This window comes from Mercenaria mercenaria, chromosome 2 (assembly GCF_021730395.1).
Source record: "Mercenaria mercenaria strain notata chromosome 2, MADL_Memer_1, whole genome shotgun sequence".
In the NCBI taxonomy this organism is placed as follows: Eukaryota; Metazoa; Mollusca; class Bivalvia; order Venerida; family Veneridae; genus Mercenaria; species Mercenaria mercenaria.
This window is the reverse complement of record NC_069362.1, coordinates 60,170,222-60,222,383: the sequence shown is the minus strand read 5'-3', so window position 1 is coordinate 60,222,383 and position 52,162 is coordinate 60,170,222. Positions and strand designations below refer to the sequence as shown.

Genomic DNA, 52,162 nt, shown 5'->3' with positions numbered 1-52,162 from the left:
AGCAGTGTACACAAAATTGAAAGGTGTCTCTTGCAAACATTGTAAATCATTTTATTTGAGAATTAACTGAAGGTGTACATATTCCTAGTTTTTTTGGAAACACATGTGCTTTAAGCGCGTTCGTGCTGGAATCTTAGTTGGAAGTAAAGTCTACCTCTCATTCGTGTTCGATAATATACATGACATGCGTCAATCTAAATATCTAAAGAACCTATTTAATAGTCAGAAATGAAAATAAACATCCACCTTAAAATATGCAATATTTATGGAATAAATTGATTAGCGTTTTATAATAATAATTTATAACTGAGCCGCACAATGAGAAAATCAACATAGTGCATTTGCGACCAGCGTGGTTCCAGACCAGCCTGCGCATCCGCAGTCTGGTCAGGATCCATGCTGTTCGCTTTCAAAGCATATTGCAATTGAAGAAACCGTTAGCGAACAGCATGGATCCTGACCAGGCTGGTCTGGATCCATGCTGGTCGCAAATGCACTATGTTGGTTTTCTCACGGTGCGGCTCAATTGATAACAGCAGAAAGGAGGTAATGACACGCATCTCAAATGTGACACAACTGCCTTCTTAATTATATCGTTGAAAGATAACTTAAAACTGTCACTTAATCAAGATTTAGGAGGATACTATTAGATAGCAAAGATAATCAATAACTGATGGTATGTTGCTTGGAATGAAGCATAAGAACTGTAATAAGGTAAATGAATAATGAGACGTCGGTACGTAAGTGTTTGCTTGCAAAGATTCTTGGATTGAATAATGTCGTATAACTAGAACAAAATAACCTTTGGAGAGTTGAAAACTAATCAATATGTCATGTGTATAAATCTCTCATGAACAATTATAGCGGCAATGTAATTTTCAAGCCAATGACTAGTATGATGTTTTCCAGTGGAAGTATAGGCATCACATCTGATTTTCGGTGACGAAGAGGTTGAACTCAAAACGATGTTCTATCATCATGGTTTTTTCTTTTGTATTTTGTCTCTGTGTGCAGTTTTTGAGTTTCTGCCAAAACCTATTGGGAAAGTTTCATCGAAAAATTATCTCAAACACATTACGGCAATTTCTTACGTTTAATTTCACACCTGAAAATGAATCGGATGATTTAGCGAAAAAATAGCGGTGTTTGATCTGCGATGAATTCTATGTGATTTGAGAGGTAAAAATGATTAAAGTTCTTCCCTTTTAAAACACTGTAATGACGTCATTCCTTTGTACTCGCAGTACTGTAATTTTGATATTGAACTGCTTTCAATGGGACTCAGTACTTGTCCACTTGAAGTACAATATTTGTTTTATATTGGACAGTTTATTTGATACTGGACTGCACGAGGAAAACGAGTATACACAATCAATTTACTCGTGTAGTCCAATATTTAGCAATAATTTGATTCCATACAAATACATTACTGTAACACACTAAGAGGACTCAAATGTTAATATCAAAACAAATTTGTATGTATAGATGCCTTTTCTGAATATGTATGGAAGTAATCGCAAAATGTTTAAACTAACATTACCGGTATTCCATTTATTGCTGCGTCGATGTAGTCTTACTCCCTAAACGACACCTTCTTATGAAAAATATTATTAAGGTTTTCAGTTTTAAGAATTGTACAAGAATTTGATCCCTCTCTGCATAAAGATCAGTTTTAAAAGACAAATGATGATAGCTCTGAGAGGCTGTATTGTAGTAAATTCCTGGATTTCGCAAACAAGTCCTCTATATTAAACGAAGCGGTTATCTACTGACATAGTACTAGAGATCAACCAATTCCTTCCCTGCATTAACCTGTACACCTGTGTGACACAAGTTAATAGGAAGAATGAAGTAACTGTATGGTTAAAAAGTTAGTGATAAGTCATTTCATTGTAATTTCAAATTTCATGGTAAATGTTGAAGAGTTTTTTTTCTTGTTTTTATATATGATGTGTGATATGGTAGAAATAACATAATATCTAAATTTCATCTTAAATAGCGCATCTGAATTTATTTTATTAGACTTAAAACATTTTCCGATGTCATACAATAATCATGTATTTTACTCTTTTTTTTTGCATTGAGTTAAGTTCTTCCCGCAATAATCCAGGTATAACTAAATATTGATCAATGACTTGATAGGTAGGACTATCTGCAAGATGGGATACATGGAAATTAAATAAAACGTTTAAGAAAATCTAAAATAACTTGCTTTAAAATGATCAACTTTTGACTTACGTATTCTATTCCGCAATGGATGACAGTGCCTGAGACACCATAAGGGAAAATAAATTTAAAGTAGTCCCAACTGGAGTACAGTACTGTAAAATATATTTGATAGCATTCACTTTGAATTTATTAAATATATTTTTTACTTATATCTCAGTACTTCATTCGAAAGCATACAATAATATAATAATTTAAATAAGAGTAGTTTCGGTTGCATTTTCAAAATAAAAAAACAAAAAGCGGTGATTTGAAACACCATTAAACAGTTCGTAGTACATCAGCCAAAAGGATTGGTATTTTGTATACAATTTATATATGAAAAAGATACAAAGTATTTTTGAGGTAAAACGTTTTAGAATTCCTGTAATTCTAACCTTCTTCTGGAACGGATTACAAACTTTATTAAGCACTACTTTTTGATAAACGTCTAAACTGCACGGTTAATATGCACGAATAAAAGTTGCATTGACTTGAATCTGTATAATAGGCAGAAAGGGTATTCTGTTGAGCTGTTCCTCGTATCGGATGAAAATCAGTACCTTAATAACTTTTGTGTTATTTTTACCTTACTTTTCTCTAAGAATGTCACCTGACGAATACTCACACGTGATTATGCGTTTTTTCTTTATATATTTTTACGCAAGTTTGCGTGATTTATAGTGCCAGGTCCTCAAACTCAGTTCAACTAAAACCAGTACTTCAACTTGGAGATATTTACAGCTGGGTAAGGTGTGCGTCTTTAATACGCTTAAGAGTAGAACTGAACTAATACTGAACTTGTTACGAGTCTCGGTTTGTTTCCAGTCTACCACGGAACCAATTTTCTCAAGCACTGAACACCTTATTTAAATAGCCATTTGTCGTAAGAAAGCCGGAAACTTGGCTACCAAAAATTTATTGGTATCTGCAACATATGAAATCTACCGTTGGCTTTGTACGCGAAAAATAGTTAAGGAATATAACCAGTCACAAAAACCAATGGTCGTAAGTTTTCGGAAACTACCCCCAAATGGCCATAACATGGACTTAAAATCAATGTGTGACTCTCTTTACAGAGCAGAAATGACCAAAGGATTATAATCATAAATCGTTTCGGCTGTTGATATACCAGTGAGCAAATTAAGCCACAATGACTTATGACCTTATAAAGACTGCATGTACGTAGTGGCAGATGCGTCTTTTAATCTGAAGGCGTACGTACTGCGGCTAAGCAAACTTAAGCTGCCCGTTTGTTATGCTAATGTTCCAAATAACTGAGACTGAAAAGAGATGTTGTATACATATTCATGTACTGGTACAACACCATCTAGTTACGCAAAATGGAAACTACTTTAATCAAGAGAGTGTGTCTATGGGTTTATATTTTGCAATAGCTGTTTCATATCTTGCCAAGATATTTGCACCGCTTGCAGAGAAAGCAAGGTAAAGAAACCTCCATGGGATTCGAAAGCTTCGGTCTTTTTCGTTGTTTTTAATAAAAGCCCTATCGTAATACCATCCCGTCTAAACGTCCCGGAATAAACGATCGAGGTTCAGTACTATCAATATTCAAAGGCATTAGATGTGAGATTGCAATCTGGCTACTAGCAATTGATTTCTTCTAAACGTTTTGCATTTACAGCTTGCTGTTGGTTTTGTTGTCGTTAAATACACTTAAAAGTTCTAAATATCCAGTTATTTCACTTAAAAAACCAGTCATTTTGAATCGGTAAAATTTATTTTCAAGTTTAAAGAGACAAACTTTACACAATTAGTTAAGAGTGCATATATGATATAAAATAACATACATGATAGTATTAATAATGATAACAATTTTCTGTAGTGACATTTACACTGTAGGTTGTTAAAGGTGCAGAACTCCAGAGTTATGTCATTTTCTTTCCAGAGCTTCCTAAACTAGTTTTTGGACATGAAAAAAAAAACAATACGCTTCGGTGATTTTTGAAACACTTTTTTTAGTGTGTAAAGTATAAAGAAAATGTCTCCTCACTCTGGAAGTGTATGCTTGTGAGATTGTTTTTCGTTGAAGGTTAAGGTAGTGGTCACGTAATGGCAATCGGCAATTTCCGTGCGATTAACTACTCCCGATTGCTATTTCGGCATCCTTCGGCTGTTTAGGTAACTCAATGACCAAATGGCCTTCCGTTAAAGCCGGGGAAAGCCGAAATCGCGTATAGAGAATCCGTAATGCAGCGAATATTGCTGATTGTCATCTCGGACTCACTACCTTCAATGTCATTTATGTGCATGACACATACGGTATCACGAGGTCATAACAAGGGTAACATGTTAAACACCAACCTGCACACTTAGTGTGAAATAAAATCAAAATATTCCTTGTACATTTATAAAGAAAGTAATTCAAAAATACACTAATACAAATGTATGCATAAACATGATACAAAGATGACAAAAAATGACATTCTCTGCTTCTGGCTTTCTATATGTCTCACAAAACCGATGTAGTTGTTTTAACACAGGTTAATTTCAATCTTGAATAATACTCAAACGTTATCAATACTGCACTGCTGAAGTCGGTTTGTCTTAATTTGAATGATGAATACATTTCACAGAAAATAGTAACAGATTGAGCAAGTCGCCAAAGACAATATGAGTAAATATGTATTATGCATAATGACAAGGTAAGGGTAATGCAATACCTAAACATTAAAAGACACACGACCAAACAAAACGTTGCGACGTAGAAAAGAAATCAAAATCGGCAGAAAAAACTACTACCATGAAGCAAACTGATAACAAGTCAAAGTTTGATTTTATTAAGATGATACCTTGACTGTGACTGTCAGCCTAATCGGATAATGATCTTGTAGTTATTTGTATGAAATAAAATTTGTATCTCTCAATGGATAAATATGATATAAAATATAAACATATATAATAAATAATTTAAAGTTAGGAAATAGCTTCGTATGTACATGTATAATCAGATGCATAATGTGAAAAAAGGAACAATTCACACTTTAGAAATCCAGCGGGGATTGTAAGTGAAAAATAAGATATAAAACGTACATAAAAAAACATAAAATGTGCTTCCCAGGAAAAGGGGTCATATTAACATCAGTACAGTTACTTTGCAACGTTGGACCAGTTTAAGACCATTCTTCGATATCATTTTTTAAAAAAAAATTTAATCTACTTACTTAGCCCTATTTCCTAGCAAACGTTTAATAAACATCACATAAATCTGAAATTGGATTTACAAAGTATACAAATTATGACGAATCTGTGAAAATTTACGACAACACATTGCCATTTCCTAGTCAAGAATAAGGGTGTTTTATTTTTTGTGACAGGGCGTTTTGTTTACTTTGAGACTGAGAGCTCACATTTATGATGAACAGAATCAAACATGTTTCGCACATTAATTCTTTTTCATATCTGTACAAATATTCTGATGCCTACATTATCACGTAATTCAAAGTTCGTGCTGTATAAGCCGTGAAGCAGTTTCCCTACGACAGTGTGTGTCTTTGCTAACAATGTCGATGATCGTTTCGAGATTTTTTCGTGTAAATCTTATTCCCATTCCTTTCAAAAATGAAAATAGTAACCATCTTTCTGTCTTTTCAGTACGGCTGTATATTCTACGTCCATTCTTCTCAAATTCATACTTTATGACCGTCAACCATGACACAGAAATAAATCTAGCTCCACTTTCTGTATATATCTGTGCTCCATGTCCGTATCGGTCATATCCGACTACTTTTCTCTTGAAAATATACAGGAAGTAGTGGTAGCTGTATAAATGTTTAGATATTTTATGATATCAGATGATGTGAGCAATAATATAGAATAATGACTTGTGACTTATTCCCTGTCTGCCAACAGTACCCATTCTTACATATCCAAGTAGTGACCGAAATTATCTTAACAGATTACTTGTCCCCGGGAAGGTATTTTTGAACATCTCTAGCATATTTAAGTATGCCCCACGGTCCACACGGAATGAGCATAGTAGAACATTACTTCTATCAAGGAAGAGAGCATGGTAAATATTTCCGAGTCATTCACTTAACGCCAAAGTCAGGGATTGGGCAAACAACTGATTTGCACATATACCTTTGTTTCTTAAATAATATAAGCCAATAGTTACGGTAAATATAACAAAAGGTAACATATCCAATCATCGAACACTCTATCGTTTTAGCACGACTTTTATGGATGATGTTGAAAACATTGGTGAACAAACTCATTCTTGGTAAAGTCTAATCACTTGCTTCATTTTTGTTATTGCCGTATTCTCCCTTTCACTTTTCCGTCAACAATAAAAAACGTATGATTTTATCGCCTGATTTGCATTGGTTCATCTTCCTCTGCAAGTGCATCATCGGTATCCCCAAGTTTTGCTTTTCTCTTATGTGACACAAACAAAAATGTAATTCCTGCAGCAATATAGAAGACGAATACTATCCAAGACAACACAAAGGAGTAGCCATACTCGTACTCTGCTCCTTTAGGAAATCGGGCTGGAAGATTCTCAGCGCCATACTCCGTTGTTCGGATGAAAACCTCGTTCATTACGACAATACAGGCAGCTGAAAAAGTATTGTCCATTTGATTTTATTCCAAAAATATAAAACAGGAGATACCTACACGTCGCCCAACATGACAACAATGACAAGAGGGCCAAGATGGCCCTAGGTCGCTCACCTGAGAAACACACCATAACACACCATAACAGTGTAAACATGTTTGACCTAATGATTTCATGGAAAAAATATTCTGACCAATTATTATTAAAATTGGAGCAAAAAATCTTGAGTATAAACAAGTATTTTCTTTGATCTGATCTAGTGACCTAGTTTTTGACCCCAGATGACCCATATTCAAACTTAACCTAGAGTTTATCAAGGCTATCATTCTAACCAAATTTCAAGAAGATCAATTGAAAAATACAGCCTCTATCGCATACAGAAAGTTTTTCTTTGATTCGACTTAGTGACCTAGTTTTTGACCCCAGACTACCCATATTCAAACTTGACCTAGATTTCACCAAGGCAACCATTCTGAACAAATATTATGAAATCCAGTGTAAAATGCAGCCCCTATTGCATACACAAGGTTTTTCCATTATTTAACCTAGTGACCTAGTTTTTAAACCCAGCTTATCCATATTCAAACTTGACCCAAATTTTATCAAGGCTATCATTCTGACAAAATTTCATGAAGATCAGTTGAAAAATCGGCCTCTATCACATACACAAGGTGTTTCTTTGATTTGACCTAGTGACCTACTTTCTGACCCCAGCTGACCCATAATCGAACTCAACGTAGATTATATCAAGGCAATCATTTTGACCAAATTTCATGGAGATCAGTATAAAAATACAGCCTCTATAGCGTACACAGGCTTTTTCTTTGATTTGACCTAGTGACCTACTTTTTGATCCAAGATAACCCATATTCAAACTTGACCTAGATTTTATCAAGGCTATTATTCAGACATAATTTCATGAAGATTTATTGAAAAATACAGCTTCTATTGCATACACAAAGTTTTTCTTTGATTTGACCTAGTGACCTAATTTTTGACCCCAGATGACCCATATTCAAACTTGACTAAAATTTTATCAATGCAATCATTCTGACCAAATTTCATGAAGATCAATTGAAAAATACAGCATCTATCGCATACACAAGGTTTTTCTTTGATTTGACCTAGTGACCTACTTTTTGTTCCAAAATGACCCATTTTCAATCTCGACCTAGATTTCATTAAGATTATTATTTTGACTTAATTTCGGGAAGATCAATCGAAAAATACAGCCTCTATCGCATATACAAGCATTTTCTTTGATTTGACCTAGTGACCTAGTTTTTGATCCCAGATAACCCATTTTCGAACTCGACCTAGATTTTATCAACGTTATCATTCTGACCATAATTCACGAAGATTAATTGAAAAATACAGCCTCTATCGCATACACAAGGTTTTTCTTTGATTTGACCTAGTGACCTACTTTTTGATCCAAAATGACCCATTTTCAATCTCGACCTAGATTTCATTAAGATTATTATTTTGACTTAATTTCGGGAAGATCAATCGAAAAATACAGTCTCTATCGCATATACAAACATTTTCTTTGATTTGACCTAGTGACCTAGTTTTTGATCCCAGATAACCCATTTTCAAACTCGATCTAGATTTTATCAAGGTTATCATTCTGACCAAAATTCACGAAGATTAATTGAAAAATACAGCCTCTATCGCATACACAAGGTTTTTCTTTCATTTGACCTAGTGACCTAGTTTTTGAGCCCAGATGGCCCATTTTCAAACTCGGCCTAGATTTCATCAAGGTTATCATTCTGACCAAAATCTATGAAGATTAATTGAAAAATACAGCCTCTATTGCATACACAAGGTTTTTCTTTGATTTGACCTAGTGACCTAGTTTTTGATCCCAGATAACCCATTTTCAAACTCGACCTAGATTTCATCAAGGTAATCATTCTGGCCAAATATCATGAAGATCAGTTGAAAAATACAGCCTCTATCGCATACACAAGCCAAATGTAGACAAACGACGTACGACAGACAGACAGACAGACGACAGACGCCGGACATCGAGCGATCAGAAAAACTCACCTGAGCATTGCTCAGGTGAGCTAAAAATGTTGCAACCTCATCTTGATTGAGCTAGTGGAAATGCAAGCTACAGTGTACGTCCTCTGGTTATAAACATAATATCCATTTCCTTAACTCATATTTTTAAAATGTTGCATGAAATACTGAAATGAAATATGCTTAAACTAAACTAAGTACTAGTATTCGGAGTTGTATTAAATTTCTAGATTTTCTCCACTGAGACATGATTTTTTTTTATATAAAAAAATGCAAACGTCCAAGAAATATAGCAAATATTATCAGAAATAATTTACCTGTCATAATGTACAGTAGGGCTGTCAATCTTTTGATAGTGTATCTCGGTCTGCGAATTGTGTATACCGCGAACAGGTGGACCAAAAACATCAGGATTATCGTTATAATGCTGAAGGCGCATCCCGTTCGCATGTAATCTGAAAAGTTACATAATTATATATATATTACATAAATGTATTAGTCGAATATCTTTGGTTTGATTATTTTTATTAACAGATGCATAATTTGCTTTAGAAACTAATAATGTTCAAACTTTATTTTAATTCTTTCTTTTTTTGTCGACAACGAATCTTTATGATACTTTATTTCAGGAAACGGTAATTGTGCATAGCCCCTAATTCTAGTATAATGATCTAAAAAACTTACCCAAAGCTTGTCTGTCTATTGCCTCGTCAAATATAATTTCCTTTTTTGATGGAAAAAAGTTGTGGTATTCGCATCTCTCAGCTGTAAAGGGAAAAACGATGCATTTTTAATATTTACATAATAACATTGAGTCATATTGCCTTAATAATCATTCAAAAAATATAGAAAGGTTTAAAGAATTAATGACTTCAGGTAATGAAATTGCTATATATATCCTTTCGGTAATGAATACAGATTTGATGAGATTAACCACGTTCGGATTCGCAAAGCCTGTGAATAAGTATAATATCCCTTTAAAATGTATCAGTAAAATTCCTTCATCACAAATCCACACTTAACGATTTAACAATATTTTTTTTTTTCTTAATTCACATCGTAGTATATTCTATTATATTTCTTATTTTCTGGCAAACATGCATTCACTCTGCCCAGTTTGAGTTTACCTTAAAATTGCGTATTTTTCCATGCATATGATAAAATCAAATTACTTAAAATACTTTTAGATATATTATGCATGTAAGCATAAACGCTTATGTGCTTATAAAATATTTAAATTCACTTCAAAAAGAGAGGCCAAGATGCATTATCCTTCTATCGAAACACAGTTGGTAACAATTCATTATTACTTTCGTTCGACTTTTTCTTGAGGAACAAAGAATGCAATTAAATTCCTTAAGTCAACTTATAACAGCCGTGTTCCAGAAAACAAGGAACTATTCTTGTGGCTATTTAAAACCATTATCTTTCTAAATTGCCACATTGTATCATTGACAGAAATTTATAAACTGATCTTGTTAGGATTTATATTTGAAAGAAAAACAACATAAAAATTCAGGTTTCGTGCAATTCAAATGAAATGCTGATACTGTTTTATGACAAAACCTTAAGATCTAAGCGAAGAAAGGTTTTAAGTCAAAGAGATAAATTGAACAGTCGGTTTTATTTCTATTTTCTTGATTACGATTACATATATATAAATGTTTAATTGTTACAATGCTAGAAGCAGGACACCACACGGGGGATAATCATAGCAACAGTGATTGCGCAACACAATGAGAAACCATAAGCCTGGATTTTGTAATACTAATCATTTCTCCTGGTTGGTATATGCAAACTCAGCAGTCCTAATGTGTTTTTCTCACGATTTCACGATTAGCATTTCTTAGAATACCGGATTCTTTGGAGAGCAAAAACACCTAATTGTTTTGTTCTGGGTACATCAAGAATCACGAGTATTTTTTTTTTTTATTTATTTGGTATTCACCCAATCAAACATGATAGCTGGAATAAAACATTCTCAGAACAGACTCATTAAACACCTTGATTAATCATCATAACAGCAAACTTTCGGTGTTGAATGACGGTCCCTCTTACTGGGATTCAGTGTTGATTTATTTTATCATGGGAGTCCTTTACACGTAACTTCAGCTTCGGGGAGAGGTTAGGGGCTGAGGGATGTTCGTTACATCCCATGTATAGAAACGGTCAAACCCAGTCTGCTTTTATTTTGCTGTTTCCTTAGCTGCGTGTTTTGTTTTAATTATAAATTATAGTAACAGCTGCTTTATAATAATGTCATGAAATTCAATACAAACTGTTGTAATCAGAAAGGTCGTATATTGCTTTAAAAACGCTACAACAACGTATGTATGAAAGAGTAAATGATATGCATTAAATATTAGATAAAGGGTAATAGAAAAGGTAAAACAACCAGACAACAAAGAACAACTCAAAAAAGTAAAGGAACACAATGAGGCATCGTCTTTGTAACGTTCAGTAGCAGAAACAACGTTTTGGAGCTCAAGCCAGTTTACGGTGTGCACCAATCTCTCATCATGTTTAAAAATCTCAAAGCAGTGTAAATGAAAGTTATTCCCACCAGGTGACTCCCTCTTTAAACATTCTTTAAGGTAACAAAATGCACAATTAACTAAATGCCGTTAAAGGATCTCTAGACAAATATGCAGCACTACATTATTTGCAGGAACAGCCATGAAAAAAAAACCAGAAGAGAAAGCAAGAAGATGGCAGTCTCTAGGCTTAGAACGCATAATAAGTCGAGCATCTACAATTAACAATTGGCATAACTCTTTAAAAACGTTCATAGCACCAAATGATTTGAAAAATGCCGTAGCTAAGAATCATAAAGTTTGTAATCAATGTGCAGGCAGACTTGATAACTACGATAAGATATCTTAGGTCACATTTAATGAAAACTGTCTACGTACATAAATATATAAACATGATCAGTGTCCACTGGAGCCAATGGTTAATTTACAATTACTGTAGTATTCAACGCACACCATTAAATCTAAGAATGAGAGAAATTTACCAATCTTACACGCAAACTATCTGAATAGAATTCTACTTTCATAAAAATCATTCTAAACAAGTAAAGAAAATAATATTCAAAAAATTCAGATAGGGATGTAAGTTCGGAAAAATAGTATCCCAATTGTAATGCAGCTCACTGGGATAAATAATACCAACCATTTGAATAAAATACGGATAACGCATATACATAATATCTTCGATACAGTGTGATATATTATGTAATGCAGTTATGACATCTGCCTGTATATCTGAAGAAAGACTTTACATAATGTTACAAAAACAAATCTGAAACATGTGGTGCACATGTAATTCCAGTGGGACATCGATAAAATGTAATAATATACTGATTATTTATACATAATTTTAGTGGTTTTATAGAATATACTTGTTATCGTTCATTTACATCAGCTTCTTAGCACAGATTTACTCTGGCGTATCTCTTTAGAATTACTTAAAATGTTATACGCGGCTATAAACCAGTATGCATATAAACAACGGAGCTTCTAATAAATATGGAAAAATAGATTTAGGACAGTCGGAAGCCATTGTTTTTGTACTAGTATTCTACATTTTTTGGCTAGAGGCAAATCTGTCTGAAGATTCTGATACGATCAATAATGTGGTGCTATGCCAATGCTAGGAAGAAGATGAAAAATTGGAATAACACTATGTTACAGATGGAATATAATGAATATAATCAAAAGCACGCGGTTGTCGATAACTGTTTTCATTTAAACAATAAAATGTTGGTATTACAAGTCTGTAAAACAATTAATTTATAATGTTAGATCACATTAAGTTAAACAATCAAGACTTTGTTCTCAGCTATCTGCTTCATTGTATTTTCTAAAGAACTGATAAAGCTGCAAATTACTTAACATTATAACAGAAAGTACGTGTGCATATTTACAGATCAGCAGTTTTTGGAAACATTTATTTTAACTTAGTAAATATATAACTGTTTATCTAGATCAGAGATGTTTTGTCTAATATATGAACAACATGATGAAATAAATAGATGCAATAAAAATCGACGCGACAACGCTGATTTCGTCTCCATCAATAATTTCCTTTAGAGAGTTAATAGCCATTTTCCTTTGCTTAATACTTTTGACAATAGACCACTTTGTATACTAGTCACAAAGTAAGTAAACTTGTCTCTTTCATTTAAGGCGGTCTGTTTGAGTTATGGCAACCAAGAAGAATATATTGACAAGTACGCATGTATAAATCGATAAGACCATGGAAAAAGCAAAGATCAGAAGACAAGGTTTGAAAAGGAGTACTAAAAGGTTCGACACACCCACACACCCCTTATATCGGCTCGAGAAGAACTGTTGCACAAGAACATTAAAATGGCTCATTGAACCCATCTATCAGAAATAATAACAACACTGGGTGTACCTGACAATATTGCAGCCACATCACTTTAATTAAAATATAAATATGACTGGATTTGATAGGCAACGTTATGATGCAACGGCCAAATGAGTTTGAAAGGCAATGGTATAATGTAAAGGTCTGTTTAATAAAGGGTTTGATTGTTTGAATAAAATGGAAGATAATTTGCAGTTAGTTTTCTGCGTCGTAATATACGCATTTATAATAATCAATTAGACCGTTAGTCACATTACTTCTCGTTACATACATTATCATATACTTCATGAATACAAGCTGCGAAATGTCCGGTGTATTTAAACTTACACACTATCATATATACCATCTGGTTATTGCTAACTAAGGCGAATGAGCTAACATGCATCTGTCTTCTATAGATAAGCGGTATAACGACTGCTTTCCAACAATAATACTTCTGAATAATAAATCTATGTGATGATGAAATGGTGCACAAAAAGCAACATTACAGAAAAACAGACCTTACACAAACAAGCAAAAATATGTTACAGACGAAATGCTTTAAATACCCATCTACTTGATACATTTTAACAATATGAAACTGATATGAAAATGGGGCAGATGTCTGGAGATAAAGCAGAGAAGGTTAAATAGGAAGCATGGGAAGGAAAATAATATCGCAATATGAGGTTCTTTCAACAATAAAAGAAACCATTGCTGTATTTAGATAAATCCACGATTAATTGCATGTCTATTAGTTGTCCTCAATTCCAGTTGCATAAGCACTTCTAAATACCGTAAACGTGTTGCCTAGCAACGAAAGAATGTCTGCGAATCCTGTCTGGCCACATGGCAGTAAAAGTGCCACCATTGGAATCCAGTCATATTTTGATAGGTAATTTTCGTTTTAATTGAGATGGAAAATCATTTTACACGATAATATATGAGTGCTGACAAAAATGAATATTTAAGAAATGCCGGGAATATTTATATCCCGATATCATTGAAAGAAAAACTCTCGTTTTTTTTTTCCAATGAAAAATATCGATTTAAGAAAACAATACATTATTTCATTTGACAACTTATCCTTTGCCCTTTATCAAAGCTTGAAATATTTATTAAACATGCATAGAGTTGGTATCGAACAGAATGACTGATGATATGTTTCAAGACGTGTAACAAGAAATGATTCACAAACGTCTAACTCCAACTTAAAATTTCTTAAATGTTCCACAAGTAAGGTTTGAGCCACTTGGATTTGACGTTGATAATATTTAATGTCATTGCTCTCCAGGCAATCGGCCAAAGCTTACAATTTACCTACGCAATAAAAAAAACTACATTTTTATTTATTCATATCATCATAAAAACGATCCTGGCTTTTGTAGAATAGAATAATGATTATTTTGTTGAAGAAGTTATCATATTTTTGAAGTAGAGTTTTTGCTTACATAAAAACACTTGCTTTTAACTGTCATTAAAGTCAGAAGTTCTTATCTGAAATTATGTCTCTGTTTCTATTTCAACTTTTTATAATATACCAGAAAAAAGGTATCATAACAAACAGGACCGTTATTGATAACTTAGATTTTAACAAAATGTTTCTTTACTTGTTAGATAATCAAGAAAGTAAATTAGATTTCCAAACGTAATAAAATATAGCAGCCATGTTGTTTTTGTTCAAATACTCCAGGGGCGTAACAATATACAACTGTTTTTATGTTAGATAACACACCGTCCAACAGACAATACATTTATGTATGGTATAGGTTTTACATTTGTCATCTAATTCAGAATACATTATTCCATGTCATATCCTTATAAATTATCAACGATACATATTAAACACAAGAGCCGCTGGTCTTCCTATTAGTGCAATAAAATATATGTTAATTCAAAATTGACTTATTTTCACGCCGAACAACAAAAGCACAAAATGTAACAAAGAACCACAGGACTAATATAAGTTTTTCTCATATATATCTATTCGATGTTGAACGATATAATTTGCAGTTGGAAAGGTTATACAAGACGGAACCGTATATCCTAAATATTAAAGATCTTTACTATATCTTAGCTGAGAGTAGAATTAGCGTTATGAAAACTAAGCATTTCCGGCTGAAATTGTTACTAAAAATGACTCAGCGAATAAAATTCAGTCATACAAGCAATATCTTCCAACGCTTATTACAGAGTAAACATACGCCTTCAAACTGTTTGAGAAATGTTACCACATACTCATTGTAATAATTGCTTTATTTACAAAAAACTGAACTTCTTTAAGCCATTTTGTCAGTGTTCATTCATTTGAAATACCGAGAAAAAAGCCCGTCGCCAGGCAATGAACATAATTATGATATTAACGAATATTGAACAATGGAAAATTAAATATACTGCAAATAACAAAGAGCGCTTAAAGGAAATTATCTCTCAGATGTTATATCGCCGCCTACGTTACTTCTGCCTTGAAAGGGAATTATTTACCACTTATTCAGATTTATTAGATTGCGGAGACAATCAAAAAAATGCTAACATGAAGCTATTGTCAGAGCAGGAACATGATAATTATAAACACAGACTGTTTCCTTGAATTACTGAGGAAAAGATGTGTCTCACTCTGAATCAAAAGTAAGCCCGGTCAACTCAAAGTTGTGACAATTGCTTCTAGTGAATTGTGGTGTTGTAATAACCATCAATTTTAGGTCTAATTGAAACCCAAACAAATTATAAACACATTGCTTTTGATCAGGAAAGAAGATTTATATAATGCACAATTCGCCAAATAACCAAACATAAACGCTAAATGAGGACTTGAACTGTATAATCGGCGCAGCAGCAACTGAATGCGTGAAAATCAAACCTTACCAAATATTGTGAATCGCAGCAAGGACAAAAGACGCTTCTTCTACTGATTTCTACTTATCTGTAAACAGTCTTTAAAAGTACTTTATTTGCCCTTGTTGCAATGTCTAGAAGTTCAAAACGTTGCATCTGTTCATAGAAATTCCCTTACCTTCACATAATGTATAGTGTTTAGTCGGATGTTTAGTTGGAATTAGAACAGAGATAGACATTTCCTTTATACCAATATCATAGATTGTGTTACATGTTCAATTTTTAAATTCTTCAAATAGGCGTTCGCAGATAATATTTGCATGTAAATTAACGTATGCTTACTCAAATCATAGATATTCGATTGATAAATTAAGTTTTCAATAGTCATTTATTTGATAAATTAAGTTTTCAATAGGTGGCAACTTAACGAAACCGAGACAATAAAGTAGAGAATGATAGAATATTCGATTATGCATTTGTTTAGATTTATAAGTATGATTTAAGTCTGGCGTTATTATTTCTGAAATATTTGTTTCAAATTATATGCAATTAATGTTATGCAGAAAATAAATGTGACATGCATTGTAAATGTCACTGTCAGAGAAAACTGGGGTGTTAGCAATTGCTAAATTAAAAAGATGATTGGGTTTCAGAATTTGGCAAATTAAGAAGACGGTATTAGAATTTGACAAATTAAGAAGATAATGTGGTACTAGAATTCGACAATTCAAGAAGATAACAATCACTGGCTCACTGCTAGTGTTAATTCACGTTACTTTCTGGAAAAGATCAAAACACCTAACTGTGAAACGACGGAGCTTTGTAGAACCATTATATCCAGACACAGTCATCAGAAATATATCAGAATTACATTCAGGTAACGTTTTTTTGTTTGTTTTTTTGTTTGTTTTTTTTTTTAATTTTCTTGGCGAAGGACAAGCTGTAAATGATTTGCTGGCATTTATCTTTAAATTTCAGACTGAAATGAATGTACATATGAATGATATTTTTGTAAACGATGTAATTATGTAATATTTAGGTAAAAACAGATGCTAAACGGAGCTGCAATATAGAACGTAAAAGTTTGACTAGGCTTATCAGAACAAATTACTGTTCAGACAAAGTTGAATTCAGTTTTCTAGGCAGCTAATAGACAATCAGTGATATGTCAGCATTTATCTTGTATTATCAGAGCTTAAATATACAAATCAATCTGCTAACATGCATATTGCATTATGCATTTCTCACTGTGCTGCACTAAGCTTGTAAATGAACGATTGAGCACTAAGCTAATACAAACAAAATGTATTTTCATTGGCAACAAAACTATGCTGCAAGACAAGTGTCATGTATCTCAAAGGAATGTAATTGTAGTACTGTACCTGAATGCATTTTAGAAAGCCTCTATTAAGATAGACCTGATATACAATTCTCAACATTTATATATTTCATAAAATTGCTTTTTAAAGTAAAGTACAAAACAAAGAACAAATGAATTTTGTTAATAGTTTAGAATGCAGACTGTTCTGAAACAAAATAGAGATGAGATTGTTTAAACCTGGTGTTAAAAAACTTAAGTTATTGCAAATTTAAAAAAAACAGACCAACATGATTGAAATTTCAATTTTCCTTTTGCGTTATATTTCTAGAAAGTGTCGCATTACTTGTAGACGAAAGCTTGCATTATATTCGTTTATGGAAATCAAAGCCTTGAGCTGTCTGGTGGTTGCGGGTTTTGCTAGAGTTATTTTCATTTTAAATGCCAATCTATAAATATACAAGTATAAGAAACAAATACTAATGTGCCTCATATCTAACATAAACTCTGCCTGACCTTACATGAACAGCTGGAAGTCAGTGATGTAACCATGGGCTGGAATACCTAATCATTGACAGATCTTATATAATCTAAATGGCCAGCGTGAATGGAAAGAGGATGAATAAGAACTGTTTGATCATTGATAATTCATCCCATTGTTCATGAATGGGACTACTTTGTGTAGCACATGAACAAATTCCTTTGGGTGTGATTTGGAATCAAATAAAGATACTACATGATTGTCAGAAATACATTTAACTTTGGTAGCGGGATAAACCCGCAACCAAAAATATGTTTTTTCCTCATTTTATGAAGAATCAATTCTATTGGACCGGTCCTAGATACTATTCCTCTGAGAAAACGTTAAATGTTATTTCATTTTTATCAAGAAATTCTTTATCGGCTAAAACTTAATAATTATGATGTTTCTACATACTTATGTTTACACATATAACGATGAGTCATGTTTTGGATTCATCAGCCATTTTGCATTTCCCACTGTTCAATCTGCCACTTAGTATTTATCAGTCTAACATATTTGACCTTTTCCCCATTTTATAACTAACATGCAATCGATCATTTGTCATTTATTTTGTTGAGAAATACACATACTTCTGATAATTTTGTTTTCACTTTTGTTTTTCCCCAAACAGCGAATATTAAGAAGATACTTCAAATTTCCCTACATTCATATTAATTCTCAATGAGATTATTCAGCCTCATTTATATTTATTTATTGTTTTCATTTATGTCAGTTCCCATAATATATTGTTCAATTTATAAAATTTGTTCTAATCAGTTTCAAGTATACTAGTCAAAAGTTCCAACGCCCATATATACATAGGTATCGATATTTTATTTAATATTAAACCAAATACAATGAAATTTGACATGAGTAACACATAACTATCCTTTAACAGAATGAAAAACAAAAACTTTAACACAGTAGATAGCAATAAAATGCATTAATTGATTGAATGGTGCATTTTTAAAGTTCGCAGGATCAGTCAATAGCGGGTGTGGCCACCAACAGCATTCACCACAGCTAAACATCTTCTTCGCATTGATGCGATCAAACGACGCACAAAGTTAATTGGAATGTTACGCCACTCCTGGATAATCGCATTGGTTAGTTCTTGTGGGTTTCCAGGCTGTCTATGACGCTGGCGGATCGCCTTGTCGAGCGCGTCCCACAGGTGCTCAATTGGCGACATGTCGGAAGATAACGCAGGCCAATCAAGAATGTTGACGCCGTTCTGCTGCAGATATGCCATATTTATACAAGCCACGTGCGGACGTGCGTTGTCCTGTTGGAATATGAGATTGTCCGCCGGATGTGCGTTGATGTAAGGTACCATCACAGCACGCAAGATGTCATTTTGTAGTGAATACTGCTAGTGGTCACATCCGCGCTTCTGACTTATCCTGCAAACTTTAAAAATGCACCCTTCAATCAATTAATGCATTTTATCGCAGTCTACTGTGGTATATTGATAAATTTTTGTTTTTTATTCTGTTACAGGACAGTTATGTGATACTCATGTCAAATTTTAGTGTATTTGGTAAAATATTAAATGACATATTGATACTTATGTACATATGGGCGTTGGAACTTTTGACTAGTATATATGATGAATTCATTAATACACGTGTGTATCCCGGATGTCCACAAGCACTAAAACATTTTCATTTTAGGGATGGTGATTGAAATACTAAGGATTAGCTAACGAATTCCTTCATTTCTAATTGTTTTATAAACTCATTTGATATTCATTTGTTAATCTGAAATAGCTTTTTATACTTTGCGATAGGAACACACTACTAATTATGGCTTACCTAAATCTCAAACAGAATATGGAAATTAGGTTAGATAAATATCTAGAACATCTTGGCCAAAATAATGCTTAAGTGCCATCCACGTGGAGCTTGAGATGAAGCCCGTTTTAAAAACAGCTTTTCAATTTTGGAAGCCCCTTTCAGGCAGTCAAGTAGAACCATTGAAACTAACTTGAGGAAGGTCAGTACCAGGATGCTACAAACCAAGTTTAAAGTCGTTCTGGACAATGCACGTACGTAGTTTCAAAGAAAATGTTCAAGTAAACTGTTGATGCTGACGATGAACAACAGACACATGTTGATTACAAAATCTTATTTCAAATGGTACTTTGGATCGCAAAAAAATAAGTAACCAAGAATTGAGCATTATTCAGATTGTATATCCATGACCTTAGATATTCAAATGTTTGAGCTTTAGATTGATTACAGTGTGATAAAACAAGGGGGATAACCTTATACAACTTATGCGGTTACAAATTATGGCAACTTTTCTTGTTATTTACATGCAGGTTTTGTTACATATGTATTTTTAATGCAAAATCTTGTGAGCAATAAATACTCGTATGCAGGGCTTGTGACCACAAATTCTAGACTTCTTTTAAAACATAGTTATTACTGTTATGTTTATAATTTTTGTATAGTATGCTTTTAAGACTTCTACAATTTAAGACGTGTTTATATAAGAAATATTTAAGTTATTCTGAAATGTGTATTTTTGTATAAATATTTGGTTATAAATAGACTGTATGATTGTGTAAATGTTTGAATGTATGTGAAATTTATTTGAAGGCCATACTGGAAATAAGTTGTATGATATTTCTATTTGTACGCTTAGTATGTAACCTTCAGAAAATAAAGTTAATGTCTTATCTAATCTTATTATCAAACGCTTACCATTAATGAGCCTAGTTTTTTACACGGAACGATCGGCAGATCTCTGTGGTTTTTGTTTATGTAAATTCAGAGACAAGTTAATGTAAATTGTGCCACTCGCAGGTAATCTAATTTTTACAATATAGAATTAGCTGAGATGTTTGACCTTTTGAACTAAACAAACAAACTGATTGGATGTTTGGGGCATAATCATCTTGTGCACATCTACCACAGCTTTTACAAATAGGTTTACGCTACTGACTGATGCCAAAGCCAGGTGAAAATAAATCGTTACTAGACAAGCATTTATTGACGGTTTGCGACGGATGTTTGTTCTCGAAGACATTATGCTTGATATACAATTGCCACAGAAGTAATGGCCAAGATGGGACGCTGATCTTTGAAGGAAAAGAAATATACATTAAAGTCATCGAGCGTTGAAGCCTCATAAAATAAACCAACGTGTTTGTAAATATGGACGGTTACAAAGACTCAAAAAAAATGACAAATTCTAACACGATCCGCAGCAATTGCTATATAAACATATAGTGAAATCGCCTATACACGAATCTACGATAAAATATGATTGGCTGTTACATTTCACCCCAAACAATTGTGACATAAGAAATTCTACTTCCATTCCATTACATACGAATTATTTCAAGGCCAAACGTTTGAAAACAACATTTCAAAAACATAATTATGATACAAAGTCATACTGACTTATGTGTAGGAATGTAAAACACGTTTTGGTCCCTACGAGCGAATCCAATTAGCTCAATTATGATTCAGCGGTGACGTCATAAATGTATGACATAAAGTATGACGTCATAATGATGTGACGTCATATAAAAGTTATGTTTGTAACTCGTAACACAATTTCAACTTACCTAATTTGATTATTCTGTTGATAAATAATTTGCGAGGTGTTAGATAACTAGTTTATGAATACTTCTCAAAATTCTAATCAAAAAAGGAACAAATTTCTATACGTTCTATTGGCTATGCAACACTTTCTAACCATGGGGGTAAATTGTAACTGCATAAGATCCGAATGACGTATTACGCTGAAAACGTAGTACTGTAAAATACGAATTATTTGCGTTGTTAGAATCGAAATAATAAATATGTTCCAATAATTTTATCAGTTAATAAAATATGAGCTGTCGTTCAGATGCGAATAATTAAACCACTCGTGCTACGCACTCGTGATTCAATTATTACGCATCCAAACTTCTGCCCATATTTTATTAACTGATAAAATATAGTAACAGATTTATTATTTCTTAAATACAATACATATCGCATATCCGTAGCCCTGACCACCTATAAACCGGGCCAGTCTATTTTATAAGTACCACAACACTGTTGACCCATTTGAACGAGGATTAGCTTTTTGTAATAAACAATTATATAGTAAACAGAAAACAAACTAAATTGCAGGGATCAGTTCAAGACAATGATGCTTAAGAAAATTAAGAGAATCCCATATCTTGTGACAATATATACAATATGCTGTCTGTTCATGATATTTCTAGAAAATATCGCATTACCTGTAGACGAAAGCTTGATTATTTATACCTATCGAATCCGTATCAATAACATGTTCCGCGAATGTTTGAAACTTTGACATTTCATTACAGACAAAGGATGACAAGCAAAATTATTCTGCAAACTTTGTTTTATAGCTTCCTCTGACTAAAGTGAAGATATACATCTTAAAGATGCACTAAATATAGACATGTCTCAGACAATCGTAATAATAATGATATATATGACTGTATTTTTATAATAAAGATAACTATTAGTTTCGGACAACGTTTATTTTGTAATATACATTGGAAAACATTTTAGAGTAAGAGACAAAAATTTTATTTATTCGTAATGCCTGCATCAACGCCCCCTCCCCTTCCTAATAAAAACAAAACTCGTTAAAATAAACGCAAGGGAAAGTTGCTATGGTGTCTGCATGAACGGGATGGCATATATCGCAATAACAGAAACAGTTTAAACGACAACAAAGTAAATAAAAAGAGAACGGCTACTGATCAGACGCAAAGAGGAGAAATGTAGATAATTGAAATGCATGTAATGGAAATATATATTTCACTAAGTGAAACCGACAAGAATATCTACAAAAAGACAATAACAATATGTACAATAGTGATGTAGAAATCAAACATAATGTAGCTTATAACGAAAAACACTTTGAGCAAACAAAAACTTTGTAACTACTCATGGAACTCTCAATATCTGATAACTCCTAGGCAACAGACACAAAAAAGTATTACGGCAATGATGTGACAGGAAAATGTAATGCATAAAACACACACAGAAAATGATGTAAAATTGATTAACATAGATAATAAAATGTTTGTGTCATTGTATGACAAGGTTTTTCTTCTCGTTGGGTCTCTATTGTCTGATTAAATATCTAAGAGCAAATTGCCCTGAGAGTTAAGTCAGCAGCTATCAGTTTCCAGCCTTAGAAGCAAACTGGCGGGGTCAATATCTTAAAAGTAAGTCTCAAAACTGGAGGCCCTGTTTTCCTTCAAAATGATATTCAATGCGGAATTTATGCTTTTGTGCTCAGGTATGGACATTTTAAAACTTCTGACAAGTATTCAGCTACCCTTAACGGAATAAGTATCCAGAAGTCGTCACATGCAAAACTGCAAATGACGATTGGTAGCTCTGCGGTCAGATGTCAAAACAACAGAGGCATAATTTAGCAAGGAGTAATTGGTTGACAAGTAGTTTTATTATGCAGAATAGGCAGGGGAGAGGTTTGTGTGCAAGGCACTGTGCTTTGTCTGATCTAAGAAAGACGGTCTCCGACCGGCTTGCGAAATGTGCAAAACTGGCATCTACTACATGGTCCCATTGTATTGCAGACTAGGAGGCGGAGTGAAACATTCAAATTAGTGTATTTTAGCAAATTAGAAATAAAAATCAACACAATATTTAAAAATATTTGTTGAAAAATGATATTCATCATTCTGTGCAATATCCCGAGAGATGGCTATTTATCTGTATTCAAAGTTATACAATTTAAGATTTGGTTTTTCAAACGGATGAACAGTCAAAATTTCTGACATCACAAAGATGTGCACCAATCTAAAATGACCTAGCAACGAATGATGTCTCTGATTAAAGAATTGTAAGTCCTATGCTTTATATCTATTGTTAGAATATGATACAACTGGATCAATTTCAAATGTATTGCAGTTTTATCTTAAGGACTTTTTTATATGTTATTGTATACGTATGGCAGCTCACTCGTTTAGAGATTGATAGTTAACATGTTTGCCGAGGGTGTCAATGTATGTCCTTATTGTAGGCAGATAATGCACCCATACGACACAGCCATTACCAAGGAAGAATGTATGAATGTTAATACTTGGATCTTGTTTTGAGAGCAACTCGAACAGTGATATGTTACATAAATCATTTAAGGTGAACTTGACCTTTCCAGGTTTGAACCTGAAAATTACAACTTTCGTGCAAAAGCTGGTATTGCAAAAGGGTCACGCATTCTGGAATAGTTTAATATCTTTAATAACGTCTCATTGAACAAACGTGCGTGATAAGTCTGAGATGCAAAATAGTGTCAGTAATTTCAATTTTGTCTCTAAAATTAATAGACTGATGTTTTATAAAGCCAAAGCTTGAATACCTAATAATAGCATAAATAGTCCTAAAACAAGTTCTTTGTATATATATTTTTTATTTTTTCTATTTTTGTAAGATCTAAACTTCTTTTAGTGTTTTAAAAATATTATATCATCTGCAAGAAAACTTAGGGAATAATGACGTAACAATGTGAAAAATACTCAATCGTCGGATTTACATAGCAACAGAATTTGCCTTAAAATAATACACCAAAGGTTCCAAGTAATACATGCGATAATTTTCCGAAACAAAACTCTATTATTCCATTCAGAAATAAAACCTGACGGGATTTAAACTTAGCTATCTATACGTCAACATTTATTGTGCTTTGATATTTTATGTTGCTTCGTTTAATGCGTCTTCCAGGTACCGTTATTTTATAACTTTTGTATTTTCCATTACTTGAAAAAGATCAAAGACTGAATACTTAACCATAGTTATTGAACCTAAGGACATTAAAATGTTAATTTATTTCTTATGTAAAATATATAATGCATTTTAAAGGTATGCTAGAACCAAATTTCATTTTAAGAATGTAAAAATGTAAATAATTTCTACTTTTAATTTCTATAAAAACAAATTTAACATGTTTATGTGTATTAACAATACTATGCTTAAGGTCTGAAATAGTTCATATTTAATACTTTGACATATTAAGCTAAACACATTATAAATGTTATGTTTTTAACAATCGACTGTAATTGCATGACGTTTAATTATGACTAGATACACAATTTATTTTTTATACATTAATAAGAGGTTAATATACGACTTGGTTGTGCCTTCTTGCTATAATGGCACACCTAGTGTCATAATTACCCGAGGGCCATTATGAAACTCGGTGTGCCATTATGGCTAGAAGGCACAACCACCCGTTTGTTGACCTTTTTATTATATACCTTCGCTTCATATTCATTTTGGTATTTTCATTTTACATATATTTTTTCTGTAAACATATAGGACCTAAGCATCATTTGTATTGATTTTTTTCATCAACAGTGCCATCAATATTTGACAATCGATCTGAAAATGATTAAGCACCCTTTCACTCGCCATAATGACGTTGCTACATGACGTCGACGTCAGAATGCGCTGACGTTCCGGTTACCCGGGGCCATTATTATTATGGCGCGTGAGGCGCACTGCGCCATTATGGATTCGTCAATAGAGGCCGTTATGACGTTTTATAACGTTTTTTTTGTTACTATTTATAGTAACGTATATAATAAGAAAAGTTAAATAAATTTGATGACGATTCTGTAGATATGAGGTATATATCTAAAGATAAACAATTTTAGTGAAAGACATGCACTGGACAATTTTAATTATTTCTGTATATTAAAGTCGCGTCAACGTACGGAAATGTCGAGCCGAGAAATATTTTTACCTACGACATCGAATTCGAAAGTACTTTTTTTTTAACAGACTGAATGAATAGAGACGAGTGCAAGTTTAAAGTGATTACCAGTTTTCCAAACATGTCAACTTTTAAAGTTCCATAGTGCTTTCAATTGTATGATAAAACAGATACAGCAGTTGTCCAGGTACTGTTCAAACAAGTCTTAGAAGCCATCAGATGCATATTTTCCATGTTGGAACAGCTGCTAACGTGAGACCTTTAGAATATGTTCTTTTCAAGTAATAATGGTATACATAGAAACTAAGTTGGTTCATAAGCGGATTGAAATACCACCAATCAACGAACCTCTAGTTTTTGTACTTTAGCTGATTTGGAAGCATTACAACCTGTTCATTACGAATGTAAAACCTGAAAATACATTTGTAACATAATCGTCCCTTCCTTGTTGCATAGCCAAAGTAAATAGCATGGCCGGTCGAAAATTATTACCTGATCATATTAATCATTCAATAATCTTTTTCGCTGAACATATGCTTATAATCGTTCAATACGTATCTTGGAAACCAGAAGTCTATTTCAAATAAAACAATTTGTCTCACTAAGATTTTGCAAATTAAACATAAAATCTAATATTTAAAAGATTTTATCGCTAAAACTAGCACTTATTACTTTAGTATTAAAGTACGGAACCTCAGTCTTACCATGCATTTCTGATGTTGTTGTTGCCAGGTACTTGTTTTCTTGTTTCAGTTATAATCATATATATATCAAGCTGTGTTTTTTAATATAGTATGCAGATAATGCTTTTTTCCCGCTGCCACGGTTACATCAACGGATGCAGAATAATAAGAGGATAATGTACCCAGTAGGTATTTATATACAAATCATATCATAAATCACATAGAATTTCCCTATTCAGGCTATGCAATAAATCTGTATTGCGTTTATTATTCCATAACCATCAGTAATAAAGTAATATGGAAGTAAAGAACCTCAATTTGTACATTCAACCACATTGTGCGAGGATATTATTAGGTGATAATGTATTACGACAAATTCAGAGCTCAGTACATAACCAGCTACATTTATTATCACTACTAAAGAGTATTTTCTTGGGTAAGAAAATGTTATTGACGTTTAACATTGGCTATTAAACACTTTAGTACTGACAGAGATTTTTCATTCGATCAGTAGTCAGTAGAAAAAGTCCGATAACTCTATTAACCTGATCATTATTATTTTCTGTACATTAAAATTTACTTCAAAGGAAAATACAATTTATACATCTTGATAAGCAAGATCACGGATTACCTAACGGAACAGTCTGCTATTGAGTTGATAGTAAAGATAGTAAATTGACTGAAACTCTAAGATAGAATAAGCATGAGGTCATTGTCTATAAAGCTAAAACAAAATAAGCACGAGGTCATTGTCTAAAAATCTAAGACAGAATACGCATGTAGTCATTGTCTAAAAAGCTTGGACACAATAAGCACGATGTCACTGTCTAAAAAGCTAAGACATAATACGCATAGGGCCATTGTCTATAAAGCTAAGACTGAATAAGCATGAGGTCAGTGACCAAAAAGCTAAGACATAATACGCATAGGGCCATTGTCTATAAAGCTAAGACTGAATAAACATGAGGTCAGTGACCAAAAAGCTAAGACAGAATACACAAAGGGCAATTGTCTATAAAGCTACGACTGAATAAGCATGAGGTCACTGTCAAAAAAGCTAAGACAGAGTAAGTATGAGGTTATTGTCAACAAAGCTAAGACTAAATAAGCACGAGGGCGTTGTCTAAAAGGCCAATACAGAATAAGTACAAGGTTATTGTCTAAATGGCCAATACAGAATAAGCACAAGGTCATTGTCAAAAAGGCCACTACAGAATAAGCACGAGGTCATTAACTAAAAGGTTAATACAGAATAAGCACGAGGTCATTGTCAAAAAGGCCACTACAGAATAAGCACGAGGTCATTACCTAAAAGGCCAATACAGAATAAGCACGAGGGCATTGTTTAAAAGGCCACTACAGAATAAGCACCAGGCCATTGTCCAAAAGGCCTATAAAGAATAAGCACAAGGTCATTGTCTAAAAGCTAAAACTGAAAATTGTCTAAAACGTTAAGACAGTAAGCATGAGGTCATTATTCAAAAAGCTAAAACAAAGCTGCTGATGCTGAAATAGGTGACTCCCCTCTCATCTCTACAAAAATGTAGCAATTCTTGAGACATCTAAATGAAGTCATAAATGTGTCATGATAATAAAACATTTTCGCTTTGCAATATTGCACATATATTTATTATTACATGGAGACTTTTAATCTCGACTGGGTGTATATAATTTTCTGAAGTTTCATTGTTAGACATTATTTTGATTTTAATGACATATCAAACGATGCTTTAATGTTTGATTCAGGTTCGTTACCATTTGTCTGTTGTATCTTGCAACATATCACCAAAAGAAAATGCCTCTGCAGTTTTGAGATGTTTAACCTCTTTACAACTGGATGTTACACTTCCTATTTGATTGCGATCGACAGGTGGTAAAACTTCTTAAAGCTCCCTAGGACTTTGATATTTGTCTTTCGACCTGTGTCCGTTTGACCCTTGATGGTGTTTCTCTCTGCCAAAGTTGTTAAGTTAATGTTGTTTATGGTTCTTTCATGGTTCTTTATAATTTCTTGTTATAAATATTTACAAGAGTATTTCTGCGGTTTACATATAGAGCCTGTAGATTTGGAAATCGTCTGGATCCTGTAACTTAGGAACATGATGGGGGTAAAGAGTTTTATATTGTGTACAGTTAAACGGCTTAAACTCCCTTGTATTGTTTTTGCCGCTGACTTTCAAAGGCGGTGCCCTACTGTGTTACTTTTTCGGCGACGCCGTCTAAATTCGTTTTCGTTACCTATGCCACGTGACTTCAGTTTGCAAATCAAACTACTTGATAACGCATTATAGATAATTTATCAAAATGGAAGATTTATGTAACACTCTGCCTGATTGGACGAGAGTGTCAATTTCTTTCACTCTGTTGATTGTGCTACGCTGAGTGAAATGTAGACAAAGCGTTTATCCTAAACGACGCTGTTCACAGTTTTAAAGCTAACTTTGGCTCATTATATTTAGCAAGAATATTGATATATCTCAAAATGATAAGTAAGTTTAATAAATATGATAAAAACCTGTTCAAATACCAATATATATCAAATTAAAGAAAGAGCTGAATACGGTCTGCGTATCACATGAATAAGGGTGTGATAAGAGTCTTTTATGTAGAGAAGTGCTTTTTAAAAGATTTTCCTTGTTACAATTGTCGTCTGTATATGAAAAGGTTTCTTGCTTTTGTGACTTATTCAGATTGCATATTCAAATGAGTACTTGTTTGCTTTGATATATTTGTTATAAATTATTTAACTGATTTATTATATATGAATATTTTTCTTTAGTATGGTATGCAAATATTGAACTCAGTTGAAATCTGTTTTATAATATATATGCTATATAATGACTGAATCTCATTACACTGAAATGAAGGTACGCTGCATACAGTTTATCTATGTGATATGACTACGGTCAAACTTTGCTTATAAAACAGAAATATTGAAATAATTACAATTGTATGTTTTGCTTGACCTTCACGTTTTATAGGTGTGACGTCATTGTCCAAAGATTCATGAATAGCGAATATGCATTTGTTAAAGCGGGATCAGTTGGCCTATTTTAGAAATAAATAAAAACAATAAATAAAAAATCCTTTAATTGATTTTTTTCTCATGTATTCTAATCAAACTTGATTTGTAGCATCGTTATTAGGCCCGCAGCCAACTTTGTTCAGCTGGGACATTTAACCCCTTTTAGGGGCTGCTAGAGCTAAAACTAGAAATGCCTTTATACAGCGTCTCATGAACAGCTTGGTGGATCTTTGTCATACTTGGTCTGGAGTATCATTATAAGGTCCTCTTCAAAATTTATTTATATAGGAACTTGGGCCCTATTAGGGACCACTATAGCTAAAAGTAGATATGCCTTTCTTCGCATTAACCACTAAAATGTAATGGATTTTTATCAAACTGGATGTGTAACAATATCGTATGGTGTCCTGCTATTTTGTTACAAATGGGGATAGGGACCAATTTAGCTAAAAATATAAACACGTTTAATGACCTCTTCTCATGAACCGCTTCATGAATCTTCATCAAACTACTGCTGTAATTATTCGTCTCGTCTAAGGATAAACGAAACAAAATTGCAACCCTACGAAACCTTTGCGAAAACTTAAAAGAGAACCATTTAAATTGTTAAAGTGCGGTGTTTAGTTTTGCAATTTGAAAAATGTTAGATGAAAGATGAATGTTAGATGAAAAATTCATAAACTTCTTTCCTTATTACAATTCTCCGACCATCATTTTTAAAGATATTTCTTGTTTACTTGTAAGTTCATATTTTATGTATTTTTATTTTTCCCATCCAAACATAAATTGCAATTGGGGGTCTATGTTTTTTAATACCGGTATTGTCAATGTGGTGACAGACAAATATCAGTGTTTTGCATACTAGTGTGTACAACAAGAAAAGAAATTGCATTTTGACCTGTAAGTAATGTTACCTTCATCATCACGGTGATATTTTTATCTGTGATTATCTTATATCATATGAGATAGTTCAGTAAGACATTTTCAATTTTGCATAGTTAGTCTGGTTTAGAAGGCGGGTATAAATTGCACAACATAGAACAAATCTCTTAAATACTATTAATCCTATATAAGTTTGATGAATATTTTAAGAGATGAGTTTAATTTATCAAATATGTATATCAGGTCTAAACCTTTACAACTCAGGAAAACAATTCCTGCTCATATACTTTTTGGAACAAAAGTACAAAGTTACATTAAGCCTGTAACAACAAGAAATTGAGCGGCTTACGGAAGGTTGGTGGTCGCCTATAAAACAATGTCCTTAGATACCCATGGAGTTTTTTTCCGGACTCAAAAGCTGAAAAAAGGCCACTTAAGACCTTAATTGTGTCGGTGTGACGTTAAACCCAGTATAAGAAAACAAATTAGTAACACTAACAAGAGAAAACATGTCAGGAAATCTGCTGAAATGTAATTGCAGTTAGCTTATTGGCATCATTTGCTGTTAGCATATGGTTTGCAAATGTAAGTTGTCAACTGCTACCCACTCCACAGTATAGCATATCATTATTCTCAAGTTTTATAACTAAGAACTACAGAAAGGCTATGTATGATTAAAGAGTTATGGCCTTAATTGCCGATGTAGTTAAAACACATGTACACAGGTGAAATCTTTTCTGTTTGGTATATACTAGTATTAAATAAATTGCATTTCATTTATGTATGCTTAGGCGGTTACGTAAAATATCTTATTTCTATTTTCGAGATAATGAGTATAGAATCATATTTGCTGTATAATATTGGTAATTGTATGTATTTAGATATCAAAAACTAAAAGGATCAAAGGATAATGAAATGTTCTAAATAAATGATAAAGTACCAATCTAAAATGTCTGTGTGTATCTGAGAACAACTTGTTAAATAATATTTCAGGTTTTGACAGAGTAGTAGTTATCTGGCTACGACCTGACATTAATGACTGATGTAGGCGATTGTTCCTTGGCTCTGTCACCAAATTAAATAAGACTTTTTGGAGCCGACGTGAAGGCAAGCGATCACAAGAAAACAAAACACTCTAATAGTGGTTAACCAGACTCTGGTCAAGTGATGGATTTGTAATTGTTCGAAACTCTGACAACTGATCATTAATAATTATTTGGTGGAATACATGTGACATTTACACGGAGAATATTTGTTACAGCTGATTTTCCTATTCTTGTTGCACAATCAATTTATAGCTATTTTAATATAATTATGAGTTTAATAAGCATTCCTTGTTAAAGGAATGATATGAGCCGTGCCATGGGAAAATCAACATAGTGGCTTTGCGCAGTCTGGTCAGGATCCATGCTGTTCGCTTTCAAAGCGAATTAGAGAAACTGTTAGCGAACAGCATGGATCCTGACCAGACTGCGCGGGTGCGCAGGCTGGTCTGGATCCATGCTGGTCGCAAAGCCATTATGTTGGTTTTCTCATGGCGCGGCTCAATAAATATAAGAACTATAATATCATGCTTGTCAAAGATTTGTACTGACCATTATATTGATGCCGAAATTCATCAGAAATACACATTTGTCAAAATATTATTGAAGCTCTTTGCCTATAGTTCACAACTAAGAACGATTAAAACTAACGGAATTTTGCAGCTACTCCTCACTTTAAAATTTGCCTTAATTCTCTGCTCAATACCTCAATATGTATCAGTTGCAAATGTAAGACTAGAAAATGGTTTGAAGCTAAAAGAAACTCTCCTTTTAAATATTTTCACCTTAAAGCAGCGTAATTATAAAATTTCATTAATATAATAAAACATAAATAAATTTCTAACATGGATCTAACTATGTGTAATTTTGATTGACCATCTTTTCAAAAAATAGTAAGTTACAATGGCCCAACTACAGAGAACAAGGAGGAAAATGTGTTACGTGACAATATCAGTACTACAGACGGACAAGGAGGAACTGTGTTATATGATAATATCAATATTACGGACGAACATTGGGGTAAACGTGTTTTGTGACACTTTCAATATTAGGGACCGACTTTAAGAAAAAGGGGTTAATTGACAGTATTAATACTGTAGACGGACAAGGAGCAAAAAGGGTTTTGTGAAAATTAAAGACGGACATGAAAAAGACGGTGTTATGTTACAATATCAATATCACTGACGGACAAAGGGAAACAGGTTAGAAAATGATTTTGACCCCAACATTGTTTTCCACGAGTTTACCTTGCTGTTTTCTTTACATGCTGTCATGTAATTATGGTATGACATTTAAACAAGAGTTCAATTATTACAGGGAAAATTTGTAACGGTGTTACCAGTTCTTTAAATTATCGCATTTTAACCGAAATGGCTGATGGTTCTTTCTTAACATAAACCAACTGTACACTATGAAACTGAAAAGATATCTGTTTTGAAATCTGTCAAAATGTTTTGACAGTCTGTCAAAACAATATCTGTTTAAAGCAAAATGAGATATAGAAAAGTCTGCTAAATCAGTAAAAATGTCGGTTTAAATATGCAGACACAAAAGATATACGAATGCATGAATTTAGAGTAATGAACTGCTTGTAACAAAAGCATTTAAAGCTACTCGCCCACAGTTTGTGTATTTTTTTTTAACATGTTATATTCGACCAAGTTTGGAATAGAATATATGTGTGCAACTGAAAAATGATAAAGTGGGCGAAAATAAAAGTTAGATATTTGTAAACATGCAAGAAGAATGTAAATTTTCTGCATTATTTAACTTCTACACAATATTAATTTTTTTTTTGTTATCTACAAGAATATCTTGCAAAAGTCATATGTCAATAAGCTTGTACCACTGGTCATTTTTAGTGCGCTAACTTTTTCTGGATTTTGAGAGAAATTGCTTTTCGCCTAAAATGTGTGGGTTAGTCCCTTTAAAATCTTATTTCAAGTAACTCTTACTTCCGAGGCTGCTATTAAAAATCATACCGTACTCATGAAACGTGCTTGATTAGTTAAATGAGAAACGAAGTCAAAGCGAAGCACGTGCAGTTCAGTCTTTAGCAAATTCGTGTCTATAAAAAGTAAGATATTTACCAAGCTTTGTTCTTGAAAATATTGTCAAAAATACTATTTTGATATTAGTGGTTTTTCGTACAAGATAATTATTTTCGACATTTTCACATGCTTTACGCGTTTATTTAGGACGATGACTGGTAAGTATCAGCAAGAGCTAATGACTGAATTCAAGGATAATCTTACATTTGAGGAAACTATTTATTTAGTTGCAAGAACATCGATGGCTCCTATTGTGCTTTGAAAAGTTAGCCATTCAGTGATTTGGCACAAACTAAAACTAAACCAAAACTTCTACGTTTCAAATCTGCCGTTATTTATATGAGCCGTGCCATGGGAAAACCAACATAGTGGGTATGCGACCAGCATGGATCCAGACCAGCCTGCGCATCCGCGCAGTCTGGCCAGGATCCATGCTGTTCGCTAACAGTTTCTCCAATTCCAATAGGCTTTAAAAGCGAACAGCATGGAGCCTGACCAGACTGCGCGGATGCGCAGGCTGGTCTGGATCCATGCTGGTCGCAAAGCCACTATGTTGGTTTTCTCATGGCACGGCTCATATAGATTTGATTTGCGGTATATATTGATTTTATTAATTGAGACGCATTGCTGTTTCGTTACTTATTTAATATTAACGCTTTATAGAACTTGCCGAGGTAGTTGTAGCAAGAACTGTGGTGGTTATATTCCAGACTCAATGAATAAATTATATCAAGCTGTGTTCGTATAATGTGAATTGCACGCGCATGTGGATAAATGTACTTCTCTTACCACTATTATATGTTAATAAGAAATGTACCTAGTGGGTTATAATATATAATGTGTGCCTGCAATCCAGTATAGCATGTTCTAGGCTATTGCAAAATATAGTCTGGTTTATAGGGCGAACAAATGGATACTGTGTCGTTATAGGAACTTTAGTGTCGCTGTAACTTGAAAAAAAAAAACTATAAATGTCATTTTGTATATAGGTAATGGCAATGTGTAACAAATATTCTAGGTTTCTTTGTACGAATTAGTACACTGAGAAAAATAAAAAAAAATCATCAAGTACAACAAACAAACCAAAAAAAATGGACCACCATGGGTTATCGTATTAGAATGGTCAGTGGAATGTTTGAGCCTGTTACTGGTGATCTTCATACCTCACTCTGAATTAAGGTATAGAACAGTATAAAAAAAAATAACCCCTATCATACACACGTAACAAAAACAAAAGACACGATATACGAGGATTGTTCAAATATGAATGCATCTAAGCACATAAAAATGTATCCTTGATATATTTCAATGAAAAATTTATTTGGTCCCCTCGAAGTATTCACCTCCAACAGATATGCAAAGTTTCCGTTTTCTAATCCAATCCTTGAAGGCATTTTCATAGTCTTTTCTATGTATACTATGAAGACACTGGAATATTGCAGAACCGTGGTGTTTGCGCTGCACAAATGTTCGGCCAGAAAAGTATTTTTTGAGCCTTGGGAACAAAAAGAAGTCACACGGGGCAAGGTCAGGCGAATAAGGAGGGTGAGGGAGCACAACAACCTTTTCCTGCTTCAGAAAGTCTTGTCTTGTCGCCAGTGACGACATTTGCGAAAGACCGTGCATTGAAATTTGGAAACTGTTTAAGCAACAATTTTGCGCATTGCACGCGTGCCCTTTTCTGCTCATCTGTCAACAGGTGGGAATCCATCTAGCACAGATCTTTCTCATTTTCAAATTACGTTTCAGAATTGTATGAGCTGCTTCTAATGAGATGCCAATCATACTAGCTATTTGCCTAGCGCAGTATCTTGCATCAGTAGCAACTATTTCTTTCACTCTAACAACCATCTTGGCCGACGGCCATGTGGTGCATCTTTTGTTGAAACTAACCAACATTTGAATTTCTTAAACCAACGAATAACTGTCGAAAAAGACAGATGATGATGATCTGATAGTTTTTTCTCCAGTGTTAAAAAAAGAAATCATAGATCAACATCAACAAATATAGACAAAAGAAGTCACAGCTGTAGATTAAAACAGGTGGTTTGTTTGCTCTTTGTACTCTACAAACAGGTGGAGGTAATTTCAATATCTAGTTGTAAAATAGACCATAATTATTTCATTTTATCTCATCCGCCTCTTTACAATGAAATTCATCGGAACCTTTACATGAAGACATAAAAATTCTATGATGATAAAAAGTTAACAAATCCGGTTAATACAAAACAGAAATCTTTGATTATGGAAGAGCGTAAATCTACACTCATTTGTTATTGCAATTTGTTGAAGCTTCTAATAGAAAATCGGTATAATTAAAGGTCCATCAAATGGTTCTATTATGTCAAGATCAAAGATCTGCTTAACCTTTTGCAGTGCTTCGCAGTTAGTATAAAATCAGCTTATAGCCAACCGCCGCTGAGTCAATGTCAGCCAATAATTTGCTTCTTACATATATGTTGAAACAATTGATTAGTACAGGCTAGCTGGCTTGATTCAAAGAAATGATGTTTTATGCCTTGCATTTCAGTTGTATATTTATTATATATTGACAGTTTTATTGTTTCAAACAGTGACAGTATCATATAGTCTCAATGGTACTGAACTTTATACACCATAACGAATGTAAAAGATTTCTACATTACACTAAAACACATATCCTGTTTGTATTATGAAAATAGCAGATGAGTCAATTCGAGAAACAACTTTCATGCGTTTATCAAGATTTCCTGATCATTTCTATCTATGTTGAGATGCATTTAACCACCCGAAGCTTCGCTGATCGTAAATTGTTGAAATCTCTCATTAAATTCAATGAACCCTGTATAACCATCTTGGATATTTTATGAGAAGAGCGCTCATATCAAAAGTACAACATTAAATGTCTAAAACTTTGCGGGCGAAATTTTAGTGCTCATTTAATATTTTTATCAATAGTATAAACTATTAAAAATACGCTAATAAGACTTTAATTATTTGAAATATATAAGGAAAAAATCTTAATATAATTCCGGGTAGTTAATTGGCATCCTTTGTCTAGATAGCTGCTGACGTATTTTATAAAACATGTAGTTGATAAAAGACTTTGATAAAACTAATCAGGATTGGGAAAAGGAAAGTAAAAATATATAAAAACATACGGCTCGTTCCGTGACAAAACCTGTATTAGTGGCAAAAATGAAAAATAAGATAATAAAATATTCACGAAAAGCATTCTCTGAAAATCTGAAGAAATAAATCAAGAGTTACAATGGTTTGAAGTAATTCAAGGAATGTTATTAGAGACATGACGTCAAGAACGTTGTGAAAGCTGTATGACGTCGTTGTGCATACGTATATATTCTAGTTTCTAGTTTCTGCATGGACACAAGAAAAAGAATGATTTTCCAGTTTTTTCCAGTTTTCTCAAGGAATGGCTCATTTATATTTTGAACTTAACAAATTAGCAAGGTATTTCTTTTCAATTTTAAATTATCAAACAGACTTTCATAACTTTTTTCCAACCATTAAAAATTATAAAGACGACGATTAGTTAGAGTATAGGCGTTATGATGTGTATCATTTGGACACAATGTATCATATGAAGCAAACTGAGCCAGTATAAAACTGAACTGAGCGAATATTAGAAAATGAAGCACTTATGAAGATGTCAGGGCCAACACAAGAAAATGATACGGACCAATACGGGATTCAAGCATTCTGACTGGTTAGATTGAGTGGACCAAATAAAATCATATTAGATAAAATGAGTTCATACCGGCTTATTATTTGTCCTCTGACAAGCGAATTTTCCCTTGGACTTCAGCCTTATGCCAATACAACCAACCTCGGAGAAGAAACAAGGCCAATATGAACCATTTCATTTATAGTATTGAAATATCACTCATAGAAAATAATGCAATAACAGTAACACCAATCTATTCCGAAATCTATATGCTACTTCTGGAAAGCAATTCAAACTTTATTTGCATTGTATTTTGATCTGAAATTTCTTATAATCAGGTACTCCGAAAAAAAAAACCACAATCATTTACATTGAATTCTACTAACCCACGAACATATGAGAATTAGGAATGAGTTTTTTATCATGAGAATTGTATTCCTGACAGATGATATTTGCAATGTATTCAGTATATTGTATAACTGATATGTTCTGTCTAGTCTGGAATCATTTTCAGTTCATTTATTTCAATAAATGGATATAATACTTTATCCACTGATCAATACTAGTAGAGAGATAATGTCACTGTCTAGATGCAGTTGAAACTAGCTGTTGTTATGGTCTGAAAGTGATTCTAGCGAAAAGCATGTTAAATGCATCGATATAAATGTTTCAGTTTATGCAGAAGGGTGGTGTTTTGAATAAATTGATGGCAGGCATGATTATTTCTAAATGCATGTTGGAAGGTGAAGGCAGACAATTACATACTCTCGTACACTCAGTATAGTTATGTTTTCTGGCCCTTGGGGATCATGGAAAACATGAAATTTTACCGAATCCCGTAAGCAGGTGCCAAGGAGAGTGAGCGATGTTGCAATTTTTCTCTCACTTGGTTGCGTTCGATGCTTCACAGATAGGAAATATTAGGATTCTGTTATTTAGAAAAGCGCGTTAAATCTGATACCTTGAGAAGTTATAGTGTCCATGCCCGATTATTTCTACATGTATATTAATAAAAAAAACGTTGTAAATTTACTGTGCATGAAAAGCACACAATATCCTTATCATGTTTCAAATTAAGTGAGTACATATTCCTCTCGTACGCAAATGCCAGGCGTAGATGTGTTCTGAATGCTTATCATATTTTTATCTCGGTATGAACTACATGGCTTATCATACAAGTCTACCACAATATTAAGAAGCAGGCTTTCCATTTTCTCTCCCAAATATCTTGGATGACTAATGCAAGTAGCTATAGCAGATATTTGAGTGAGCTTGAGAGTAAGGTTTGTATTCATGTTTACTTGGATAAAATAGGTTATCACATCTTTGTTTACGTTCCGATTGTAATGTAGATAATTGTTGTGTACATTTGTAGGCAACATGCATACAAGTATTAACAACACAATTGCCACATACCAGTTAATATATACTTAACTTATTCCTTTGAATGCGACAGCAATTCTAGTATAGATGGAAATGTAAATACGTCTTTTCTTACAGTATTCACATGTACGTGTACTAAGTACACGGAATAACTTCTCACACATGTGATAATACTGCTAACGATAATTATAGACAAATGCCAGGATAAAACCTGTTCTTACATGAAACACATGTATATGAGATATCTACACTTTTAGCAGCGTTGTTTTATTTCTTTGACGATCTTTTGTATAAACTATAACGACACTATCCGCCCTTTTTATTTCTCCGCGTATCCGTAAGAAAAGTAGTACGAAACTGTTATAATTAATATCTTTAAATGTATTTGAATCTCTGCAGTCAAGTTCGAAAAGAAGTGCAAAACTGTTAAGAAAGATATCTGCAAAGCTATGTCGCAACAACACTGGAAAAAGAGTATTTCAAAATGTATTCCCGAAAACATTTCGAAATGAAAACTTTACAACCCTTTGAATTATGAATTCATAATAATAATGATTCTTAATCATGCCAGCTTCAGCTATAGTTTATTTCATCTTCCTATTAATTTTAGTGTGGGGGAATATTGTCTGTTCTTGTCTATTATGATTTAATCAGGCATCTCAATAAAGGCTTAATCAATATAGATATATCGATATCAGCATCTCGATATGTATTAAGATAATAATTCTTCCGTGAATTATTGTATTAACTGATCATATATAAACGTGACCTAAATCTGCTAAAGATTGATAAAATCATATCGATCATTTTTGAAGAGCCATTGTCATAAACAATGGGAATTTTGAAATGAGAAAAGTCGATATTTTGAAATAAAGAGCATCAATATTTATGGAACTTACTTGCCTCACAAAGGAAGGATTTGACAGCATTGTCATTCTGGAATTGATTAATCTGCGTCGGGTTAAAAGCGATCGAGTTACAGTTTCTATACGGCACTTCAAGGTAAAGTTACTAGTCTATGAATATTTCAGTAAGCTTGCACAAGAGCTATTACCAAGAGAATAATGTTTGCCAGAGAAAGGTTGTCATATACATGTACTAGTAGTTAAAAGGTACACAGTTTACCGTGGTATGTGCAATTTTATAGGCTTACGACTTACATGACACATATTTTGTTGACTGTATATAACTAAACAAGCAGGAAGCGATAAGATTTCTATAAGTTAGTGAAATGTACAAAAAAGTATAAGGAAATGCAACGTAATTTAGTTAGTTCGCAATGTAAAAATATTATAGTAATAGTTCCTCAAGACAAAAAAAGAACATGCCAAATAAGAAGAGACCTTGTAAATGCCAATGCTAGCTCTGAAAACGAATATACCTTCTGTTTCTGGATCATCCTGAACAGTTCTTTCAATCTTACAGATACGCCATAAACCGCTATAAACTCGCTGTAAATATTTTTCTGTCCCTTCTTGATATACTCCACCTTCAATATAAAACAACAACCAGGAATCTGTGCTTACAGCAATAATCTCCATCAAGTATCCAACTAATGTCAGGGCTGTAAAACCCAACAACAACTTCTTCTCAAATAGAAGCTGCTCTTCTTTCGTTTTCCCTGCTGAACATCCCATTTTTATCCCTTTAATCCCTTTAATCCTTTCCTTAGAAAAACTCAAAACAGATAAAATGATCTAATGCTGTACTGGAAAACAAACACAATAATATATTATAACATATCCTGCGCTGGTAGCGAGCTTCTTTACATGTTTTCTCCCTGAACAATCACACTGCACAGTATATAAAGAAATGTCTCCTATACCGCAACTGTATGGTTAAACCTGTATGTATGTGTTATGTGTGTATAGGTATTCCTGAGAGTGCAATCACTGTACTAAGAGATCATACATGTCTCTCATATATTGATGCTTACATTCCTGAATACTCACGAGAGTAGGTTATCTGTGAGCTGTAAAACTGTAGAAGTACTTATATACCTCCATGCCAGGGGTTCCGCTACAGTAAAATAAAACAGAAAAAAAGTATAAACAAATCGATCATAAACCAGATGGTTCCAATTATATAAAGACGTCGAACTGTCAGTTAATTTGTTTTCGCCGAAATTATGACTCCTCCTCCAGAACGTTTTGCTTATAAAAGCTGATTCCAAAATAATAATAGCAATTGATCCATATTTTAGCACTAACTAATACTGTTTGTAATAAATAGCGTGCGATAAAATATTCTTTTAATAATATAAGCAATGTTTCGTGTGAACAAGATATAGTTGCATTAGTTTTGTGTAATTTGCGTCTTGCACTTAAGTGAAATATGATATGATCAAGTTATCAGATGTGCAAACCGATTAATCCCATCAAAGTCCCCGTAACAAAAATATATGAAAAACACTTCGCTACAATTTTACATAAAACGACTGCAGCGCTAACAGATCGTCAATAAGTGTGATTGAAATTTAGTTAAAATCCGATCGGAAACTGTATATTTGCATGCCTCGTAAACAACAATAGAATGCAATTTAGTTTGGATTTCTGTTAATATTCACTCACGAGCCGCAGTTGCGTGAAAATCTTCCAAGTACAGTCAGATATTGGAAAGCGATAAGGAGAGCTGGCCCGGTATTAAGATACTGTAGTTTCATTTCACAAATTGATATTTCCGACCAGCATCCCTAGTGTGTAATCCTCGCCAGCTATAAAACAAACATTATGAGATCCATTGACTTAATGGATGCGTTGGAAATTTAATAAATCTGCGGGTTCTTTCTGTGCGGAACACAAGCGGTTTGTTTCCTCGTGGTACTGTTTTACAAACATTCAGACTGATGACAAATGTGACGCATCTGTCAATAGTTTCATGGGATTTCTCGCAGAGCACGGCATTTGCTTCTGCTTTTTTGTTTTAGGCATTTTGGTTTGAATACGGTTCTAAAGGAAAATGATATAGTAATGAAAGCATTTAGATATACGTGATTTTGCCATCTTTCTGTATTTCTAAATAGGACTCAGGCTGACTGCAGACCTGAATCATGAAGGGTTGTAAGATTCTAAAGCTAGCACTAGTATACATGTATGTTTTTTTTCTTCGGAAATGATAAGGTCTCTTCAGACAAATCTATACAGTTTAGAATATCGATGAAGACATGTCTTATATTCCAGATATGTTCGGTTTGTCATTCATTTCATTTTCGGCACAAAACCGAAAGTACGAGGGTGGGATCAAAAGTAATGCAACCAATGGTGTTAAATGACAACTAAAGGTTGGATTAAGAAAATCTTTATTTCAAACCTTCAAAGTAATCCCTTTTGAGAGATACGCAACGTCTCAATCTTTTAATTCAATCCTTAAAAGCTTTCTGATAGTCTTTTTCAGGTATATCACTAAGGAGGTTAAATATGACAGCCCCCAACTTTTGGCGGGATGTATATTTTCTGCCTGCAAGCTTTTTCTTGAGACGAGGGAAAAGGAAAAAGTCACAGGTGGCTAGGTCCGGAGAATAGGGTGGGTGTTCTAGAACATATATTCCCTGTTCATTCAAAAACGACGTCACAATCCCAGCCTTGTGACTCGAGGCGTTGTCATGTAACAAATGGATGCCTCGGATACCCGTCTTTGGTCGACGTTTCTTGAAATATTTGAGAAGCTTTTTAAGAACTTGATTTGCCTTTTTTAGGTACAGGAACCTGGATGGCGAGACCTTTAGTAGTGAAAAATATGGCATACATAACCTTTTTCACACTTGCAATCCTTTTGGCAATGCAAGGCCTTCTGGCATTTTTGTTGAGCCATACTTGGTTACAAGTTTTTCGATGCGGTTCGAAGAAATGTATCCAAGACTCATCACCTGTTACTACATTCATAAATGTTTTTGATCGTATCTTGGAAACCTTTTCAAAAGCTTGCGCGCCATCTTAACGCGCGTGCGTTTTTGCTCATCCGTGAGCAAATGCGGGACCCACCTAGCACTTTTCTTCTTCAATTTCAAAATATTTCGCAGAATGCGCAACACAAGTGCTTTTGAAAGGCCAACCATGTCCGCAATCTGCTGAGAAGTATATCTTGTGTCAGAAAATACTATTTGTTTGATTTTTTCAACAATCCTTGGACTACTTGCAGACTTAGGTCGACCAGTTTTAGGCATATTTTTTACAGACTCCACGCCTGCACAAAATTGGCTGACCCATCTGCAAACTGTGGAAAAGGACATTTCATTACTACCATAAACAGAACATATGTCAGCATAAATGTCCTTTGAACCTCTTCCAAGTGAAGCGTAAGTCTTAATGTAAGACCTAATTTCGTTCGCATTTTTTACACTTTTACCAACCATTTTGCCTAACCGCCTACGAGTAGGGTTTGTGCAAATGTGAATTGTGAGCGAGATATTGTGTCTACATGTATCGTTTATACGTCGATTGAAAGCTATTACAACGGGGAACACGTGCAAGGCGTGAATTTTGTACTCGCGCTAATAATAGCGTTTATCAATAGCCAGTGGCATTACTTTTGATCCCATCCTCGTAGGAAGTACACACACCTAAATCAGACGTCATTATTTGACAGCGACCCTAGTGCGAGTATGCAAGAAAGAATACCCGATTTCAACGCGACTTCAACTCTCCCCTTTGCACTATCTGTCGCGTGGTTGGGACTGACTGACAGTCATGTTTTTTTTTCTTAAACTACTTAAACTTTTCACTGTTCCTGAACTAGCGAAATGCCTCGTATGCAACCGGAAGAAATTTGTATACAAAGCTATTTTTTTCAGATCGGCCAGTTTTGTATTCATGGCAACGATACTGCGTGTTTTAGAAAAACTCTACAAGGCCTATACATACGGTGTCAACTCTGCTGACTGGGCAATATATGTTGTTTCTACGAAAGTCTGAAAGTTGCCAAAATCTAAATTACACATATATACGTTATTGGTGTTTAAAGGAAAAGTATTGAACCTTTAGACTCTTCATTAACTGCAATCAGTATATAATGATATACATACATGTAAGCTTGGTTAGTGGCTGAGCCCGTCGTGCTCTTGACAAATGTAACAGAGAAGACATGCCTTCATCTAAGACATCCAGAAAATACTATAGTCTGACAAATGTATTTCTGTAATAGAAAACAAGTAGCGAATGTCCAATCAATCACGGCATCTCTGCTGATTGTATCAACGGCATAATATGGAGATATTTCCATCAACTGATTGATTGCTACGGAGATTTACTTAAACCCAATTCTTCTACTTTCATCAGCAGTTTCATTTAGTTAGAGTCTCATTATTTTGTATCGACTGCAGGAAAAGTTCGATTATATCAAATTAATACACTTTTTACAAGAACAAATGAAATAGATTCTAGAAAGGGATGACTACTGGCCGATTGGTTAATGTAGCTGGCACAAATTTGGGAATAAAATCTCTATACATGTACACTTAGTCTATGATAATACTTGTAGATAGCGTTATACATCGCTTACAAAAGCTCTACCGAGGTCCTTGTCAGAATAATTTGTATATTTGATATACTGATAACGTGACACATAAGCACAGATAGTGCTTGACTCCCTTTTCATATAATCATTGCTATTATTATTGTTGAATTGCTCTAAATAATAGAACAAGGGTCATTTGTGGCTTATTTGGGTTCATTATGTGAATAGCTGGATCCCAGCATCACACATTATGTCATATACAAAAGTTAAAGGGAACCAGATATTGGATAGAGCAAGTACTCGTTGTAAACGTTTTGTTTAATTTTGGACCAATCAGAAACAAGTTCTAAAAATAGCACGTCTGCTGGGGTATAAATAGGTAGATGGATGACAGAGAAGTCATTCGGTATTCAGCGGTCGAAGAAGACACATCGAGGATTCAACTAATAATTTATCCCAGAACCTTGATAAGGAGACTATTGCAGTTACCCTGTCAGGGCGGATAAATTATTAAAAAGAAGACGTTTGAAGTTCATAGACTAAAGAAGAGTTGCAGAATTTCAACAAGGTTTCGAGCAATAAGGCCAGCGCATAGGAGTTTTACCTTAAGGGTAGTTGAATGCTATAGACGATAGCAGAAATAGGCTGAGCATCGGGAAGCTGAGACAGAGACCCAGAGTTTGTTAATCTACTGAGATAATAGGAGAGTTCCAGCTTATAGACGGTTCAGCATTATTGGCGAAGTACAGCCAAGGCATCTGGGATACCTATATGGTAGTTGAATGCTACATATGATAGCATATAGGCGCTGAGCATCCAGGAGTCAGGGCAATCTTATAAAGTTGAGAGGACAGAGGCCGAGCATCTATGCGATTAGACTCGTATGTTGTTGATTCAAAGACATTGTCTGACGGGAACTTCAACAAAATGACCAGTCATTTATAGAGTCTCCAGCCTATAGTAGTTTAAGCCAACCCTAATCATTTTTAATTGAAGATTGTTAGTTTGAAACATTTAGTGATTTGCCTGATCCCTGGAATTGTCTAGCTCATAATAGAAATCATTTACGAATCATTGGTACACGAATCATTTAGGCAAGGTAGCCAGAGGAAAATTCTATATATGAAATAGTTGGTCTCACCAGCTCTACGTTTTAACAAAGGACATTCTACATCGTTTGTCAGCTAGTCTAAGACATAGTCACCTTAGCGATTGGACCCAAACCATTGTTCAAGATAGTAAAGGCGTAGGCACTTCCCTGGGTCATATAACTCATATCCTGACAGTCCTGCCGTTGGCTTAAATGGTGTTTGGAAGGACTTTTCCCCGACAATTAAACTTTACACAGTTACTTTTTGTCTATATACAATCAAAATTATTCGTAGCAATCTTTTGAAATACTACAGAAAGGAGTGGACGGACAAATACACATACAAAACAATCACGCAACGCCAGATGTTCGGGTGTCAAATGATATAAAACGAAAACCAAATGAGCCGCTCCATGGGAAAACCAACATAGTGGCTTTGCGATCAGCATGGATCCAGACCAGCCTGCGCATCCGCGCAGTCTGGTCAGGATCCATGCTGTTCGCTAACAGTTTCTCTAATGGCAATAGGCTTTAAAAGCGAACAGCATGGATCCTGACCAGACTGCGCGGATGCGAAGGCTGGTCTGGATCCATGCTGGTCGCAAACCCACTATGTTGGTTTTCTCATGTCACGGCTCAAATATTTCCAGTCGCAACAGCTTTTACAAAGTGCAGGTCAATCGACGACACCTACGTTTCAGTCAGAAAAAAACAATAAAAATTGTAATCACTGCAACATCTGTGACAAATATGGGCACGTTATATGAATTTTATATATTTCATCATAAAGTTGCTTTCATAATTCAATATGTCATGTCACGAAATATGTGACAAATCACCCAGATGAGAATCATGTTGGATAGTATCTTACAAGTGAAACACATGCACTTACAACTAATCATATAAAATAAATGAAGGCATTAACCAATCACTATTTCATATTTTTATGGTTTCTTCAGAATCCCAAAGGCTGCTAGTGCTATGAAAAGAAATAAGCTTGCGTTAACAAAATTCTAGCCTTACACGATCAAAATGCTGAGATATGATGCTGATCAGATGCTAGAGGACATAAGATATGTTTCATTACCTTTCACAAACACATTCCGTCAATCCATATCTGCTGTATTTTCGCTCGGTTTCGTGCTATGCTTGAAAGGGACCTTCTTATTATTTTGTTCATTTGAATATTCATACAATGTCATTTTCCCTAACACTATTTAGAGTTATGCGCCCAATGCCCGTTATATATATTTTGTGTCATAGGAACGAAAGACGGGCAGCCAAAGCGTGTCATAGTGCCACTCTTCTGGGTGTAGACCCTATGTCCTGTTTTCTCTTCATCGATTTGTTTCTGTGTTAAATCCTTATTCATATGGAAGATTTTGAGTTTTAACGTAGGAAGACCTAAGATGCTTACACGGCATAGGCGAAAACTTAACTTATACTTTTACCTTCAACAGTCTCTTTCTTTAATGATATCATTTTTAAAATTATTTTGCGTCCATCTCTAGGAACTGCGGTTGTTGAAAACTATTACAAAACAAGAACGATAAAAAGTTAATAATATTTCATTATAGAAAGTACATAGATGGGTATATTATTCACACTGCTAACAGAGAAAACGATTTTTTATACAAGTAGTATCATATCTTCTTCAAAACAGAACGTAAATGGTTAGACAAGAGAAAATCTGTTGTAACAAACAGGCTTCACATTAATCAAATATTTTGTTTTCAATCTCTTCTTTTTCTTCTTCCGTTCTTGTACAGGTCCCACTCTGGGGCAACGTCGTACAATGGTGTATGTACAAGATGGTGTGTGCGGCGCTCAATTATTTACAGTGCAGAGTAAAAACAGATCAGAAGGTTATTATGTGTGCAATCTGAGCTGAGGATCATAATGAAAATCTTTATTCGTAATCTATATTTATAATACATCTTTGAAATTAAATGTTAAACCATTTATCTGGGTAAACAAAACGATAATATTAGTGGTATTAATATAAGCGACTGTCTGGACGTAAAAACGATAAGATACAACATGTGATTGTTGAATTGTATCTAAGTGGTCATCCACAATGATTTTCGGTTTTCGATAAACATCCAGTTTTTTTCGTGAAATGAGCCACGCTATGAGAAAACCAACATAGTGGGTTTGCGACCAGCATGGATCCAGACAAGCCTGCGCATCCGCGCAGCCTGGTCAGGATCCATGCTGTTCGCTAATGGTTTCTCTAATAACAATAGTCTTTGAAAGCGAACAGCATGGATCCTGACCAGACTGCGCGGATGCGCAGACTGGTCTGGATCCATGCTGGTCGCAAACCCACTATGCTGGTTTTCTCATGGCACGGCTCAAATTAATACGTGAATCCTTTAGACACTAACACCGTGGGTGACTATGGTACAAAAAATAGAATACATAACTGTAAGATTTTTGTCTATCAGGTTTATTATGTGTGCTATGTAGGTAAAACAACATTCTGGCGTACGTTTTAGTGGGAGTACTTGAAACAGCCCGAGATCCTTGTGATATCTTATCTTCTCCTACCATGTCAGAATTGTCAGTGATAATTGGAACATGTGTTTATAGACCTCAGAGCTTCAATGAACTCTGTAACGTATTGGTACCGAGTCAAGGCCACAGAAAATCATTAACAAACGATGTGGTGTGTAAATATGATATGAATGCTTACATTCTTACATTATTTATCTAGTACAATAAGCAGAACATCGACCCATTATTTCTAAAACATCAAGGTCTTTTAGATTGCGTACTATGGACCCACATGATTTCTAATGAATAGAATAGCCACTTGAATGGTCATAAAGAATTTGCCATAAAATTTCAGATTTTTGTACTTTTTCTTTTGTTTTAAGAAATGATGATAAATGCTGGTCTATTTGCTCAGAAAACTAGTTGTAATATCATCATGGCATAAACTCCAACATTCACAACTTTAAAACATTGATATTCAACATGTATAGAAAAAATATATTACAATGCAAAATGTAGTAATGTTAGAACCCCTAAAAAACTTTAAAATCCTTTCTTTATGAGAAAACATTTTGTGTACAAGCACGTTCAACATGACGACGACTGGAAATCTACATGCAGTCGTTTGAAAATGGGAGATAATAAGCAATCACTTTCAGGATGAGTTGAATTACATAGTTACGTATTCTTAGTCATAGCTGATGAAAAATTATTATACATTGTACTTACAAAGTCTGTTAAGATCAAGTTATCTGTAATAACGATTATTTCTTTCTCAATACTAACTGACTGACTACTTTCTCATAAAACCATTTTCTCTCTTGGCTCAGCTTAGAATCAGAGATAAGAGTTACTATTTTTTTCTTCAGAAAGGGTTATTAATAAAGGACTCTTGCGACCGATGCCAGTTTTTTTAATGATTCGTAGTCAAATTTAAAACAGTGAATTATTATTTTTCGTGCGGGACTATTTCTCATTGATTTCGTGTTTCAGCTAATCGACGAAATTAAACCGCAACGAACAAGTAAAATTTCCACTTATTTTATGTTTAAAATTTGAAATCAATGAGTCCTACACCCCCCACGCCCCAACACAAAAGTTTTGACCAAACCACATATACAGATACAAGTTTTATTTAAAGTCGGTAGTATATAAATAGACAACACTAGGTATATATAGCTATTGACTGACACGAAATTTCATACCCACGAAATAAAATGATTTCACAGTATATTTGAACAGTTCTGTATTTCTGTAAATACAAGGTTTACTTTGATTAAATATGGTGTCAGTCTTATATGTCTTATATAACCGAAAACTTTCAGAAGGATGTCCTGTGATGTCAAGCACCAAGCAATATTGGTTAAATTACAACAGTAACAACACTTCCGCAAACTTCAAATGAAATATGAAAGACCGATGTGCACTTTATTTGCATCGTTATTTAATAGAACCTTCTCTTAACCTAAGCCTTGTGATTCTATTTCAGTTTACAACTATTTGAATTTGAATACAAATGAACAAGCATCTGTCCCTACGAGTTCAGGTCAATATCCGTTTTAGTCAATGAATAGATATATACTGAACAAATACTATTTATTAAACAGTTGAATGATTATTGATCCACTGTTCACAAAACTAATTTCAGTTCATTCTCAACGTAATTATGACCTTTTTACAACGAATTGTGTTACTTTATTTTACAAAAAGTATTATATGTTTATGTCAAAGCTTTCTACATTAGAGAGCTAGATCAAGGACCAGTATTGCGAGTTTATGATGGGACTTTCCCGCAATGTAAACGGTCCACTTACTTGCATCTCAGTCAAGACTTCAGCAGCTGACATTTCATTTTCACAGTCTTCCATTTTCAGCTTTTCTCATACTAATTTATTCATTTTAACGCAACATCCGTCTAAGTTATCATGGAGTATGTTTATACAGTTCTATTCCAGCTTGTGCAAAGGGGCACGAGGAGCGTTATATGTTTCATTTCCATTATCATCCGTTTCCTTGACTGGGTTTTAAGCTTCAATGAGATATTCTTTTTGCGCGATACTGCCTCTTTTCAGAATATAATCGTTCATGAAGTTCAACCGTGGGCCTGACATATGATAGTCTACCAATGGTATCCATTCTTGGGTATACATATTTTAGGTATATTATCATTTCTCCACCCCAGCAGTGAAAGGCCAGCTACTGAAAGTTTGGTAAATCTTTTCTGTGAAATGTCCAACAACATTTACAAGATAAACACTCGTCTTGTCTCTCTTTAGCTTTAACAATATTTTAGGTAAATACAAAATGCGCGAAAATACGTGTATCTTGTATTCGTAATTTCAATAATATTTCAGGTATGACAAAATATGCAAAACACGTGTATCTCGGATCCATTAACCTTTAGCCTGCTGGCGGCAAGTGATTCTGCCTTTGCGACCAGTGCAGACCAAGATCAGCCTGCACATCCGTGCAGTCTGATCATGGTCTGCACTGTTCGCTATTCAGTCAGTAAATTTTCAGTAAACACCCCTTCAAATGATAAATGGTACTGCCAAAATTGAATGATGGACCAGTCCATTATAAAAATTTAGCAGGCTAAAGGTTAATAAAATTGTTGTGTCTGTGTACAAACAAACGGTTACACAGAATTTGATAAAAATGTAGTTTACTTCCAGTGTGTTATAACAGATGAAGCTTTGCATGACGGATCGCCATTGCATATAATAATCTTCAGTTTGCTTTCTTCTTTTGCAGATCAATAATCAGGTTTTCGGATATGTTCATACTCGTGCCGGTGTTCCTCTTATGTACCACTACCACTCGTCTAACCAAAGTAACACCCGCTTTACATTTTTTTACAAACTTTCTGTGCTCCATTTCAACTATTTTCACTTTGTTTTGTTTATTTTTGGTGTGGTCACGCCTACACAATTTACCATTATGACGAGTTCTCCAGTTATTGATTGTTGAAGAAGACCCAAACTGTGAATGCACAGGCATAGGCGGACACCAGGTAGCATCACCAATCTTCCGTAAGTCACTTTGAAGGCTGTCTCTCAAGAAGAATTCTAAACCCCAAACAAAGTTTTCAACCTACATCTGTGAGGGGCTAGTGATTCGAAGTCAGCGACCTTAACCGCTCGGCCATAGAGGTTCGAAATTTGATGGCGTAAAACTGAAGTAATCAAACCTATATACATGCATACGGATTCCTTCCAAAGTAATCCATCTTGTTCAACAGACTAGAAAGAGGTTCGTCAGAATCCAACTTGGGAACTACAGTAAACCCCTGGTATGCGAGAATATCCACAAGAAAGCTAATTGGACTTCCTCATACGAAGATTTTTTTCACACCAAGCGAGATTTCGAACCCACGTTGGTAAGGCGCAAGAGTATCCTGGTCTATAAAATAAGTGCATTCCTTTATTAAACACTAAACGGTTTTTCTTCTGGTGCATTTAAATATCAGCTAAGTCTGCTGAGTTGAATAACTTCTTCTTCTCTTAACCCTTATCATGCTGGACATGATTGATTTGTCTTTGCGGCCATTGTAGATCATGATCAGCTTCCACATCCATGCAGTTTGATCATGATCTGTCTGTTCGCCATTCAGTCAAGCACCCATTTTAGCAGTCAATGGTACTGTCCAAATTGGAAGATAGATAAGTTCATTATAGAAATATAGCAGGGTAAGGATTAAGAGAAGCTTTTCATTAACTGTCTAAATGCGATGCACTATTGCCATTTAGCCTTTTCATTATGATTATCTTGCCCCGTGCTCACAAAACATTTTCAGTCTTATCTAAATAGAATGTTTTAAAACTAAGTTTTAAGTTAATAACTATTTTAAAGTGGCTATTCAGTACTGAAGGGCAGTCTCAGTTGAAATTTAACCTTCAAGTTTTAGTAAAATTGATATTTAAAGTTCACACTCAAACTCGGCTGAGAACGAAAAATGTTTTATGAACACGAGGCCTGATGATCTGAATTGTATGGTGGCATATTTCTGCCAACCATATATCTGCTTATTTTCATGAAATATTTCGTAAAAATGTCACTTATTCAGTTATCATTTGGCAAGTGACAAAACTGCTCGTTATCCACTTAAGTAACTAGGTATCTTGATTTTTGTCAGTTAGTCAGTTATGACTGGTAATATCACGTAATCGTCCCCTATCATTACGGAATGAATGTAATACATAAATGGGCATAATAAATATACAAATTTATCATTCCTTCTGAATGTTATAGGGGCCTCCGTGGCCGAGTGGTTAAGCTCGCTGACTACAAAATCACTTGCCCCTCATCGATGTGGGTTCGAGCCTCACATGGGGCTTGAGGAAGCCATCCAGCTGGCTTACGGAAGGTCAGTGGTTCTACCCAGGTGCCCGCTCGTGACGAAATAACGCCCGGAAGGGCACCTGGGGTCTTTCTCGACCATCAAAGCTTGAAAGTCGCCATATGACCTATGTATGTTTCGGTGCGACAAAAAGATCGATAGGATAACGCAATGTACTGAAACTGATTCAAGTTGGGTTTTTTTTTACATTTTTTGTACCAGTAGTTAAAATATGCAACAAAATGATTGTTCATACTGATATAACAAAAAAGGGGCTAATATTGAATATCAAAAATATTTCAAACATTATATACTCAACCGTCAGATGTATTAGTAATTTGACCTCTTTAAGCTAGGCTTTCGGTCGTATCCCTTCGTTTAAATTTATTGAAAAATTGTTAATGTAAATTTCTCTGTTGTAACCATGTCAATTTGTACGTTTAAACTAAAACAAGGCGGAAGTAAATTCAAAGT

General features: G+C 34.1%; 1 protein-coding gene across 1 annotated transcript; it reads right to left on the bottom strand.

The window, feature by feature from the left end:
• Positions 1-5,373: 5,373 nt before the first annotated feature.
• On the bottom strand, positions 5,374-41,011 carry LOC123564053 (epithelial membrane protein 2-like). Its single transcript, XM_045357318.2, has 4 exons — positions 39,694-41,011; positions 9,500-9,580; positions 9,133-9,270; positions 5,374-6,785 (listed from the first exon to the last, which is right to left on the bottom strand). The coding sequence occupies exons 1-4, from the start codon at positions 39,947-39,949 to the stop codon at positions 6,532-6,534; spliced, it is 729 nt and encodes a 242-aa protein (XP_045213253.2). The 5' UTR covers positions 39,950-41,011; the 3' UTR covers positions 5,374-6,531.
• Positions 41,012-52,162: the final 11,151 nt, after the last annotated feature.

Excerpts from the sequence above, each read along its gene's own strand:
- LOC123564053 (XM_045357318.2), bottom strand. The coding sequence starts at position 39,949 with ATGGGATGTTCAGCAGGGAAAACGAAAGAAGAGCAGCTTCTATTTGAG. Across the intron at positions 9,581-39,693 it reads GGATGATCCAGAAACAGAAG|CTGAGAGATGCGAATACCAC; the intron begins GTATATTCGTTT and ends TTCCCTTTACAG. Across the intron at positions 6,786-9,132 it reads CCTACTGTACATTATGACAG|CTGCCTGTATTGTCGTAATG; the intron begins GTAAATTATTTC and ends ATACTTTTTCAG.